Raw genomic sequence first — 72,089 nt, 5'->3', positions numbered from 1 at the left:
TACTCAAACTTATGCTATGTATAGAACAAAGAATTATGGGACTACATGAGAGATTCCTAGAAGAAACAACTTTTTAAATGGACACCTAATAGATTAGAAGGAGTTAGTCATTTTATAGAATTGTAATGAATCATCCTATATAATAAAAAGCTAATATGCAAATCGATCAAACAGCAGAACAACCGGTCACTATGACGTGCACTGACCACCAGAAGACAGATGCTGAACACAGGAGCTGCCCCCTGGTGGTCAGTGTACTCCCACAGGGGGAGCACCGCTCAACCAGAAGCCCAGCACAGTAGCAATGGCGGAAGCCTCTCCCGCCTCTGTGGCAGCACTAAGGATGTCCAACTGCCTGCTTAGGCCCACTCCCCATCAGTCGGACATCCCCCAAGGGCTCCTGGACTGTGAGAGGGCACAGGCCATGCTGAGGGCCCCCCAACCAAGTGCACAAATTTTGTCCACCAGGCCTCTAGTTTAATATATGTGTTAAGGTCTTTATAAAATACACTTGCTCAAATAAAATTTTTTAGATATCAAAGTTTAGGAATTATTTTCTAAGGTCTTACTTTGCTTCAATATGCTATGCTGTATTTCCAACTTTTGTGTTCTTTGTATTCTTTTATGTGAGTGCATCCTCCTATGCTGAAGAGTTCTGTGTAAGAAGATCTTATGAACTCTTCTTTGTTAGGAATTACACTTTCTTCATAGAGTCAGATCGCAAAAAGGATCTCCCATTGAGGAATATCAAGACACATCATGGGTCATGCCTTCAAACGTTCTCAGGAGCTGCCTCAGCCTAACTGTATTATTGTTCAATTACAACTGTTTTCCTACTATTGTACAGACTACATGGGTAGCAAATGGCAGGAAGGCAGGGTCCATGTCTATCTTATCTATAGCAGTATGTCCCCCAGATATTCCTTGCACCACATTATAATGCTTTTAATATAAAATAAGTGATAATACACCTTTGCAAAAATTAGAAAAAATGTATCCAATAGTATAGAGAGGCAAACAAGGGTAGAAACAAATAACCCAGAGAGCTTTGAATCTCATTAGAATCAAGATGGTGGCAACTTGACATGCTTCCTGTATAGTGATCCAAAATTTTATATTCAATTTCAAATAAGAACTTGTGGTTGAAGGAGGATTATCGAATGAGACATGACCCTTTCCTTCAGCAGCTCAGTCTGGCTGAGGAGACAAGGCTAATGAACAAAAAACAACCTGGTAGTAATTAAGTGGGAGGCATGCAGTACTGAGAGCCTGAGCTATGCTGGAGGCAAAGAGAATGAGGAGAAGGAAGAGGAACATGCATTTAGAATTTAGAGTTACTCCCTTTTATATGCCTGCCCATGTCAATCTGTCCATTTAAAAATATAATTTCCTAGAGAATAGCAACCAGGCCTATTTATTCAATTGTTTATTGATTGATTATTGATTGATTGATTTTAGAAAGAGAGAGATCGATTTGTTGTTCCATTCATTTATGCATTTGTTGGTTGATTCTTGTATGTACTTTGACCAGGGTTTGAACGTATAATGTTGGCATATCAGGACAATGCTCTAACCAACTGAGATACCTGGCCAGAGCCCAAGCATGCCTAATTTAATTGACTGAACTCTGATAACTAGGACAACTTCTACATCACATGTCTTGGGAGTCTCCTAATCTGTGAGGTGATTCTAGGTTCTCTGTAGTTGTCTCTATTAAGATCTAATTCACCTGCATCCTCTACTAACTTTTGGGGTTAAACTCTTAGGTACTCACTTCACCAAAGTGTGTCTGTTTTGCTGGCTCTCCAACACTCCAGCCTTGACATGCTGACCTTCGAAACCTGTACCATATTTGTTGTGTTGTTTTTTTTTTGCCTTAACTGACCTACTTAAACATGATACATTCCTGTCTAGTCTGCTTGGTAATGAATGAATTCCTGGCCCAATCCTTTCCAGGCTAGATTGCCACACTATCATTCCTGCCCCCTTGTATTAGTTATCTCTTATTGCACAACAAATTGCCCCAAAATTTAGTGGTTTAAAATAATGAACATTTAGTATCTTACATAGCTCCTCAGGATCAGGAACCTGGGAGCAGCTTAGCTGGATGGTTCTGGTTCAATCTCTCAGGAGGCTGCACTCAAACTGTCATCTGAGGCCGTGGTCACCCAAAGACTTGAATGGGGCTGGGAGATTCACTTCTAAGCTCACTCACGTGGCTGTTGGCAAGAGGTCTCAGGTCCATGCCGCTAGGGCGTCAACGAAGAGTTTTTCACGAAAGGGCAGCTGGCTTCCTCCAGAGTGAATGATCTGAGAGAAGGACCACACTGCCTTATATGACACATATCACTAGTCCCACTTTATTCTGTTCATTTTAAGCATGAGTCACTTAAAAAAAAAAAATGAGTCACTAAGTCCAACCTACACTCAATGGGAGGGAATTACACAAGAATGAGATTATCAATAGGCAGGGACCATTGGGGGCTGTTCTCGAGGCTGCATATTACACCCTTTCATGAGGTGAATTCTCAGTTCTTCATTTGAAGTTTGTTTGTGTATTTAACTCCTTGCTGAAATGATTTATAATCTGTTTGCCTGTGAAGCTATATGGAGTTAATATTTTATACTTTAGTCTCAAAATAAGAGTTTCCTTTCTGCCTACTGACAGATTTTACCCTTTTGAAATATACTTATCTTTTTACCCAAAATTATCTTCCACTGAAAACTGTAGGTCACCATTATCAAACTCATGTTGATTTGTAAGTCTGTCAGGATAACAGCACAGAACATTCCTTAAACAATGTTGAGAAGCAAATGGGGAATTCTTTCTTCTCACTGCCAACTATAAATATTCATATCCAAATCTTAGCCACTCAGCCAACAAGCCAAACCCAATTCACTATAAAAGTGAGCATTTGCCAAACCTTTTCCTCATTTACTTATATCAAATAAATAAAGGACTGTATTAGTGTGAGCATTGGTTTATTTCAGAAATAATTGAAATAATTCAGGGCTTGAGTCTTTAGTATCTAGAGGAAGCAAAAATTCAGCAACTAAAACATAACCTACTACTACTATGCTTTGACTCTGGGCAAGATTCTTAAAAACCAGGTATAAATTAGAAATTGAAATGCAAAGCCATGGCCTTTGCCATCGGGAGTTTACCGTTGATGAACATGTTAGAACTTGCCTCCTGAAACCACCATACCTGCTGTCATTAAGAAAGCAAAGACCAGACTGATGCAACCTCTTTTTGTCTTCAAGAAAACAGCAGAGATTTTGTCCTTTCTTAAATACATGCCTACTTTGACAGCACTGAAAAAAAACTGTCTAAAGAAGGAATGATGCTAAAATACCCATGATGACAGGTACACTCGTGCAGAGCTCTCTCACATTCATAGATTTGGACATAGACACTGCATCAAGTATATGAATAGAATGAAGACAAGACTGTATTCCATTCTCAGTTCCACCATAGCTGTGTTAATTTCAACAGCATCTCTGAGCTTAGTTTCCTTAAAAGTGAAATAAGAATAACAATTACCTATACATGCAGATTTGTTTTAATAATTAAAGTGTGTTAAACTTAGTAAAAGAGCTGGCACATAGTAGACATTCTGAAAATGTCGGTTCTTCTTCCTCTTCTATCCCATCAAAATGTACTGAAAATAACCCTGCCAGGGAGCTTTTTTCATGCAGGTAGTAGTTGCCTCATCTTCTGGCTCCGCTGGCAAGCCTGGGTGTGGAGGGGAGCTTTTCTACCTTCTGCATAGAGGACATTATATTGTTAACTATATTCTGGATACTTAGGAGAAATGGAGCTGAATATTTGACTACTCCCTGAAGTCAATGCACGATTTAGAAAATTATGTATATTAGAATGTTATGCTGCAACACGATACATTAAGTCCCAATGAAGCTGTGGTTTCTAATTCAAACTATATTAAGTTTCTCTGCTTAAATTTTATTACAGTGTAGATCATCAATATCAAGTGAATCAAGCCAACTATAAAAGCATCACTAATAAGAGAAAAACATTTTACTGTATCAAGAAACCACTCTGAAATTTTATACAAAATATACCACTTATTTCATAGGTATTTGCTGGAAAGTTGTTAATGTCAAGTTTTACATGAATTTTTGTTTACCAAATGCTTTGCAGTCACATTTATTTCCCATCTCTAGAGACTTCTGACAATGGATCAAATCAAACCACCAACTTGGAGAAGCAATTCTGCTGGAGTGGAAAGCACCATTACACCACATGCACAATTGAAAATTTAGGATCATTTGACCTGCAGTGTCCTGTAGTGCCCCTTCTACTGTCAAAATAGCTAAGCTATAGTATTGAACCGGTTCTCGAACCCTCTATCTCCCATGGATTAAAAACTATATTGTCTCCCAAACCCCCTTCACTTCGCCCGCAAAGCCAGGGAGAAGAGTCAGCACTCTCTACACCGTCTACTCCTTCCAAGCCATTTACTGTTCTGCCTCCTCTCAGCTGCTTTTCTTACTAGAACCGAATGCGATCCTCTTCTTGTCATAGGCTCTGAGTTTCCTTGTCACATCCGTGCTTGATATATGTTTAAACATTATCCCAACCATGCTCAGTCTTCTTCATCTCACACTACTCACATTTTCAAAGGACTGACAATTATTAAACCATGGCCGAGTTTTTAAACTTACAATGATAAATGTGACTACCATATGTAGAAAATACAATTACTCAGGTTGAAAATGAGTCCATTTTATCGCTGTAGACTAATTTATGAGGAAGCCACAGTAGAATCAGAAAGCTGCTTGATGAACCTGGAAGCAGAGAAGATAAAGTTAGTTAGATGATATTCTTAGTTAATGTTATAACCTGTGATTACCTGATGCCTTTCCTCACGAAAGACCACATTGCTAAACAGACTAAGTATTTGACCAGTTCATAGGAGACAATGTTTTATATCCATACTGGAGGCATACACAAAGTGCTATAGTACTTTTTGCCTTCCTCTAAATAGGCCCCATGTAGACTTGAAAACATGGGATATATTCTTTAGCTACAGGCTATCTTTTCTTTACTTAACACAACATAATGATTAGACTTAGGCATTTTTACTTATAGTCACTTAGGTAAATATTGGGTATTCTTCTATCACCTTAGCCATCCATTGATGATTATGCCATGTGATTTTCCCAAAATTCTCCATGAGGGAGTATTTAGACAGCTCTTGTGCCCTACCTCATGCTCCCTTAACATATTTCTAGCCCAGGTGTCATTATGACAACCAGGTGTACAAAAGTATTACATGACTGCACCTTGCCTCCACTGCAATTTCTTGTCTTCTGCATTCAGAAATTTTTTCTGTGTTGCCTATGGGAACCTACTCAACTGAATTGTGACTCTCATAAAAACCTGTAAGTATGAGGGAATTAACACAATGAGGGATAAGAATCAGTAAAGAAATATTCCCCTCTCTCATCCTTTGAGTGGAGAAAGTCTGAGGTGTGGTCCCCATAACTCCTTAGACCAGCGGTTCTCAACCTTTGGGTCGCGACCCCTTTGGGGGTCGAACGACCCTTTCACAGGGGTCGCCTAAGACCATCGGAAAACACATATATAATTACATATTGTTTTTGTGATTAATCACTATGCTTTAATTGTGTTCAATTTGTAACAATGAAAATACATCCAGCATATCAGATATTTACATTACGATTCATAACAGTAGCAAAATTACAGTTATGAAGTAGCAACAAAAATAATTTTATGGTTGGGGGTCACCACAACATGAGGAACTGTATTAAAGGGTCGCGGCATTAGGAATGTTGAGAACCACTGCCTTAAACTGTCCCCATATGATAAAACCACATCCGTTGATTTGCCCTATTTTTTAAAAGGAATGCACTTTTTTTCTTAATTGAAAAATGTAGAACTTAGGGATATTTTAATTATGCCCATTTTTACATTGGGAAGTAGAAAAGCCATCATGACTTTCAGAAGTATTTTATCAGCTCCCAAATCAATATGCATACTTTTCAGAATATTTAAAACCAACAAAATATTTGGACAATTTTAAAAAATAAACAGCATAAGAAAACATTTAATTAGGAAAACTAAATAAATCAAATGTTAAATAGTCTGCATGATTCTCTTCTGTTCAATGTTGTAGCATAAAAAAAGTGAAAACTGGAGATTTTCCCTTAGAAATTAAATATTTTCTCTCTCTTTAACTGATGGAAACATGCTATGGAAACTAGTCACAAAATTGCTGCATTATAAGTATATAAAAAAGTTAAAAGCCCTAGTACATGACACGGTCTTTGAATTTGCCTCAAGAAGATATCCCCTTTAATACTTTCCCTTAAATATTGATACAAAATCAGAAGTCAGTCAAACATCTTGGCAATTCTAAGAAATTATACTTTAAGTGAAGTATGCAAACTCTTATTTTTGTTTTCTAATCTTAGTTCAGAAAAAAAGGAAAGTACAAATATTCAGTCTCCAAAGAAATATTAACTCCTCACACTGGGCTGCTTTGAAATAAAAAGTCCTACATGTGTGCCCTGTGAACTTAGCTAATAATAACTATGAGTACTGCAATTTCTGCATTTCCTGATTTGTACCTAAATTGCAAGTATATTAGTTTTATATTTTATAGGGGTTTTGGAAGACTACTCTTGAAATTTTCAAGGTCTATATAGGGTTGTTATTCCTCTGGAAGGAAAAATTCAGCATCTGACAATAATTCTCTATAATCTTTTACTTGGACAAAGGCTCTGATTGATTATAGTTATGGCTTTTCCTCACACACAAAGTGAACAATTTCACAAGTAAAGAGGTTCACTTTTTTCTCTTTTGTTCAAAATAACAAAAATTATACACCATACCTTCTCTTTGTCTCTGTCCTAGATTCACCAAAGTATTAGGTCTAATCCCAGGCACTCTGATTAGTTACCCAATTATCATAGATACTTTTAAAAAGGAAGAGTTTTTTTTATTTGAACACTAAAATTATGCTTAATGTTTTGCATGAGTTCCATTGACACTATTCTTTATTCTGTGTTGTTGTCTTTATTTCTTTGTTTTTGTGGCCCTTCATAATCACAGAGCACTCTTTTATTGACTATTGTCCAGAACCTATTCAAATAATAAACCTTATCATAGTTCTAAATTATTTTGTAGAAATAACAGGTTTATATTCAGATGCATAAATTATCCTACATAAACCCTTCTCTCCAAAAGAAATATATAATTTTGTTTTCACATGGCCATAAGAAACAGTAAGCTTTCTGTTATTATTTTTCATAGCAGCATTCATATATCTTAAATTTTGGGTATATTGATGACATTACCTGGAAACTTGCTATAAATCAAAAATTCCAAAATTCGAGAGAGTTGGCAAATGATTTTAAAATTATTAAGTTTGATTTTAAAAGTAGTACAAAATAATCAGAGCAGTTAGCATTTACTGAGTACTTTTTGTTAAACATCTATGACAAAGAATAGTTAGGCCTCCTCCACATTCCCTCTCTCTTGGGTCATTTCTGTCAACATGCTATATAATGTCTGCCTCCTTAAAAAAAAAAAAAATCCTTTTGGGCCTTTTTCCCTCAGCTAGCTTGTTTTTCTCTTCTTCCCTTTTATAGAAAAAAATCTTAACAGCATCTGTACTCACCATCCTTACTTTCTTTCCTCCTATTTCTATTTTAACTCCCCTCTAATCAGGCTTTTGTTTCTTGACTCTTCAAGGTCACTAATTCTTGCCAAATCCAGTGATCTATTCTCAGTCTTCATTGTATTGTACCTTTCTCAAAGCAGCATTTGACAATAATTGGTCAAAACTACTTCTTGACAAACTTTCTTCTTTTGGCTTTACACTTGTTTTCCTCCTATGTAACTGGCCACCTCCTTTTTTCCTATCTTTTGTTACTCTTCCTTGCCTCTAAATTTTTAAGTGCCCTCCAAACTGATCTTCACAGAAACTTTCAGTTGAAGAAAATAGAAAACAAAATGTTTCTCTTTAATGAAAAACAGTGTGTCATCATTGAAGATTAATTATTTTACACAATGCAAAGATTTGAAGAAAAAAACTTATCTCTAGACATAAACAACACAGACATAATCAAATCATTCACACAAGTTTGGCCATATGGGGTATATTTTACCAAAACAACTCTGGATAGAACTTAAATTATCAGGGAGGACAAGCCTGACAGCCCCCACCATTCTTTGTAAATTTTCTCCCCTATCTCCAATTTTCTCCTCTCTTTTCTTTCCTTTTTAATTTTTATAGAGTACACATATGTTTTTGCTTGGTATGTATGCAAACACACATAACATGCATGTTTAAGAACATTAAAAATGCAATTCAAAGGCATTCTAAAGCACAATTTGGAAATATTTATCTAAAAACATTTACATTTTATGTAGCCTCAGCTAACAATTTTAATTTAGGAATTTATCTTAATAAAACTATAGTGGGTTAAATGATTGCCCACCAAAAGCTATGACCATGTTCTAATCCTCCAGAACCTGTGATTGTTACTTTATAAAGAAAAAGAGGGTCTTTGCAGAGTGATTTAGTTGAGAATCTTGAGATGATAAGATCATTTTATGTTAGCTGGGTGAGTCCTAAATCCAATGACAAGTGCCCTTATAAATAAGGCAGAGCGAAATCACATAGACAGATGAGGAGATGTGACCACAGACACAGATGTTGTAATGATGCAGCCACAAGTTAAGGAATGCCAACGGCCATCTGAAGCCAGAAAATGCAAGGAACATATCTCTCAGACTCCTGGGAGTGGTGTGGCCCTGCCAGATTTCAAATTTTCAGCCTCTAAAGCTATGAGAGAATAAATTTCTGTTGTTCATACCCACCAAGTTTGTAGTAATTTCTCACAGCAGGCTCAGGAAACTAATACAGAAACTATCATAAAATCAATAAATAAGATCAGTGTATAGTTTTATTTATAATAGAGAAAAATGAAAATAGCATAAAATATCTACAATACAGGGTTCATTAAAAGTTACACTATAACCTCCCTAGCCAGGTGGATTGGTTGGTTGGAGCATCATTCCATACACCAAAAGGTTGTGGGTTTCATTCCGTCAAGAATGAAACCTATGGATACATACAGGAGGCAACCTATGGATGTTTCTCTTATATCGATGTTTCTCTCTCTCTCTTCCTCTCTCTCTAAAATCAATAAAAACATATCCTTGGGTGAGGATAAAAAAATAATTAGACTATAAGTATAGAACAGAATATAGATCATGTGGCAAAGTAATAGTAAATCATATATTTAAAATGCATTTTAAAAGCATTTCATAAAACTGCAAAGTATAAGTATTATTCCATGTTTGTTAAAAAATATATTTGGAATTATTAAAAAATATATTTGGAATTAATATCTAGACTATAGAAAGAACTCTTGCACTGCAACAAAAACAAAACTAATAACTCAATCAAAAAATGGACAAAGGACTTGGCTAGGTATTGCTCCAAAGATAATACACAAGTGACCAACAAACATATGAAAAGATGCTCAACTAGCCCTGGCCAGTCTGGGTCAGTTGGTTGGAGCTTCATCCAGTTCACTGAAAGGTTGCTGGTTTGATTCCTAGTCAGGGCACCTACGTAAGTTGCGGTTCCATCCCTTGTGGGGGTACGTACAAGAGGCAACCGATCAATGTTTCTCGGTTGCATTGATGTTTCTCTTTCTCTCTTCCCCTTTCTCTAAAATCAATAAAACATATACTTGAGTGAGGATTTTAAACGGAAAAAAAAATGCTCAATGTAACTAATTATTAAAGAAATGCAAATCAAAATCATAATGAGATATACCTATCAAAATGTCTAATAAAAAAGCAAAAAAACAACAACAAACAAACCAGAGAATTACAGGTGTTGGTAAGGATGCAGAGAAATTGAAATCTTTGTGCACTATTGATAGAACTGTAAAATGGTACGAAATGGAAAACAATATAGCAATTCCTCAAAAAATTAAAAATAGAATTTCCATATGATTCAGCAGTCCCACTTCTAGATTTATATCCAAAAGAATTGAAAGCAGGATCTCAAAGAGATATTTGCACTTTCGTGTTCATAGCAGCATTACTCAAAATAGCTAAGAAGTGGAAGCTAACCATATGTTATTGACAGTTGAATGCATAAAACATGTCTATATGTACAATGGAATATTATTCAGCCTTAAAAAGAAAGGAAATCTTGTCATACTAGGCGCCCACTGCATGAAGTCATGCACCCTGAAAGGAGCTGTGGGCCGTGAGGCTGCGGTGGGCACAGGGGCAGGTCTTGGCCCATCCTCCATGCCCCCACCCAGCCCCTCCCACCGTGCCCCCCTCCACCCCCCCGTACCCCGTCTGCTGGCAGCCCCACTCCCACTGCTGCTGCTCACACCCGCTGAGGATGCGGAGCGACTGGGGCCAGCGCCAGCAGCGGGTGCGAGTGGGGCTGGCACCTTCAGTGACTGCAAGCAGCGGCTGCTGACCCCATCGCCTCTCAGCAGCAGGGGGAGGTGGAGAAGCCCTCAGGGAGGATTGGGGCCGGCAGCCGCCGCCACTCGCACCCGCTGATGGCACCAAGCAATTGGGGCCAGCTCTGGGCATCAGCGGCAGCTCCAGTGCCGGCTGTGGGTGCGAATGTGGCCATTGCCAGCAAGCGGGTGCGAGCACCGGGTGGGACTGCGGCATGCAGGAGCAAAGAATTTTCAGTAACCACCAGAGGCTCACCCCGATGACAGCCACCAATGCCCCGCCTTGGTCTGGAGTCCCCGGCTCACCTGCTCCACCATCCCACCATGGCCGACACCCACCATGTTCCATGCTCTGCCGCCTGCTGCAGAAGCCCACTATGTTCCTTGTGCGCCCCCTGGTAGTCAGTGCACGTCATAGCGACCAGTCATTCAGTTGTTCGGTTGTTCGGCCGTTTGGTCTATTTGCATATTAGGGTTTTATAAATATAGATGTTATAACGTGGATGAACTTTGCTTTATGAGTATTAGCTCATCTAATGCAAAGAAAAGTCTGTAACATGGTACTATTATAAATTCCATTTTACAGAAGAAAAAGCCAAGGAACAGAGTTAATAAATGACTTGCCCAAGGTCATAGCACTAGTAGAAGCCAGAGCTGGGATTTGAGGCCAGGCGTTCTGACTTTGGAGTTCATATTCTTTTAGTCACTTGCTAAAATTATACTTTCCCATATGTTTTATAAAATATATTTTTATTGACTTCAGAGAGGAAGGGAGAGTGATAAAAAAAAAACAGATAGATAAAAACAATAAAAAATAAGTCAGATGGTCCATCTAGTTTAGAAGTTTGTCTCAGGTAATACTGAGCAAACATTTTTTTAAATTATATTTTAGAAATTCTTCTAATATTTTTAGCAATGCTATTGAAAAAAGATACTGTTATGTATGTGTGAGAAAGATAGTTTACAATAACAATAGTTTACAACATAATAGCAACTGTTATGAAAATTAAAGTTTATAATCCTCCAAAATTTTATAGTCATGTCATCAATTATAGAGTAATTTTCTAATTGTATGTAGGCTGGGTGACAATAACTCAAATTAAATGCAAGGCCGCAGAAGTTTTTCATATGGATGCCTTGTTGACCCACTATTTTTGCAACACTGGGAAAAGCCATGGTAGATTTGGTGTTGATCCTGCTTTTCCCCTGGACAAAGTGGCCTGCTCTATCTCTCATTACTGTGATGAGGGGCTCTATCCAGATGCTAAATACTCTGGAGACACGCCAAGACAGTGTTAAAGACTGACCACTTCCCCCAAAGAATGTAGCATTCCAAGAGAAAACAGCCCTCCGTCTGACACTAGTAAAATTGTGAAGGTGTGTGATAAGTTAGGCATTAAAATGAGAGGCCACAAATTCTTAAAAGTGCTCTGCCCCTCACAGTGAGTCCCTCCTCCTCTCTGCCCAACACAGAAACAGTCATACATTTTAAATAATGATAACAATAAAGCCTATAAATATACACTAGTAGAAACAACAACATATTTTCAAATATAAAGTGTTACAATAAGTTATTATTGTACAGAAATTTTCATTTCTTTACATTCACAAAATAATAGATTTTAAAAGTACCATTTACTTGAAACATCAACTTCCTAAAGAAATACAAAATTTTTTAAATCTAAAATAATGAATTTTATTTATATAAAAAAACAAATGGTGTGGCTTGTTTTTCAAACAAATTTGATTATAAACTAGAAAAATTGTATTTCAAATCAAAGTATGTGAAATATTGTTCTAAAATGACCAGAGCCTAAATTTGCTTTAAAAATGCAAAATAATTTGCTTTAAAAAAAAGCAACAAATTATGATATGTCAATTAAGATTTACTAAATAACAGATTTATTTATTTTGCTAAAGCAATGTATAATTCCAAGTATTTTTTTCTCCTTACTTTTTATTGTGGCATAACTTAAAGTATACAACCTAAGTATACATCTTGATATATTTTTAAGTTATAGCCATGATACACCAACCAGATCAAGATAGAGAACCCTTAAAAGACAATGCTTCCTCCAATTTTATGTATAGAAGTCCTCGGTAAGGATAATGTTTAAAATGCACATTCCTAGGCCACACTCCAGAGACTCAATATCGAAATGTCTGGATGGGTCCCTGAGACTGAGTATTATAAGCGCTGCCATCTGGACAGACTCAACCCATAAAGGGAGCCTAACTGACTCATCACTCTGGATGTTCCATTACTCTCAAGATAATTGTATTGGAAAATCTAGGTGGTTTTCTTACCGAGGATGAATGTCTATGACATTTACTGTCCCTGAGTAATTTTAAGTTTTAGGGTTATTTTCTCCTTCCTTGAACCAGAGTTGCCTAAATGAAGTTTCCATCAGTTCACAGCAAAATGAAAATTAAGTGCCTAGTGAGTTTTTAATAAAAGTTCAATGTATTTAAGAATTGCTGTTTATTGAGATTATACTTTCAGGATTTTGAAGTGCCCTTTATGTTATGAAATCACTCCACAGTAAAAATAGTTGGTGTTTTTAATTTAGAAAAATAAGGCTTAGTAGAAAGTCTCTGTTGTTCTCCTAATTTCAAAAATCTGGAATTTTTAAGTTAGAGCCATGATCCACCAACCAGATCAAGATAGAGAACCTTAAAAGACAATGTTTCCTTCAATTTTAGGGATGGAGTCTTCGCTGCGGATACTATTTAAAATGTAGATTCAGGTCTGTTCCTGGAATTTGATTGCCACCAGGTGAAGCAGAGTGCTACAGTCTGTACAGCTTAACGGTAGGGGGATTTTTGCTGCCAGAGCATGTCTAATTTGACTGAAAATTTTCTGCTGCTCCAAAAAAATGACATTAGCATCTTTTCTCTCCTTATGTAAGTACCACATCCTTTCTGTAGAAAACTTTCAAAGAACGGGGAGACATGAAACCACCAAACCATTAATATACTGATCTATTTTTTCAGTGTTTTAATGCACATTTTTTTTAACAAGTCAAGAATGAATATATATCTATATATATAAACAACCATCTAATGTTTGGGGAATTTAGAAAACAGAATGAGTTGGCATGACTTCTACTTTCTGGCATATTCAACAAGGTGCCATTGATAAAGAACGGAACACTGGAGGATAGCCGGATCTTGATTTTGGATTCCTGGGAAACATGCAAGTGTAGATGTTACCAAAGCAGCTGAATCATCAGAAGCTCAGAAGTGGTGTCTGAGTCAGAGCGCGAAAGCTGATATTTTTCCTTTTAGCATACCATGGCAGTAAATAAAATAGGGCATAACTGAGGTACCAGGAGCAGATAAAATGATTCAAACACACACACACACACACCAGGTAGAAGCAAGAAGCGGTGAAAATGTTAATAATATCTACATGTACATCACTGTACATGATGTAGGGGCACAAAGGGGAATAAGATATGGCTCCTAGTGTACTATCAATGGAGGAGACAGACACGTTAGCCAATCATATATATTTTACTTGGTTTATGACAAGAAGTACAAGATGCTGTGAGATCCCAGAGGAAGGCAGTCAAGTCTGGAAAGTTGAATAATAATTAGAAGAAGAGCCCTAACTGGTTTGGCTCAGTGGATAGAGAGTCGGCCTGCGGACTGAAGGGTCCCAAGTTCGATTCTGATCAGGGGCATGTACCTTGGTTGCGGGCACATCCCCAGTGGGGAGTGTGCAGGAGGCAGCTGAATTGATGTTTCTCTTTCATCAGTGTTTCTAACTCTCTATCCCTCTCCCTTCCTCTCTGTAAAAAATCAATAAAATATATATTTTTTAAAAGAATTAGAAGAAGAAAGGCATTTCAGGCAGAAGCAAGAAGATGCACAAAAGCACCGAGTCTTGAAACAATATATATATGATCACAAGCAGTCCAGTAGTATTAATACGCAGGGTTTGAAGGTTAACCATCAGGAGGTCAGACAAAAGAGAGAGAAAGACCCCAATTATAGTGGGTCTTGCATGACCTGTCAAGGAAGGAGTTCAGGATTTATACCCTAGGAATAGGGGAGGGACATGGTCATATTTGCAGATTAGGAGATGACTTAAATCAAACATGGAGAGCTCGGGCAAAGCTGACCAGAGCAGAACTGGTTAGGAAAGAAATAAGTTGCTATGTGTAATGGGAGTGTTGACAGGGATGAAAGGGGCAACACATTTAATGAATATTTAGGTCCACTCCTTCGTTCAAAATGCCTGTGTGGAAAATCCTATTTTCTTAGTGCAAGGCTTTTCCCAGCTTTAAAGGCAGTTGACAGCGATTCAGGAGAGATGGAGGAAGCCCAGGTTTAAATCTCTGAAGTCCTACAAAACAAAAGCAAAAATAAGCAAATCAACAACTACAAAAACACAGCAACTATTAATATGTGGGGAAGCTAAAATGCCTGGGCAACATTTACAGCAAAGCTAGGGAACCCCAAAATACAAGTGGGTGGAGCCAAACCCCTAGGGATCTGTGCAGGATGAGCAGGTGAGGACAGATGGTCACCGCTCAGGTGTGGCAGTTGCGCTTGGCCCCCAAGACCGCGGGGGTGCTGCAGGCTCAGCAGTTGGTAGCACTCAGCCTGTGTGGGAGCGAGAACTTTGTTCGCTCTCGCCTGGTGCTGCAACCCGCGTTGACTGCAGGGACTGGAGGAGCAGAGCCCCCCTGTAACTCCAAAACTGTGACTTGCTGGTGCTCGGAACTGGGATATGACCCCACAGTGAGGAGGAGAAGCTGCGTGGGCAGTAAAGCTCAGCAACACCTGTACAACTGGGACAAAGTAAAGGTTCAGGGGGTTGGAAACAGGACGAGGGAATCCCAGTGCACAAGCCACCAGGGTTTTGACCACTACACATAAACAACAGAAGGAAAGCCTTTCTCCACCCACCTCCCTGCAAAAGTTCACAAGAAAAACTAATTTGCATAGAAATGAGCACAAGGAGAGTGTCGAGGGAAATCCCACACAAAATTATATATACTTTTTTTAAAGGAGCAAACTAACATCCCTACAGACAAGGAAAGCAGGCCAGTAAGATGTGCCCACAACACGGCTCCAAACTGTAATCTACCATTTCAAAACAAGCCTAAAAGACATGAAGAAAATGAAGCAAGACATGAAAGGACATCATAAATCAGGGCTAGAAAAGCTCAGCATTGACATGACAGAACTCAGAAAAGAATTAGAAATACAGTAAAGGGAAAAAATCAGTTCTGAAACAAAGACGAAACCAAAGGGATATAAGGGCAAATGAACACAACAATGCCTTAAAAGACACAGAAAGGGAAAAAGGGGATTTTTTTTCATTTATAAAAGAAATTATTTTAAACTTCAAACAGAAAATAATGAGAAAGAGCAGCAAGTACATAGATCTTTGCCAGCTGCTACAGACAAGGCCTCCACTTTTTACTTGTTGCTGCTTTACCAGCCTTTCTTTTAGGCATCGCTGTATCTTGTGGTCCTACTCAGTTTTTGTCACATGATAGGTACAGAATACTTTAGTTCAAGCATGTCAAGCTCAAAGGCTAACACGGGCTAAATAAACAAGGTTGAAGTCTATGTGGGCCGCAAAATGCAAAAGCTTCAATTTTCATAAAAATGTAGGTTTATTTTGATAGAGACATGCTGAATACAGAGGGCTGAAATAAATGACTAATCGTTAACATAAAATCATAAAACATTTTAATAAAAATTAATATTTTTTCTTGAACATTAACTTACCAGACACTAAATAACTGCACAAATTAATAAGTGTAATGCAAATAAACCTATTTTTCTTGTTCTCTGAAAGTGAAACATTTCCTGTTGCGCACACCAAACAAGTCAGTCCAAGACTAATGACATGGCAATCGGCTGCTAAAATATTTGCTGCTAGTGTTAGTGAAGAGAAATGGTGCACCTACACATAAGGTGCATAAGGGAAATTAATGCAACGCGATTATAGTAATCAGTCATTAGCAAACGTAGTTCGTAATTAATAATTATGTATAACAGGATATTGTAAAAATTAAGTTACAACATTTTTATTAAAACGTTTCTTACATACCATTATATTGGCTGGGCTGCAAAAATATTCATTATGGGCCGTGAGTTTGACATGCTTGCTTTAGTTAAATAAATGGTGTTTGGCTCCCTCATTTCCTACCTTCGGGACTCAGAAAAGCCTTCAAAGATAAGAATACCACACAATAAAAGATAAGAATACCACTAAGCCAGTTGCCTTTTTTCCCTGGCATTGAGTTAATTTTCCATTGCCACTTAGGAGGATAAAAAGTGGAGAGCGCCTTCTCAGAGACCAAATACCAGGAGTCATATTCTTTCCTTTTTCAATAGTTCTACTTCCCCCTGTGCCTACTGTATCCTGGTAAATTAGTTTTTTTCTATCATGTGGAAATTTTCAGGACACAAACATATTTTTCCCCTAAATCACATATATTCATTCATCCAAAGCAAATAGTTATTATGCAACAAATAGTTATTGGGCAGTAATGAACAAGACCACAGATTAGTTCCTGCCTTCACAGAATTACCTTAAGGAGAGAATATTTTAAACCAGTAAACATATAAATAAGATCATTATAGACTGTGATAAGCACTGGGAGGGAAATAAACAAGGTAATGAAATGAGGAAAGCTATTCTAGATAGCAAGATCAGGGAAGACTTCTCTAACCATACCCCATAGTTTCATATCATCCGGTTAGTTTGATAATGTTAAAATTCTCACATGCCTTTCCATGAATCCCAGTAGTTATTATTCTTTGGGAATACCTACAGCCTTTTTTCAATTTTCTTTATTTCCTCCAAAAGGTAGGTACATGGGTATAGAATAAATACACCCCATTCCTGACCTTGTAGAAGTCATAGTTTAGTGGGAGACACAGACATGTAAACAGATAAGTAAATATAATAGGACAAAGGTTATGCCATAGGATGAACACTGTTACTCTTTTTCCTAGTTAACTCTTCTGCCTTGGGCCTCTGGAGTCCCTGGAAAATCCTGTTTGCCTGTTTGGGTTCCAGGCTGAAATTCTGCCTGGCTCCCTACATCATCTCAATGTTCACTTTTTCTTTGTTGACTAGATCAAAAGAAACTTGATTTGCATACAATACTAGCTTCATTCCCTCATATTCAGTAGATCCTAGCATTGACTTGAGGTCATAACTTATGGTAACATGGAAATTTTACTTTAAAATGCCTTTATTAAAGAGCCCACATTTTATGCATCAAAATTTTCAAATAAGTGCTAAATAAGATTTTTAGCCAGACAATTGAAGCTGGTTGCTATGACACAAGAGATTGTGTTCAAATGATAACTGTCATTGTTAGAAGTCTGTAGTGCATTTCAGTATCACTGTATTTCTACCAGTATGTTAACTAACCACATTGGTCTGATAATCAGGCAGTGTTTACTTGGACTGCAGGAATTTTTAAAGACAGATAACACAGACACAGAATATTAAATAAAAGACACAGAATTAGAAGTATTTAAACAGATATGTAGGTATTTTATGTTCTGAGGTGGCAAGTTGTTTATATGAGCATGTCACCTCTTAAATTCATCACAATTCTTTCAGATTCCCCTCAGATACTCCTAACTATTGGGAATTGCTATTTTCTCCCAAAAAATGGGGTTTCCACATTCCAGGTCCTGGTGTTGGAGACTGGTGAGAAAGAGCAGTGATAAATCCCTCTGTCCAACATCCTTCACTTCGCATACCACAAGGTCCCAGAATGGAGTAGAATCAACTGTCAATCCCAGCTTTATATGAGGTGATAAGTGAAGAAAGAAGGGGATTTAAGTCTTCTGAAGGCGCCTTCTCTCTGTGATTCTTTCATGAGATGACAGCACGACTGAGGCTTCTGGAAATTCTCACACAGGCACGAGGTGGCGTTCCAATAAGATCCCTCCAGAGCAAGACCACAGGGTCAGGAAAAAGTCACCTAACTCTCCAAGAAACAATAATTATTTTTTGGGGAAAAGTTAGCAAACACCTAGATGTAAGAAGTGTCTGTGCTTTCCGTGTAACTAAAGGACTCTGCTAATGCCTCCTGCACATCTCTATCATGGCACTTACTCCACTGCACTAAGATTGGTTTATGGATCTGTCCCTTTTGCCTAACCATGAGTTCTTTTATGTACGAAAAGCATTTTAGTTGTTTTCTTAACCTCAGAATCTAGCACTGTGTCTAGCACAGAATAGGGATCGAATAAATGTGCACTGAATAAACAAACTGGAACTATAACTAAAGAAGGCAGACATATTAAATTGCAATAGGCATCTCCATGCAGTATATAAACAGAGTAGCTGGATTAAAAATAATGTTATTTAGAAATATTTAAGAGAGCTAATCAGACATGAGCATCTAAAAATGTATCCACTATAGTCTGGCTAGCATGGCTCAGCGGATAAGTGTTGACCCAGGAACCAAGAGGTCTCCAGTTTGATGCCAGGTCAGGGCACATGCCTGGGTTGCAGCTTGATCCCCAATAGGGGGAGTGCAGGAGGCAGCCGAGATGATGTTCTTGTCTCACTGATGTTCCTATCTCTCTATTCCTCTCCCTTCCTCTCTCTCTCTCTCTCTGTAAACATCAATTAAAAATTATTTTAAAAATAAAAATGTATCCACTACAATAGACTATTGCAAAATATGGATGAATTTCTCTCAAGGATGTGGTCTGGACATCCAGGTTCTACGCATATTTATTCATTTCTATGGCATTTCTTGAGTACTTTTTATGTACTAGGAATTAAGATAGGAACTGGATCTATAACAGATATTTATAGTCATTCTACTCAATATGTTTAGTCTAGTAGGAGGAAACATGTTTTTTAAAATGGGCTCAAACATTAAGGCCCTGAGATAAGTTTGTTGCCAGCAGAGTGGAGCAGGAGGGAGTGATTACTTCAGATATGCTCTGCTAATGGGAAACACAGAATAGGGATGATGATGCTTGGTCTGGGTCTTAAAAAGTGAAGAGGTGGTCAACAGGGTGGAAGGGGTAGAAGGGCATTTTAGACCAACAGAGCTGCTGGAGAACAAGGCACGAAACACAGGGCTTGGTGACCTGTGTAAGCAGAGCTCAGCATGGAAGAAGTGTAGGATTCTGGATAGATAAAGTCCTAAAGAACTTTATAGAGTATGCTAAGAAGTTTTTGCTTTATACCATATGAATTAGGAAGCGCAAAGTACATTAGTTTGCTAGGGCTGCCATAACAAAGTATAGCAGATCTGGTGGATTAAACAACAGAATTTTATTTTTTCACAATTCTGGAGGCTAGAAGTCCAAGATCAAGGTGTTTACAGGGTTGTTTCTCCTTGGCTTGAACATGACCATCTTCTCCTTGTGTCTTCACATGGTCTCTCCTCTGTATATGTTTATGTCCTACTGTTTTCGTATTATTAGGACACCAATCATATTGGACAAAAGCCCATTTAATGACCTCCTTTTAACTTAATTTCCTCTTAAAAGACCCTACCTCCCAATACAGTTACATTCTAAGGTTCTGGGGGTCAGGGACTTCAATATCTGAATTCCGGGAGTGGGGCATAATTCAACTCATAACAGTGTTAGATGTGCATTCAGATCACCCAGGCAGCAGGGGAGAGGACAGGTAGACAGGTGCAGAACCCGGGACAGGGAGATCCTTTGGAAGACTACCACAGTTGTCTATGTGACAAATGATCAGAGCCTGGGCTAAAAAGACAGAGCAGTAGATCAAAAGGAAGTGTTAAGAGAATCACCATAAAAACTGGCCTGCAGGTTAGAATTCAAACTTCTCAGCAGAGACCACAGCACCCTTAACTATAGACCCTATGTGCAGACTCATGCCTTGCCATTTGACATCACACATGCTACCCTCTAGGCACAAAGGCCTTCTCAGAGCCTTCAATGACTATGCCTTTTCTCAGGGCTAAGCCTGTGTACCTGCTCTTCTCTCTGATTGAAACATTCTTTGCCCTTTTCTTAGGCAACATCTATTCAGCTCCAACTTTCTCTGGTAGCAAGTTACTTCCTTCCCTAAATCCCAGGAGCACTCTGTGCATAGACTCTCTCACACTGAGCTATGAATTAGTTTACATTTTACATGCTTACTACCCCCATGAAACTGTAATCTCCTTGTGGGCTGGGATTCATTTCCTTTCTTTGTTTCCCCAGAGCCTGAGATGGTGATCAGCGAATGGAAAGCATTCAATAACACTTGAGGAATACGAGTATATGAGAATCGAAGTCTTCACCTTGCTCCCACCTAGATACTACCAGGTGAGCCCTTGCCTGTCTTTCCAATGTAATCTCTCTTTTAAACTAAAACACTAGGAAGAGCCTAAGCAAAAAGTCAAATTTTCCACATTTGGGGCTAAATTTCTCTTATAAAAAGAAACAAGATATTTTCACAAACCAGCAAGGAAAATTCCAGACGAAAAGCCAGGCAAATCAGCAGAGTTTCCAATCTGTCACCACTTTAAACAATCTTGTAAATCACTTCCAGTTTAATTTTAAAGGACAAAACACCGCTGTCTTCATGTCTTTTTCTTTTTTAAGAATTTAATGAGAGGCTCCCATTGCTTATCTGATCAAATCCCAGTTTTTTAGTCTGGTTTTGAAGACCTTCCACAGCCTGGCTGCATTTCATCTATACAATCCACTATCAATGCAACTATCAGAAACACAGACTGAACCATTCACTCTTGTACTCAAAAATACTTTAAGGTTCCTCAGGACCTGAGATAAATTTCAAATTCCTCACACAGGCATTTTAGTATTTGGTGCTGGTCTTTCTTTTCTGATATATTCTCCCTGATAGTCTTCAATCTTCAGCTAACTTCCCAAGTTGTCTTTCTCAAATATTTCTTACATTTTCCTGATTTTGTGTCTCTACAGTGTGCAGATTGTTCCTGAACCTCCTGCATGACTCTCTCCCATATCTGTGGTAAAAGCCAGCAGTCCCAATACAGAAAACATCCCATCTGCAAGCTTCCTCCATTTTTTCTATCCTCTTGAGAATGAATCTGTTTGAGGCCAGTCTGATTGGAACCCATGCTCTTCCTATATCTCCTATCTCATTTTGTATCTTTCCATTACAGTTACTTAAATACATATTGTACCATGTCTATCAGCATACACACATATTTTAAGACACTCTCCCTAGACCCCATATCTATCACTACATTTCACTGTTTCCCTTCTTAGTAAAATTCCTCAAAAGATCTATTTATATATATTATTTCACTTCCTTTCCTCCCATCTTTTAAGCTCACTCCAAGCAGACTTTCATCTACCATTCACTGAAACTGTTCTTATCAAAGTCATCAATAAACTGAGTATTTTCAAAGCTGATAGGCATCTTGAACTAACGGCACCATCTGGCATGGTTCATTGCTTCTTGCTGCTTAGACCACTATGCTCCTATGGTGCCTAGGACACCTCTTTCTCTTGCTCCTCCTCTTCTCTCCCTCCATCTACTGGCCAGTCTTTCTCTGGCTTCCTCACTTGGTCTGAACTGTTCCGATCTCTACAAACTGAAGTGCCTAAGATTTATCCCTGGTCATCTCTTTTCCCAGCACATTTACACTCTGATCTCATCTAGTCCCATGGGTATAAATTTCATTAATACATTGATAAGATCTAATTTTCTATCTCCAGTTCTTACCTTTTTCTTGAATTCCAGATTCATATGCATCACTGCCAAATCAATATCTCCACTTAGCTGTCTAATAGGCATCCCAAACATACTATGTCCAAAATTAAACTCTTGATTTCTCTCCTCTCTAAAACATGTATCTATCACACCCTTCCTCTTCTTAGCAAATGGCCTCTCAGTTCATCTACACCTTAGAATCATCTTTGACTCTTCTCTTTCTCATCTAATCCATTAGCACATTTTGCTAGCTCTTCACTCAAAATACATTCAGAATTTCACTACTGTCCACAACTCTTTCACTACTACCACTAAGCCACCATTATCTCTTGCTTGAATTATTTCAATAGTCTATTAACTGGTATCTGTTAATGCTTATTCCCCAATCCCCTACCCTCAATTCCTTAAAGTGGTCTTTTAAAAACATAACTTGATTATGTGACTTCTCTGCCCCAAATCCACCAATAGCTGCCGACCTCATTCGGAATACAAGGCAAAGTCCTTACCATGACCTACAAAGCATTACATTATCTGGTCCACCACTCTCTCACATCTTCTACCACACTTCCTCTTGTTCAATCAGCTCTTGAATTTCTAAACTCCTTGCTATTCCATCAACTTTTGCTTCAGCACCTTTACACTTAATGTTGCTTCACCTGGGAATTTTACTCCTCTAGAAAGCCATAGGCTCCCTCACTTTCTTAAGGTCTCTTCAAATTCTACCTTATCAGAGAGGCCTTCCCTGACCACTTTATTACAAAGAGGAAGGGAGAGGAATAGAGAGTTAGAAACATCGATGGGAGAGAAACATCGATCAGCTGCCTCCTGCACACCCCTCACCGGGGATGTGCCCGCAACCAAGGTACATGCCCTTGACTGGAATCGAACCAGGGACCCTTCGGTCCACAGGCCGACGCTCTATCTACTGAGCCAAACCGGTTAGGGCATATAAATTATATATATTTTAAATTCCCCAAAATTCTCTAATTTTTAACTTGCATATTGGTCTTCATAGCACTTATCACCACCTAACAAAGTATATATTTGTTCATATGTTTAAATCTGTCTTCTTCCACTTGAATATAAGTTTCTTTTCTTTACTGGTGAATTACCAGGATCTAGAACAGTGCCTAGCACATTGTAAGTATTCAACTTATATAGAATGAATGAGTAATTGTCACTTTCTGTGGCCAGGGACTAGCTCTGAGTGATAATATATTCCCATTTATATCTAGCTTAGTACTTTTCATATGATAAAAGTTAAAAATATTTGTCAAATTAAATTACATCTTATTTCTCTTTGATTTTTTAAAGATGGCTCTCTGATCCTTTTTGGCAAGTTTCCACACTTTGACCTGCTTCCCTCCTTCCTCTGTCATAGGTCACTTTTACTGGAAGCCTCAGTTCTTGCTAGTTCTTTCTTTAACTCCCTCTTTCCTCTCTATATTACATTACAACTTTATTCCCTGGGATTCCAGGAAATTTCAGATTACAACTGACATTTCAGTTCTTAGATACTATAAAGACTATTCCCCACAGAGTAGCAGCCTATACTATCATGTATTTTCTGCTTCATGGGAATTCATTCTTGCTCTCCTAACAATATGTAAATGACACAGTATTGTTGGCACAATGGCAGAGATCATGTCATACCCTCAAATCCTTGAAAACATCGTGTTCAAGTTTACAAGCTTGGTAAGTGAGAAACAACTATATCAACTGATCCAAAATAGTATTTCCATTTTCATACTATACATCACCTCTTAGTATCTAATAAGGATCTTATTCTGTCTCAAATAGAATTCCCATACATACTCCTTTGCCATTCTTCTCCCACCCCCTCCATATTTTAGTCGCCAGTAGGTATCTGCTTCTTAAGTCCAAATTCCAGGAATTGTTTTTAAATTTAAACTTTTATTCTAAAATAGCAGATTCACATGCAATTGTAAGAAACAATACAGAGAAATCTTGTGTACCCTTTCATCCAGTGGTAACATCTTGCAAAATTATAGTATAGTGTGGCAGTTCCTCTAGGAATTACATAGACTTACCATATAACCCAGCAATTCCACCTTTGGGTATATACCCAAGAGAATTGAAAACATATGTCCACATAAAAATATGTACATGAATGTTTGCAGCAGCATTATTCTTAGTAGCCAAAAGGTAGAAACAACCCAAGTGTTCATCAATGAATGAGTGGGTAAACAATATCCATAAAATGGAATGTTATTTGGCCATAAAAAAGGAGTGAAGTGCTGATACATACTGCAACTTGGATGAACCTTGAACACATTAGCTAAGTAAAAAAAGACAGACAGACTGGCCACTGTTGCTCAGTGGTTGAGCATCAACCTATGAACCAGGAGGTCACGATTCCTGGTCAGGGCACATGCCTGGGTTTCGGGCTCGATCCCCAGTAGGGGACCTGTGGGAGGCAGCTAATCAATGATTCTCTCTCACCATTGATGTTTCTATCTCTCTCTCCCTCTCCCTTCCTCTCTGAAGTCAATCGAAAAATATTTTTTAAAAAAGTCAGACACAGAAGGCCACATTTTATATGATTCCATTCACATGAAAGTCCTGAATAGAAAAATCTACCAAGACCAAAAGTAGACTAGTGGTTGCTTAGGATTGAGGGAGAATGAGCAAAAGGAAGAGATGGAGAAGATGAAGTTACAGAGGTAATGTGTTCAGGTGAACTAGGGCTTTTTAGGCTATTATTAGACATATCTTTTACTCTCAGTGAGATAATAAGGCTTGGAAGGTTTTGAGCACAATTTGATTTTTTTTAAAAGAATACTTTATTGATTTTTAGAGAGGAAGGAGAGGGAGAGAAAGAGAGAGAGAGAGAGAAAGAGAGAGAGAGAGAGAGAGAGAGAGAGAGAAAGAGAAACATCTGGAAATTCAACCAGCAATCAACTGAGCCACAGTGTCCAGGGCCACAATTTGAGATTCAAAAGTCACTCTGGCCCTGGCTATGTACCAGGAGTTCAGAGTTCAATTCCTGGTCAGGGCACATGCTTGGGTTGTGGGCTCAATCCCCGGTAGGAGGCATGCAGGAGGCAGCCAATCAATGATTTTCTCTCATCATTGATGTTTTTATTTCTCTCTCCTCTCTGAAATAAATTTTAAAAAATATATATTTTTTTAAAAAGTTACTCTTGCTGCTGTCTGGAGAATAAACCATAGGAGGAAAAAAAGGGAAGCAAAGTGATTAGTGAAGAGGCCATTCCAAAAATCAAAGCAAGAGATGATGATGGTTTAGACTAAGGATTAACTTTGGAGGTGGTTTGAATTGATTGGATCTGGATATGCTTTAAAGGTGAGAACCAAAGGATTTGTTGGATTCCTTGTAGAGAGTGTAAGAGAAAAAATCAAGGATGACTTCGAGGTTTTGGGTCTGGGCACCGGGACAGAGAGAATTGGCATTCACTGAGTTGGAGGAGTGCAAAAGGAACAGGTTTTGATGAGCTAAATGGGGAGGTTTTGGTTTGGGTATGTTAATGTTGAGATGTTAAGTGGGCAGTTGGTTATACGCGGGTCCATGGTTAACTAACAGTCTGTGTTGGGGCTATACTTTGAGAGTTGTCAATGTGTACATTTCATTTAAAGCCATGAGGGTGAATGCTATTAGGGCCTAGATAGGTACGAGGTACGATGCTAAGGCACTCCACAATGAAGAGGCCTGAAAGATGAAAAGGAACTAGCAAAGGAGACTTCAGGGCACTTAGAATAAAAAAACCCACGGTCCTTACCTTAATCATGACCTGGCCCTTCTCACCATCTTACCCTCACTCTTCCCTCGCACAGGATATTCGTTTTTGAAACACACCAAGTCCTCTCCTGCCTCATGGCCTTTGTTTTTGCTGTGCCTTCCATGAGGCATGTTTTTACCCTGGCTCGAATTTGGGTCACTTCCTTGTCTTACCACCACTCAGGTAAATTGTCACCTTGAGTTTTCTCTAACCACTTTCATTCCCACCCGTTTTCTCTAACTACCCCTCATTAAAAGGGCCCAACCCGACCATCCCCGCTAAGTTATGGCTCTTCCTATAATCTGACACTCGTACTTGTTTTCTGTCTAGAAACAATTTAACCAACGCTTACAAAGCGGTTACCATCTGCCAAATGAAAGCTCCTATTCCTCCTTGCCTGTGGCTTTCTGGAGAGCGGGGTCCTCGTTATCCTGTCCCCCGCCCCATCACAGTGCAATCTGCATTGCTTCAGCAATTCTGAGGCTTCAGCATTATGAACGGAATGGATCATAGGGCACTGACAGCATTTCAAACAGGCGGAACTTGCCGCCGATCCGCCTGGTCCCTAAGCAGCCCAGAGCCCCCGCGCGTGCGCTCTCGGACTCCGAGCACCGGGGAGTCCGCCCCGCCCCGCCCCGCACCGGGGTTAGTAGAATCACTGCGCATGCGCGCCACGGGGCCTGTCCGCGCGTCGGAGCTACCAATAAAGTTGTTGTGGCCTGAGCCTCTCCTTTTCTTTGGCAAGATGGCGGAGTACGACCTGACCACTCGCATCGCTCACTTTTTGGATCGGCATCTAGTCTTCCCGTTGCTTGAGTTTCTCTCCGTCAAGGAGGTGAGCGGGGCCTTGGGTGCGAGGACGCTGTGGGAGCGCGGGAGGCGCGGGGCAGGCCCGCGGGGCGGCGGCGGCGGCCCGGGCTCGCCTGACACACGTGTGGGGTGGCCGCGAGTTTGGTCCCGGCCGGGCAGTCAGGACCTCCTGGGAGTTGAGCGTCCCCGGAGCGGACTGGGCCCGCGGACTCGCGGCCCGGAGGAGAGGAGGGGCGAGGCGACCCTGGGAAGTCGGGGAGGAGAGCAGCGTCAGCTTCACTGCCTGCGGTGCCCGCCCCGGCACTTCCGCCTCAGGTCCCTTCGGAAGTGAGCGCTGCGCCGCGGGCTCCGCCGGACCTTCCCTTCGCACCCGCCGCTCCGAGCGCCCCGGAGGGTAGAGATGGTCACTTCCTTCCGGGAACTGGGCGGGCTCTGTTCGCCGGCCGGGTCGTGTGGATTAATTTTCTTACGCTGAAATGTCCAGCACTTTGATTGCCGTAAAGTTGTGCGTTCTTGGCATTGAGTCTTCCTGGCCTTTCGATACGTCGCCAGTTCTTCCAAGTAAAGCAGTAGTTTGGCGGATGCGGATGGGGACCCCACTCCCACCCACCCAAAAAAGCACACCCGACACGTTGTAACCTAAAAGTTCTTTCCCAGTTAGAGATGCATATTCTCCGAGTGATTGGAATCGTGGTGGATGTTAATTTCAAGCTACTCAAGATATATTGAATAAGTGCGGCCCCGGTACTTGGTTTTTAAAAATGCCTCCGTCCTAAGAGTTTTGAAATATTGAGCTTGGGTTATTCTTTGAGTTTATTGGGAAATTGATGCATTTCAATGATCATTAGGCAGTGTTACTGTGATGAAAACATTAGGCTATAGGCCAGAGAGATAAATGAATTCTGTTTCTGGAAGCAGATGTAAACATAGGTCTATCTAGGGAATTCCAGACTTGGGAAATAGATTGTCCCCCAATAGCAGTAAGACGAAATGAGCCCTACAAATAAACATTGGTTTGTTCTGATAACTTTTCGGATTTTCTTGTATATATGGTTCATTAAACATATAATCCTCAAATTCATATGATCCTTGCCTAAGCACGTACAGACAACTCTGAAGTTGCTGATGTTAGGAAACACACAGTTCATTTTAAAAATGTTCAAGAATGTCTTTCCTCATAAAGCTTTATTTTGACAGGATATAGTTTTGCCTTGGTGTTTCTTCACAAAGGATGTACTTACCACCTGTATTTTAAAGCTTGAATATAATAGTTCAGTCTGCCTTCTGTTTTCTTTTCTGGATAAGAAATAGAGAAATAACTGCCAGCTACTTGTAGAAATGTTTTTAAACTAACCAAACTTCACATTTTCATGTATTCTTTATACTTCCATTTTCCAAGGCAGATAAAAGGGAGGAGTGTGTCAGCGTAAATTAGTATATCATAGGGCAAAACAAAAACTATAAATGGCGGCTGAGAATCAGTGCAAAGTAACTGGGCTCAGTTCTTTCTTCCTAGAGAGAATGCTGGTGAGATGGCCATAGTGCACCCAAGAGGTTGCTGAAGTATTTGTTGAGCAGTTACTAAGTACGTATAGGGCTGCTGTGGAAATGTGATAAATCCAAGGTAAAATCCAGACACCTCACCGCTAAAATCGTACCTCTCTTTTAGAGGAGATGAAGGTCTATTAAGTATAAGGCAGGATGTGAGGGCGATCTGGCTGCGACATGTCACCCCATTGATCGCCAGGGTTGATTCGGCTGATCTGGCTGGCTAGGCGGGTGTCCCCCTCCTCCCTCACCGATCCATGTGCTTCCCTCCCGAAGCTGCGCGCTTGGTTGAAGAGGACAACCACCCCCCCCCATCCCCCCCCAGGAGAGGACCGGTCTTCGGTCAAGGGTATACGAGTAGCTGCGCTCCCCTGCTAGAACCTCCAAACAAGCTCTCAAGTATAAGGCAAAAAGTAATGTGTCAAAAAAGTACTGGCAGAGTGCTATCAAATTGAGGAGATTCTAATCTGGCATAAGGCCTTTGAGGAAGAGAGGCTTTAAGTTGAGTTTTGAAAGATAGGTGGTTGGGAGAGTCAGTGACCAGGATACAGGAGGACAATTTGAAATGTTGGAGAATATAAGCTTGGAGAGAGCGGGAACTTTGTTTTGTTCTTTGCTGTCTGTTCTCAGCACATAAAATAGAGTCTGGAATAAAGGCTTTGAATGATTATTTGATAAATGAGTAAATAAATACATATTTGTGTCTTCTCTGTGACCCCCTCTGTTAATCCTCACCTGTGGATATTAGAGAGAGTGCAAGGAAGGGGGAAGAGACACAGAGAGAAATATCCATATGAGAGAGACACATCGATTGGTTGCTTCCCACAGGTCCTACAAGGCCCGTACCTACCCTTGACTGTAATCGAACCCAGGACCTTTCAGTGTGCAGGCCAATGCTCTAACCACTTAGACACACCAGCTAGGGCAGGTTTTGATTTTATATAAATGGAATTAAGCATTCACCCTCTCATATTGCTTTGTGTGACTTCTTTTCATTCAACATTGTGAAGGTCATCCAAGTTTTAGGATGGCAGTAGTTTGTTGATTTTCAGTACTGAATTTATGTCCTTTTATTTGTGTACTAGAGGCCTGGTGCACGAAATTTGTGCACGGGTAGGATCCCTAGGCCTAACCGGTGATCAGGGCCAATCGGAGTCTTGCGGCTGCCGACCGGGGCCTTCCTTCGTTCCGTGCCACCCCCTGGTGGTCAATGCACGTCATAGTGGGTGATCGAACTCCCGAGGGGACACTTTGCATATTAGCCTTTTATAGATAGAGATAGGTAGATCAGTTTATTCAGTCTAACGTTGATAGACTTGGCTGTTAAAAATAGTGTTGCTAGCCCTAACCGGTTTGGCTCAGTGGATAGAGTGTCGGCCTGCAGACTCAAGGGTCCCAGGTTCGATTCCGGTCAAGGGCATGTACCTAGGTTGCGAGCACATCCCCAGTAGGGGGTGTGCAGGAGGCAGCTGATCAATGTTTCTCTCTCATCGATGTTTCTAACTCTCTATCCCTTTCCATTCCTCTCTGTAAAAAATCAATAAAATATATTTTAAAAAAAATAGTGTTGCTATGATCGTTATTGGAAATGCTATTTTTCTTGGGAACCTAGGAGCAGAATTGCTGGGTCAAAATATATGTTTAACTTTAGGAGATAAAAATAGCTTTCCAAAGTGGTTGTACACCGTCCATCAGAATAAATGTTTGTGACTCTACGTCAGGGGTAGGGAACCTTTTTTCTGCCACGGCCCATTTGGATATTTATAACATCATTTGAGGGCCATACAAAATTATGAACTTAAAAATAAGCCTGCTATATTTGGTCAAACATTTAAATAACACCCCTCGTGCCTTGGCAGGGCCAGACCAAATGATTACTCGGGCCTTATATGGCCCATGGGCCAGATGTTCCCCACCCCTGCTCTACATCTATACCAAGACTGGTGTCAGGTGTTTTAGTTTTTAGTGTGGTTTTAGTTTGCATTTCCTTTTATGATTAAGTTTAGAACTTTTCTAATGCCTTTTGGGTATTTGGTTAAGTTTTATTGATATAGGCATATTAATCTTTTAGCCATTTTCAATTGGATCCTATTTTGTAGGAGTTCTTTTTAAAAAAATATATTGTTATTGATTTCAGAGAGGAAGGGAGAGGGAGAGAGAGAGAGAAACATCAATGATGAGAGAGAACCATTGAACGGCTGCCTCCTGCATGCTCCCTACTGGGGATCAAGCCCGTAACCCGGGATGTGCCCTTGACCGGAATCGAACTTGGAACCCTTCAGTCCGCAGGCTGATGCTTGCTCAATCCACTGAGCCGAACCAGCTAGGGCTTTTGTAGGAGTTATTTATGTGGTTTGTAAGATTCAGTTTTGATCTCATGGCTATACCATTTGACCAGTTTCATCTTTTCTTTTCATGGTGTAAAATGTGGGAGCCTTCCCGCATCGTCCCTGCCTCCCACCTCCCTTGGCAAAATTAAATTTAATATGAAAACCTTTTCTTTTGCTGAAGCCTTATGTTGATGACTGTTTAATTAAAAATTTATTTTTATTACTTTCTCTTCCGCTGAATACTATTGTTAGAATCTCCAAATATTGCTTAATACACTTAATTTCATGTTCTTGAGAGTTTGTTTATTTGGTCCCTGTAGTATGGGTTAAATTATATTTCTTGAACTCTCTGCAAAGCAAAAATGGATACGACATGGTTGACTTAGAGAATTGGATGCTAGTTATGTTTCAGTGGTATGGGTGGGGAAGCATTATAAAGGACTATAACTAGTGAAAAAATATGTGGGAATAAAGGAGAGGCTACTTTAAATAGAGATGGGAAAACATCATGTGGATGTTGAGATACTAAAATGTTAAATCAATTTAATAGTTAAAGTTCTAATTACCTGAATGTGGAGAAGAGACAACTATATGTGCCTACCTATGGAGTTGGTGTGGTTGTTTATTTAGGCATAGTCTTGTTCTAGAAGGATAAAAGGTGGTTTATAGGGACACATAAAAAAATAAGAGAATTAGAATTAGGTGGGAATGGATCTGCAGTGTTCAGTTGCCTTCATTTTTAAGTTAATAGGTATATAGAATATTATTATGTTTCTGTAGGTTGTCTTCTTTTAAGAGGGTGAATTAATACTATGTAATATTTTATTTAAAAAATTGTATTTCAGAAAGTATATTTCCAGGTAAACTTATCTTGGTATTAATCATTTTGTTTGGAGGAACTTCAGTATACTTACTAATAAGTAATTTTCACTTGCAGATTTATAATGAAAAAGAATTATTACAAGGAAAATTGGATCTTCTTAGTGATACCAACATGGTAGACTTTGCTATGGATGTATACAAAAACCTTTATTCTGATGATATTCCTCATGGTAAGTTTTGTCATTAGAACTGAAGCTTGTCTTGTGAACAGAGGATGTGTGAATTAAAGTTTTGTGATTTTATTAAAAGCTTTAGCCAAAAGAGTTCTTTGGATGAAAAAGGTAATACTAGGTTATAGGTCTTCTAAATAAAGCATATTATTTTCACACCATAAAAGATGTGAAATTGCTTTAAGACATGGTCATAAAATACTTTTAGTTTATAGTATTTCGTTCATAGTATCGTCAGAGTTGTAGTTATCAATCAGATTGTTACGTTAGAATTATCTGAGACTTTGGCAATTTTTTGGGTTGACTAACTTTTTCAATTAGCATTTTGTGTGCCTTAGGGGTTTATTTTTCATTTGGGTATAGCTATGGTCTTCAAAACTACAGTCCCCGGACCAGTATCATCAGTTCTCCTGGAAAAGCTTGTTAGAAATGCAAATTCTACAGCCTAATTAGAAACCGTTGGCTGAGGCCCAGTGTCCACATTGAAGAATTACTGGTCTAGTGTTTTTCAAATCCCTGTTTTCTGTGGTAATAGATGTTCCTTAAAAATGGTGGTCTGTAAGTTTGGAAAATACTGAAATATTCTATATCATTTCTTTTATGCATAGAGTATTTTAAAATAATCTAAGAACTCTTTCAGTACAGAAACACAATTTACTTTGTTTAAATTGACATTTCTCAAAATTTGATCACAGATCCCCTTCTGTTTTGAGAAACACTGTTCTAGTATATACTTTGTAATATATAATGCAGAGTTATTACATTAAACATAATCATCTTTTGGCTTATATTACAGTTCCCTGCAATAACATTCACTCTTTAAATTTTAGTTTGTGGTGAAAAGTTCTTATTGAAACTTTAAAATATGCTAGCAGGGTAGGTTATATGTGAATTTTCTCTGACTTCATGATGCAGTGAAAAGAAACTATAGAATTGGGTTTGAGAGATTACAGAACTACTTTATTTATAGAAAAAAGAGAGATTACTGACTGGATTTAAATCCCATTAAACTTAGCTGAAAACGTAATAATAATATGTAAACTCCTCTGAACCTCTGTTCAGAAACTCTGGAATAATATACTCACCTGAGAGAATTTAATGAGAACACATATAAAAACACTGGGAATGAAGTCTCTGGATGTAGAATTAGATCATTTTTCCTTTTGACACCCCTCCCTTCTTCCCTTCCCTCTCCCAGGCTGTATCAGTATATTCCCCAGTTTCTCTTGAGTAAAATGAGGATTCCTTCTTCCTTTATGTGCCTTATCATTGCTAGAAAGAAGAAATTTGATCTGGGGAAGTTATTGAGTTGGTGGTATTGGCATATGAATCTATTAGTGTAAATACATATATGCACAATATAGTAAAATGAAAAATTTCCAGAGACAACATCCTGGGGAGCAGTTAATAGTTTAACATTATAGTACTCCTTTGCTTTTTTAATTAGCTTTGCGAGAGAAAAGAACCACAGTTGTTGCACAACTAAAACAGCTTCAGGCAGAAACAGAACCAATTGTGAAGATGTTTGAAGATCCAGAAACTACAAGGCAAATGCAGTCAACCAGGTAACCTCTCCTTAAGTAGAATTATAAAAATTCTCTTTCCTGGATTAATACAAATGCTAATTTGAACTTTGATTCCTTTATATATTGGTTTTCATTTATCCTTATTGTATAGGAACAAGAAAGTCTTAATGTTAATATTAAATTCTTTTTAGAACTTCTTTACCACGTACCTAAATCTGATTATGTTGCATCAGTTCTGTCTCCTTGGCAATGTCTGGAGACATTTTTGGTTTTCACAACAGGAGGAGTGAATTGGCACCTAGCAAGGAGCGGCCAAGGATGCTGCTAAACATTCATTGGACAATATTCTACCCTCCAAAAAAGAATTATCCAACCCAAAATGTCAGTAGTACTGACGTTGAGAAACACTGTGCCTAGGCAGTACCTGGAGCACATGGGTTGTTAGCTGTAAGGAAAACCTGAGCTCACTTTATCAGTTTGCTACATTCTCCCATATCCTTCCAACCTGATGCGCAGCCCAATGAGGGTAGTGTAGAGCTGATAAGGTTATTTTATTCCTAACTTCTCCTTAGCTAGAAAAACTTATTGTTTGGTTTCCAAGAAAACGTTTTGCCTTACTCTGACTTAATATCACTAATTGAAGCCCTTTAGATTATTTAAAATGTTTGAAAATAAAATCTATTAAATTGAATATTGCCTTTGTGGTAAGTCTTAGCTACCAGTATATTCCCTTGAGAAATTGCAGATTTTGCCATGTTGTACCTTTAGTTCTTATGATATATTATCAAGTCAAATTTTAGAGAGGTTGGCTCTGAATTTTCACTTGTGATTTGGGAAAGTATTACTAGATATCTTTTAGAAAAGCAGCAAATACTACACTATTGCTATCCCGTATTATAATGTACTAGAAGCCCTGTGCATGAATTTGTGCACGGGTGGGGTCCAGCCAGCCTGCCCCAATGGGGGCCAATCAGGCCGGGCCGGCCAGAGGGAGGGGACATGGGAACTGCCCCCGCACCCCCCCCCCATAGGGTGGGGGGGCCAATCGGGCAGGACTTGCCAGGGGGAGGGACCATGGGCAGTTGGCCAGCTGGCCCTCCCCATATTGGGGGGGTTGGTTGGGGGCGGGGAGGGGAGGGGCCACGGGCGGTTGGCAGGCCAGCCCCACCCCCTGGTTGAACTCCTGGTTGAGGGGACAATTTGAATATTAGCCTTTTATTATGTAGGACTAGAGGCTCAGCGCATGATTAAATCGTGCGTGGTTAGGATCCCTAGGCCTAGCTGCAATCAGGGCCATGTCCGCCGCCCAGCGTCACTCCTCTGCCTCTGTGACCCCTGCCCCATGAACCTCCACGCTCACAGCCCCTGCCCTGCGAGGCTCTTCCACTCCAGCAGCCCCCGAAGCTCCACGCTCACAGCCCCTGCCCTGCCTCCAACACCCCACGACGCTCCTTCACCTCACCGCCCTCGAAGCTCCATACTCACAGCCCCCGCCCCGCTCCTCCGCTGCCTCGCATCCACCACCCCTGCCCTGCGATGCTCCTCCACCTCAGCCATTTCGGGAAGCTCCATGCCCACAGTCCCCCGCCCCGTGAGGCTCCGCAGCCCCGCCCCGCTATGCCATGAGAGCTGGACCGGTCCTTTGGTCATTTGGGCCCACGGCTCTCTCCTGCCACCGCACTGCAGGCAGTTGGGGGCCCACAGCTCCCATTCCCTCAGCTCCCTAGCCTGCTGTTTGGTAGTCTGTCCGGTCGTGACAGCACCTGGCTTTTTGTATATATTAGGATTTTACTATACCACACCATATTTTACTACATACATATATGTACACACAGGTGCACCTATACACATACACAGAGATAGCTATATTTTATAAAGTTATCTATACTAATAAAAGGGTAATATGCAAATTGGTCACGACACCCTAGCAGTCATAACTGGATATGCTAATTAGTCATGACCAGTATGCAAATTGACCACACACAATAAGAGAGGGATATGCTAATTAGTAACTAGTATGCAAACAGACCATCGCTCCAACACACAAGATGGCCACCCCCATGTGGTCAAAGATGGCCTGCAGGGGAAGGCATTTAGGGGTTACCGGGTCGGCAGGGGATGGCAGTTGGGGGCAACCAGGCCTGTGGGGGGGGGCAGTTGGGGGTGACTGGGCTGGCAGGGGAGGGCAATTGGGGGCGATCGGGCCGGCGGGGGAACAATTAGGTATCGATCAGGCTGGCAGGCAGAAGTGGTTAGGGGCAATCAGGCAGGCAAGCGGTTGGGAGCAAGTAGTCCTGGCTTGTGAGAGGGATGTCTTCGAGGGGTCCCAGATTGGAGAGGGTGCAGGCTGGGCTGAGGGACACACACACACACACACCACCACCACCACCCATCCACACCCCCCCGCCCCCCAGTGCACGAATTTCATGCACCAGGCCTCTAGTCATATATAATATGTATTTATATATAGCTGTATGTGTGTACATATACATATGTAATACTTAACTACTTATGTATACTTATGAGTAATTATAGACCTTCAAGTCACATGTAAGTAACCACAAAGGGACAGCTGAAATAATCCAGAAATTAGGGTACAACAGGAAATTTAGGATTTAAATTGTAAATTTAGTCAAGTCATGTAAACACTTGGATGTAATGGGATTTAGGATATGAATAAGGTGAATATGGATTTGTTTACCAAATATTAGAGAGGACTCCTTGTAGCTTAATACACACTAAATTGGAGATAAGTGAAAGGATGGAATTGTGTGTTAAAAACTTGTAACCCAATTAAACATGTAAACTATTTAATCTTTTTATGTTGAAATTTCATGTACATTTCATATTCTGTCTTTTAATATACCCATGTTAATTTTAGTGATAACATATCTACCCCTCATTAAATAACTCTTCAAGTAAAAGTATGCTCTTGAAAGACATGCCACAGCTTACATGCTTGGAGGAGCATTAAAAAATGTTTTTATATTTGAAAATGTCTAGAAGGTAGGCAATGGTACCCATCTATCACTTGTTCCATGGAGTCTTTGTCACCATTATACCATCTTGCCAACATATCAAATTATGCAAAGCTAAAAAAATAAAAGTTGAATTGGGTTAACACTTTGATATATATAATAATTACATAGGGTGTGTAGCATTCATGTCCTATAAGTTAGGCATGATTTATTAATCTTGTAAATTTGCTAAATTACAGTCCTTATGAAAAATAGTAACAAATTGGGAGGGGGACAAATTTTTATATAGGATTAATTCCTAATAGTATGTACAGTCCACATATTCCAGTCTTTGTTCTGTAAGAATGTATTTTCTATTTAAAATGTATACCCAAGATAGCAAATATAGAAACTCCTCGACATACGATGGGGTTGTGTCCTGGTAAACCCATGGTAAGTTGAAAATATCATAATTAAAAAATGCATTTAATACACTTAACCTTTCCAACATAACATATAGCCACACATATGTTGATTAAAGTCAGAATGCTTTCATTAGCCTACAATGGGGAAAAATTACCTAATGCAGTGAATACACTGTAGAGTGTCAATTGTTTATTCTCATGATCGCAAGGCTGACTAGGAGCTGTGACTTAACTGCTGCTCCCCACCATTATGAGATAGTTATCACACTATATATTGCTAGCCCATGAAAAGATCAAATTTTAAAGTATGTATCATTTTTGCACCATTGCAAAGTTGAAAATTCTTAAGTCAAACCATCTTACGTCTGGGACCATATGTATCATTTTCAGTAAGTTATCACCTAAGTTGACCATTGGGCCTCACGCTAAAAATAGTCATAATGTTCTGGTTTTATTACCTAAAAACACTTCTAAAGGGCATTACCATGGATGTGGTATGACAGAACACATGGTTTTCAGTTAGGACTAAAAAATCTGAAATGAATTTTAAAACTTGCAATTCTTGAGTTTATATTTCTTCAAAACATTTACTGTTCTGTTTATTTTATTCTGGAAGTCTTATTTTACTTCTGCTGTTTGGGTATTAAGGTATTTAAAGTGGCTTTATGTGGATAATAAGTTAGAAGTTGGATGTGCTTATTTTTTGTGGACTAAAAATACAGTAATTTTTGTTTTTTATTATTAAGGGATGGTCGGATGCTGTTTGACTACTTGGCGGACAAGCATGGTGTAAGTAGTGTCTTGAAAACTTTTATAGTTGTCATGTTATAAGGTAATTAAAGAATAGTGCTGTATAGATAGGTTCCTTGTTTGACAAGAATATAATTTCCAGATCCATTGATTAAGTGTAATATCTGGTATGTTTTTTGAAACTAGATTTTAAAAATTGGTAATGATAGAAAAATAATATACTTACCTTTAGGTAACAGAAGGTCTCAAAATTTGGATTTATTTTTTCAGACTAATCAGATAATAATGTTTTATGTTTCTGATGGGTTAACCAATAAGTAAAGACAGAACTATATTTGAATGGGAAATGCCTTGAGTAATAAAATTAAGTAATACTTTGGCTGCCTTTTGGAATAAAGTAGATCATAACATTATCAAGGCCTTCATAAATCCCCAAATTCACAAGTAAAGAAATGATACAGACTTTTCTAGCTATCTCCCAATCTCTTTTCCCCTGTGTTAACTCAAAGCATAAGGCATTGCATACTAGTACTATCACTTCTGTAACTTGCATTCAAGTGTTCTCTCTCATTTAACAATTATTGTAACAAGAGGCATGCTGACCACTGTGCAGAATACTTTTTCTGGTTTTTATGTAGAATGTTTAGTAGATTTATTAATGGTCAAGTTTGGAGCCCTTCTCTTATATTTCTTCACTTTTTCTTGCATCAACTCTAAAAGTTGGCAAATTTTGGGGCCAAAATTAAATTTTGATCACAGAGAACAGTTTACTGTACATATTATTTGTACTGAATCACAAAACCTTACATATATCTGATAGTTATCTAAGCTCAATCACTAGCTAAGACACACACATCAAACCTTCAGCAGCAATTCAAGTTTGTATCCATTGTAAAACAGTAGGTACATTACAATTCATAATTCTTTGATACCAGAAATATGAATGTTAAATTTACCAATTCTTAAATTTACGTTTTGAGGGCATTTATTTTTTTATGACAACTTTCAGAATACTTTCAAAGAATTGACTTCTGCGGCATTTAAAGGAGTAAATTTTTTTTAAAATAGAGTTTCAGCTTTTTTGTTTTTGGTTTTTTAGTTTAGGCAAGAATATTTAGATACACTCTACAGATATGCAAAGTTCCAATATGAATGTGGGAATTACTCTGGAGCAGCAGAATATCTTTACTTCTTTAGAGTATTGGTAAGTAATTTTTTTCTTTGTCCTCTCTTTTATAGGATTCCCTTGGAGTCTCAAAATAATGTCTATAGATTTGGGGGGTTTTTTGTTTGTTTTGTTTTGTTTTTTGTAAGAGAACATCTGGTAAATCACAGAGGTAGAAGAAGTAATTCCTAGAAGAAATGGGCTTAGGAAACAAGTTATGGAGGTAAAGGAAGGGCCCTTGGGAGTGAGGAAACTCATGGTAATATGCCTGATGAGGGTGGAGGGGGAAGGAAAAGGGAAAGGCATGGGCATGCTCACAGCTTCATTTTTTAAAAGTACCTTTCTCTAAATAAATAAAAAAAAATTAGTTTTTTTTCCAAGATTGGTTTGGAATAATATTTTTCTCTTGCTCCGATTTGTAAGCAAATTCTTAATTTGTAGGTTAGCTTGCAAGTGCATTGAAGGTAATCAGTGATGCTAAACTTGTAGTGACTTATCAGAAAATTCCATCAGTTTTACTTTGAATATTATGAAGGATTTAGGAGAGCAAAAGTTGATTACTTTGGAAATGTAAACAGCTTAAACCAGGATTGTAAAATCAGAAGGCTGATATGATTACAGGAACATGAAAAGAGCTGGTTATTCATATCATTTGTTAATGCTGGGAGTGAATTTTGAGAATGAAGATTTAGTATCATGTTAGAGTTCTAGCACAGTAAATTTATTGTTGCTGGTCAGTGAGTGAATGTGCCATTTTGCTAAGACATGGAAACTTAAGGTAACTGCTGGAAATCCAGATATGGAAACTCTTCTAGCATATCCACCCTTGAAAGCAGGTTAGTATGAAGAGCCAACTGTAATGACATGGACTTGAGCCAAAGCAGTATGCATGAACCTTTTGGGGATTAAAGAACGTGCTGCGCTGCTACAAAAAGCTTTTATCCTAACATATATTCATATTCTAGTTTTAATGGTATTATTAGTTTTATGTAGTATGGTTTTATAATTAAGTTTGAAATTTTCTACAAGTGATAGGTAAATATTTACAGGTTTGGGGAGTTTTTATGTTTATTCTTTTTAAATATTAAGATCCAAGTTAGTTTTCAACCTTAAAAATTTCTGGGTTACTTTTAAACTTTTACATTGCCTAACAAATCTTGTGTTGGAACTCAAATGACATGTGGTTAAGTAACTGAATACCATGATCTGAACACAAAATTAATATTTTACATTAAGAGCAGTCAACATTGGGTAATGCTTAGAAATCATGTACAATTAATTTTTAAATTGCCACAAAACATTTGAGGTAGATGGGAGTTAGTCATCTCCTGTTGACTAACAAAGCTAAGTTTTAATAAAATATAAATTATTTTACTTCTTTTTCTTTTGATTGAGATAGGCAGTACTATAAAAATCTGCATTTGTTTGAAATTTTGTTACAAGCAAAGATAAAAATCATGTTTTGGATTTGGGACAAATGCTGTTTTACTTATTTAAATTTTTTTTTTTCAATAGCCTTATTTCATTTCTGAATTCTTTTCTGGTGATTGGTTATTCTTTTAAATCTATGGTTAGGGAAACATAAGCTATGAAAGAACTATTGTAACTATGATCTGAGATTAGAATTTGACTCTCCGAGTGACCTATTGTAGGTCAGTGTTGTATAAATTAAAGCTGTGTGACCCTAGAATCCACCTTTTTTTTAAAAAGACTTGGTGGCTTTTAGAATACATCAGGAATGTTTAGATGAACCCTATTTGGAGGTGAAACTTCTTTGATTTGTGTGCTATGAAATGCATTAATTTGAAATGATATGGTGAAGCATATTTGATAGAAGTTTTTTAACATTTCTATTTTAGAAGTTATTAACACTGTATTTTAATTTTTTTTTTTTAAATCTGCCCTCCCTGTGACCTTTGGTCTGGTTCCAAATTATAATCCCTCTCCTCATTTAGTAGTTATTTGAAATAAATGTGATTTTAACATACAAGGACTATTATCATCTTTTTATGGGGGTTTTTTTTCCCCACTCAATTTAGAATTTATCTACTGTTAAGTACATGCCATTTGATTTAAAGGTACTTTTCCTTTACTTAAGAAGCTTGAGTAATGACGACTTTTAGAAGATTTAGAACAGTGATTCTCAACCTTCCTAATGCCACAACCCTTTAATACAGTTCCTCATGTTGTGGTGACCCCCAATTTCATTGTTACAAATTGAACATAATTAAATCATAGTGATTAATCACAAAAACAATATGTAATTATTTATGTTTTCTGATGGTCTTAGATGACCCCTGTGAAAGGGGCGTTCAACCCCCAAAGGGGTCGCGACCCACAGGTTGAGAACCGCTACTTTAGAATCTTGACCGAAATTTTGGATCTTATTTAGCCAGTTTGATAATATCAGTATAAAAGATGTCTATTTCATACTGACTTTCAGATACACAGTTTGATAGATTTTCTGAAATTGGAATGTATCTTGAATTGGTTGTGGTTTGGGTAACAAACATAAAATAGTATTTCCTTAAAGATGATGGCGTCTTAGATTTGATGTAATTTTTGTTTTTGTTTTTTTGTTTAATCTTCACCTGACGATATTTTTTCAATGATTTTTAGAGAGAGTGAAGGGAGGGAAAAGAGGGAGAGATAAAGACAGAGATTGTTGCCTCCACTACACACCCCGACCAGGGCCAGGGATCAAACGTGCAACTGAGATAAATGCCCTTGACTGGGAATCGAACCCTCAATCCTTCAGTCCACAGGCTGACATTCTAACCGCGGAGCAAACCATCCAGGGCTGATGTAATAGTTTAATACTCAGATTTCTTTCTAAGGATCAAACATTTTATCCTTTATGACTTGAACAGTGGTTTTATGGATTTTTATAAATCAATTTTTAAATTCCAGTGACGTTTGACAAATGTATATACCCGTGCAAGTACCACTAAATCAAGATAAAGAATATCTCTCTTCCCCCAGAAAGATCCTTGTGCCTCTTTGTAGTCATACCTTATCCTGGTTTATCTATTGATCTGCCTTTCATTCGTAGCTTAGTTATGCCTGTTCTAGAATTTCACCTAATTGGGATGAAATATGTAAGTTTGTGCCTGGCTTATTTTGATGAGTAAGATTTTGAGATTCGCTTGTATTGTTGTGTATATCAGAAGTTTGGTTCTTTTATTGCTGAGTAGTAGTCCATTTTATGAGTATACTATAATTTGCTTATATATTCAGCTGTTGATGAACATTTGGATCATTTTGTTTTTGTCTATTACAAATAAAGCTGTCCTGGATATTCTGTGGTTTCATAGATATATGTCCAAATTTAATATACAGAGTTAGTCTGTTATTTGCATGTTTTTAGAGTTTGCTAAATGTTATTGACTACGTTTGCGTTATTACTGCCATCAAAGGAAGGGTCTCAGTATAGACAGAGTCTGAATTAGATATTACTGTGATCCTCATAATGTAGACAAATACAGTACTCTGATATCATTTCTAGTTTCATCATTGGATACCATTTCCTGAGTTTTTATATCAAATGATGTTGTAATCTCTTTACATGTATTGTATCATTTAGATTGTACAGCACCTGAGGTATGTTCTGTTACTATCCCCATTTTATAGATGAGGAAGCTAAAGTTAAGACGGTTCAGCTCTTTATACTAAGTGATAGAGCCAGAATTATTGGTGGCTGGATTTCCAGTCCTGCCCATGCAATTTAATGTAACATATACTTATAATATATACTAATAATATGTTAAAATTATACTACCGTGTAAATGCTTCAATGAAATATTAAATTCAAAATTTTAATTTTAGGGTTATTTTCTTTGTGCAGTACCTTCACTTGCTTCTGCTGCTCTAGCACATCTGATCAGTTCAGAGTCTTTCTATCCAATTATCTTGCTCTGAGTGTCCTCCTTTACTCGTTTTTGTCATTTAGCACAGTCTATATAGGTGTTTTGGGTTTATTACCCTCTTCTAACAGTGGCAAGAAAAAGTAAGGTGGCCCTCAGTCCACTTTTGTAGGTTAAGACTAGAGTATAAAATTCATAGCGTCCATGATTCGAAGTTTAAATTTTGGACGAACTATACTGTCCTTACATCAGTTCCCCGTCTTTAAAATGTGGATAAAACATTATTATTTACCTCTTAGGATTTTTGTTAGAATTATATGAGAAAACAAACTTTTATTGCTCAATACATATTCCTTTGATAATAATTGTCATTAACCAGTAGACCATTTTTTCTCTCCATAACCCCTTCCATTTGTGTCATAATCTGGAAAACATTTTTTGTTCTGGAAATAATTCCTCTAAATTATAAATCAGACCCCACATCTTCACTCCACTGATTTTAGCAACAAATTGCCTCTGAATCTAATGGTTTCCAAAGTTTTAGGTGCCTAAAATTTGATTAGTTATATATAAATGATCTGAAATGGATTACACAAAAACACTGGTGCTATATCCTAGTTTTATGTTACTCTTTATTTTCTGATGTAGGCTGAATATTAAAGACCTGAGGTTTTTTTATTTTAGTATAATTAAGTTAAATGAAAATGGTTTGAATCGGTGTGATCTAGTAAAGACTTAGATGACTGGAATTTTTGGGTAGAGAGCCACTCATATTTTAGTAGACTAGATGGATTTAGGGTATAGAATCTAATTAATTATGATATCTCAAATAGGTTCCAGCAACGGATAGAAATGCTTTGAGTTCACTTTGGGGAAAACTGGCCTCTGAAATCTTAATGCAGAATTGGGATGCAGCCATGGAAGACCTTACACGGTTAAAAGAGACCATAGATAATAACGTGAGTTCAACACTTTTATTTTCTGGAATTTCTATGTGTCCTTCATACTTTTTGTGTACTTAAAAAAAGAAGAAGAAGACAAACTAAAATGTTTAGATTAGCTTCTGTTGGCCAGACATAAAAATCACAGTGGGTTGACTAGTTTCATTGAATCTCCTTGAAAGAAGCTGTCACTTTTGGCTCTTAGAGAAAAGAACTCAGTTTTCATTTTTGTTAACAACTGTACCTTTTTTATCTGTATCAGTGAAAATTCCACAATACTGTTAGTGCCACCAATTATTTAAAGTCCTATACAGAAGATGACAGTTTTCATCTATGATGCTTAATAAAACTACATCTTTTGGAGTGCTTAGTTCATTTCTTACTTTTAAAATATTTTCTGAAATAACTGTAATTTACAGCCTCTGTACAAATGGCTTAGTGGACATTATTGATTCTGTCTCTGAAAATGAGGAAATTTTAATGTTGAGGGTCATACAGAGTAGTGGTCTAGATAGTGGTCGGCAAACTCATTAGTCAACAGAGCCAAATATCAACAATACAACGATTGGAATTTCTTTGGAGAACCAAATTTTTTAAACTTAAACTATATAGCTAGGTACATTGTTATTAACTTAATTAGGGTACTCCTAAGGCTTATGAAGAGCCACACTCAAGGGGCCAAAGAGCCGCATGTGGCTAGCGAGCCGCAGTTTGCCGACCACAGGTCTAGGAGATTGAACTTTGATCATAATAACCCTACCTAGCACATGCCTCAGGAAATTTTCATTTTTAACTAAAGTTCTGAGATGAGCAGTATTCATTCATTGCCTTGCCTCTTTCTCATATATTAATATTTCCTATGTGTACTTTTTTAACCCTTTAGTCTGTGAGTTCTCCTCTCCAGTCTCTTCAGCAGCGAACATGGCTCATTCACTGGTCTCTGTTTGTTTTCTTCAATCACCCCAAAGGGCGCGATAATATTATTGATCTCTTCCTTTACCAGCCACAGTAAGTTAATTTCACTACATAATTTTGGTTTTAATTATATGAAATTATATACTTCTCCCTAACATTTGAATTTGTTGCCATTCTCTCCCCCCCCCCCCCCCTCATGTGGTACATGTACTTGTTAATTTAAAAAGCTTATTTGTGGGGGGATCACTTTGTAAATTATATGTGTCTAACCACTATGCTATACATCTGAGACTAATATAAAATAATACTAAATGTCAACTGTAATTTAAAAAATGGTTAAAAAAAGAAAAAGCTTATGTAACTCTTAAGGAAGTAATTTAATAAAAAGTACACTCTAAGCTCTCTAAAGTGCTATTTATGTTTGGTCCCTGAACCAACACCATAAATATCATGCAGAGTCTTGGGCCTTACCCTAGGGCCTAGAATAAGCTTGGGGAATGTCTGACCTGTTGGCCATTGGTGTGGTCCTGCCAAAGCAATATGGTGAGTTATTTGAATGTTTGACCAAATATAGCAGGCTAATTTTTGCGTTGATAATTTAATATAGAATGAGAATGTTATAAATATCCACATGGCCTTTGTGGCAGAAAAAAGGTTCCCCACCCCTGCCCTAGAAAAACAATGTATTTTAAACAAGATCCCAGGTAATCCATCTATACATTAAAGCATTAACATTAAGGCTCTAGGCCAGTGGTTCTCAACCTGTGGGTCACGACCCCTTTGGCGGTCGAACTACCCTTTCACAGGGGTTGCTTAAGACCATCCTGCATATCAGATATTTACATTACGATTCATAACAGTAGCAACATTACAGTTAAGAAGTAGCAATGAAAATAATTTTATGGTTGGGTCACAACATGAGGAACTGTATTTAAAGCCCAGAAGGTTGAGAACCAATACTCTAGGCCATATTATTTGGAAGGAATATATACATTCCAGGAGCATCTCTTCTATATTATCTTTGGTTGATCAGATTTTGGTGGTAAGAAATTGTATTGTTTTACTTTCAGGTAGAAATTTAAAAAAAAATTTATTCCAACTTTTGAAATCAGTGCCTCTGAAATTTCTGCCCATTTTTTCCTGTTTTTTTTTTTAATATGGTTTTATTGATTTCAAAGAGAGGAAGAGAGAGGGAAAGAGAGATAAAACATCAGTGGTGAGAGAGAATCATTCATCAGCTGCTCTCTGCACACCCCCTACTGGGGATTGAGCCCACAACCCGGGTATGTGCCCTGACCGGGAATTGAACTGTGACCACCTGGTTCATGGGTCGATGCTCAAACACTGAAGCATACTGGCCGGGCATGCCCATTATTTCTTATTTGGTTGAAACAACTGAAAATAAGTCTGTTTTAAGAAAATATTTAAGATATTTGAGGATAATTTTGTGTTATCTATCCTTTCATACTAAATACGTTTTTATCAAGCAATAATTTTTTGGATTCTTTAGTATTTTAGTTGTTGCCCTTAGTTAATCGCCTCTTTATCTATAGCCTTCTTAAAATCTTGATTTTTAAAATTGAAATCATATTCTAGGATTATTAGAGCTAAGCTTTATAAATTATAGTGGCAATATTTTTGCCTCTATTCCAGTGTTAAATTTCACACCTGGTTTTCATTCAATTTGTTGGGAAGGATAGGTAGAAAACCTCGCCTCACACAAATGTATTGGGGAAAGAGGTGTTTTTAAATAGCCTTTTTCAGATAATTGTGAATATTGTTTCTGACGATATACCAAAACTCTACAGGTAGTAGTTTTGTAAAGGTTACTGTAATGTGGTACCTGAAACCATATTCAATTTTTGTATTCTAAACTAAACTGGTATTTTAAAATATATTGATTGGCCTTGCACTTCAAATGGGTCTTTTACCCGTGCATGATTTATAACATTATGCATTGGTTGTTTGGGAGATACTGATTCACTGAGATAATAGATATTCCAAATGTCTCACATTTTGACATTACATAATACTGAAAAATCGCATTCATTAATATCACTACTAACGCTATTAGAGAGGCTTCAGATATTGGAAATAGTCAAGCTCTTGGTGACACACGCAAATTTTCCAAAATTCTATTTTTTGAAAGCTCGGATTTTATCATTTGTTTTATTTGAAGGATAGGCTCACTTTATTTTCTAGAAAGTTTCTTCCAAATGCTCAAACCTAAGTAGCTTTGGTTTGTCATTTTTTTCAAGTTAAAATAGCATTCTGTGAGAAAAGCAGCTAGCTCAGCTTGCAACTAACTCAGTTATACAGGTACTTTTCACCTTAAGAACCATGGCACCAAAGTACAAAGCTTTATATATACTTCCCATTTAGTCTTACAGAATATTAAAAAGATAAGCATGCAAAGTTGGAGTTGTTAAAAATTAATAGTTTTTACTGCCTGATCAAGGACATAAGTGAAATCCTTTTTTTTAAACTGCAAACGTGTAGTGGTGAAAAATAACCATGACTACTAGTATAGTATGATGGCACTATCTTTATTTGTGCTAAGGTTACCAGAAGATTTTGTTTGTTTATAATTCACTGATTTTAGTCACTTTATCAAATGGTGCAGCAGTCACCATAAATCAGTTGTTGAGCATTTTCATCTGCCAAAAAAGAAGAACCTTTGTACCTATTTTTTTTATAACAAAAACAGCCTGTTAGAAAAATATGGAAAAGAAAACTACTCAGTAGTATGACAGCTTTCAGTTTCCCCCAAAATATTGTGCTTACTGTTTCCACTTGCTATGGGGTCAGGTTACCATTATATTTTCTTTCTCATTAGTAATGTCTTCATGGCTTATTTTGATTTTGCGTGATTCAGACTTTTTTTCATATGAAAATATACCCAGTTGGCTTGATAGATAATTGCTTCATCCATTTTCCTGGATTGCGTATTCTTTAAGTAGAATAATTATGTAGCTTGTAATTGACCTGTGTATGTGTTTTTCAATAGTCTCTGATAGATAATAGAAATTAATGGAAAAAGTATCATAGTCTTCTACTAATACAATTTAATGTGATTCATAGAGTATGTGTTAAATTAATAATTTATATAGGTTATTATTTCAGGCTTTTTTAAAAATAAAAAAATACTTTGGAGATAAATTATACTTTTGTCCTTGAAGTGAAAGTTTAGATGCACCTGCAGGTTAAAGTCTCTTACATCATATATATTACCATTTCTGTCATAATTATTCTAAATCTAAAATGGAGATGATTAACACATTTGAAAAATGTTGAACTTTTAAATGTAATATAATACATAAGATAAGGTATCAGGTGTAAGATAGAGCAGTGTTCATAGGCTATTAGAGATGAGGCTTGGCCACAAAATGTAGATGTTATTAGGGAAAAGAATGCATTTGTAATACAATGCCCTAGTTACTCTCCAATTTTAAAAGAAAAAAAGATTTAAAGTTCAGTTAGCACAAGAGTGTTTGTTTTCTAAATAAAATTTCAAGTTTTATTAGATAGTGTCCCGAATTTATCCTTGACTAACCTTTCTGCCTTTCCCCCCCTGTATTTTCTAATTGTTCCTGATCTTTTTGATGCTGGTATCTTGCTATAGCTTAGGGTGACCGCTAAGATCCCCATCTAAAAATTTATCCTCTAAAGTTCTACTAAGTATTCTCCCCCTTTTTGTTCTTTTAGCTTGTCTTTCTGGAAATGCCTTTTTCTTCTTTGTACCTATCCAAAGTCTGCCTGTTTTTAAAGAAAATGACTTTATTCATGAAGTCCATTATATTGTGTCTACCACATATTTGGTATTTAATTATGTAATGCCTTTAAATGAAAATCTTAACAATTGCCTTATCTCCCCAAAGAGATTATAAGTGTATTCAAGTACAGAATTTTTATTCTTTTAACATCCTGCACATAATAGATACTTACATATTTTTTATTTGGGGGCATATTTTGTCTTATCCTTTGATTACTAAATATTCTTGCTTGCTATTAGAAAGCTGTAGAGAAACTTCTATAAAATTGCACAATTGGAGCAGGATTGTGCCATAGAAAATATAAACTAAAATAATTTTACTGACCTATCGTAATATAACTTCAGAATGCAATAAATGCAGAGGCTCTTATTTAAAAGAAAAAATAATAAAATTAGATTTCAAATATAGGATCAGTATAGTTCTTACATGGTTTATAACCCAAACAACACAAGAAATAGTGTAAGAACATTTAACTAGGTACAAATAATTGTACATGCTAAACAAATGGTAGGTTTAACATCTGTCAGTGAGACCTGGAGAAGTTAGAAGAGTCCAGTGAAGATGAAATTGATCTGGTCTGTAAATTTCAAGTGACAGTGAAGAAAGGAGATGATAAGAAAGTGAAATAGAGCAAAAGAGCACAATGATCTTGTGTAGGCTATTAACCACCTATGTGGTTTTGCTTGTATTTTAACTAAATATATAATTATTGATCGTACCAGAATGTGAAATAAGATAACTTCACAAGAATCACCCTTAATCCCCACTCCCCTCCTTTATGTACTTATCCATGTACATACTAGTACATGCACTGGTGCATGCGCCATGGAAGGTAGGGAGTTCTGCCATCTTTGGAAGTCAAGGGCCATGTTAATGCTGTGTACCAGGGGTCTGCAAACTATGACCATGGACTAATATATCTGGCCTACTGCCTTTTATGGCTTATAATACAAGAATGGCTTTTACATTTGAAATTGTTGGGGGAAATGAAAAAAATGTTGTGTGGCGTGCAAATTACATGAAATTAAAGTATTTTAAAACATTTGTATTGATTTCAGAGAGGAAGAAGAGGGAGAGGGAGATAGAAATATCAATAATGAGGGAGAATCATTGATTGGCTGCCTCCAGCACTTCCCATGCTGGGAATTAAGCCTGAAATCCAGGCATATGCCCTGCCTGGCAGTGGAACCCTGACATCCTGGTTCATAGGTTGACACTCAACCACTGAGCCTCACTGGCTAGGCGAAATTAAAGTTTTAGTATTTTAGAATCCAAAAACTTTTATAAATTTTTATTTGAACATAGCCACACTCATTATTCTACATACACTAATCCCACTCCCCCTCCATGGGGGATATGTTTCAAGACCCCCAAGTGAATACCTGAAACTGTAAATATTCGAACCCTTTATAATGTTTCCTGTACATACATACCTATGGTGAAGTTTAATTTATACATTTAGGTAAGAGATTAATGACAATAATAATAAAATAGAAAAATTATAACAATCCTATCTAAAAATAGACAAACATGGTAATTAACCATACCTCCGACACGCTTCCCATTGGCTAATCAGGGTGATATGCAAATTAACTGCCAAGATGGCGGCCGGCAGCCAGGCAGCTGAAGCGAACAGGAGGCTTGCTTGCTCCAGTGATGGAGGAAGCCAAGGTTCCCAGCCTGCCGCTGCCGGCCTCTGAGCTGCACTCTAAGAAACAATGTTGCAATTATAGAAGCTAAACAAACCCCAGAAACCTGCTTTCAGCCAGCCGGGCCTCAGAGCTGGAGCGGCAACAGTGTTTCAATTATAGAAGCCAAACAAACCCAGATACCTGCTTTCAGCAGCTGAGGTCTCAGAGCTGGAGCAGAGCCTCAGAGCTAAAGGTGGCTCTCAGCTCCAGTGACAGCCATAGAAGGTAAATAAATCCCAGAATAAAAAAGAAAAAAAGGAGAGGTTGGGAGCTTCAGTCACCCGCCAACCTGAAAACGGCCCTCAGCCACTCATCCAGACTGGCCAGGCACACCAGTGGGGACCCCCACCCGGAAGGGGGTGTGACCAGCTGCAAAGAGCCATCATCCCCTCATCCAGGCTGGCCAGGCACCCAAGCGGGACCCCCACCCTGATCCAGGACACCCTTCAGGGCAAACCCCCACCCGTGCACCAGGCCTCTATCCTATATAGTAAGAGGGTAATATGCAAACTGACCCTAACAGCAGAACGACTGGGAATGACTGGTCACTATGACACATACTGACCACCAGGGGTAGACGCTCAATGCAGGAGCTACCCTCTGGTGGTCAGGGCGCTCTCACATGGGAGGAGCTCTGCTCAGCCACAAGCCAGGCTGACAGGTGCCAGCACAGCGGTGGTGGTGGGAGCCTCTCCTGCCTCCTCAGCAGCGCTAAGGATGTCTGACTGCAGCTTAGGTCTGCTCCCTGCTGGCAAGTGGACATCCCCCGAGGGCTGCCGGGCTGCCAGAGGGATGTCTGATTGCCATCTTAGGCCCAATCCCCTGGGGAGCGGGCCTAAGCCAGCAGGTGGTCATCCTCTGAGGGGTCCCAGACTGTGAGAGGGCACAGGCCGGGCTGAGGGACCCCTCTCCCCCACCCCCACAAGTGCACAAATTTTTGTGCACTGGATCTCTAGTCCTATCTAATAAAAGTGTGATATGCAAATTGACCATCACTCCAACACACAAGATGGCCGACAGGGGAGGACAGTTAGGGGTGACCAGGCCAGCCGGGGAGGGCAGTTAGGTGTTGATCAGGCTGGCCATGGAGTCGTTAGGGGCAATCAGGCAGGCGAGCAGTTGGGAGCCAGCAGTCCTTGATTGTGAGAGGGATCCCAGATTGGAGAGGTTGCAGGCTCGGCTGAGGGACACACACCACACCCCCTGTGCACGAATTTTGTGCACTGGGCCTCTAGAGAGGGATATGCTAATTAGTCACAACCAATATGCAAATCGACCATCAGTCCAGCACACAAGATGGCTGCCCCCATGTGGTCAAAGATGGCCTGCAGGGTAGGGCAGTTGTGGGTAATCAGGCCAGCAGGGGAGGGCAATTGGGCGGACCAGGCCTGCAAGTGAGAGCATTTGGGGGCAACCAGGCCTGCAGGGGAGGCAGTTAGGGGCAACCCGGCCAGCAGGGGAGGGCAGTTAGGAGCAATCGGGCTGGCAGGGGAGCAGTTAGACATCGATCAGGCTGGCAAGGGAGTGGTTAGGGGCCATCACGCAGGCAGGTGAGTGTTTGGGGGCCACCAGTCCTGGATTGTGACGGGTCCTAGATTGGAGAGGGTGCAGGCTTGGCTGAGGGACACACACACACACACCTGTGCATGAATTTTGTGCCCTGGGCCTCTAGTCAACACTAATAAAAGAGAAACATGCAAATTTGTGTCACTCTACTACGCCCACCATCCAATCAGATGAGTATGCAAATTAACCCAACAAAGATGGGTTAATTTGCATACACAGGCAGGGAGCGAAGACTGAAGAAGGCTCCGGCCGGAGTGAAGACTGAAGAGGCTTGGCTTCTCCGCTGAGGCCGCAGCGAAGAAGGCAAGCCTCGTGCGGCTGCAGCAGAGAAGCCAAGCTTCCACGGAGCTGGAGGCTTGGGTTGCCCTCGGCGATGGAGGAAGCCAAGCTTCCCACCTTGGCTGCCGCTCAAGGGAGAGAACAACACACAGGCACAGCCAGGAGCCTGAGAGATCAACACAGAGGGGCACCTGCTCCAAGCCTCCACAGTGTTGCTGGGAGGCCCCCAGTGGAGACACACACACACACACACACAGTGCCTTCTCCGAGCCTCCGATGTGGCTGGGGGCAGGCCCCCAGCGGGGACACACACACACACACACACACATACACACACACAGGGCGCCTGCTCCGAGCCTCTGCTGCCATCAATAGGACATCCACTGAGGGCTCCCGGACTGTGAGGGGGCAGGCTGGGCTGAGGAACCCGCACCCCCCCCCCCCCCCAGTGCACGAATTTTGTGCACCGGGCCTCTAGTATATGTAATAAAAGCTATGTGAATGGTTTTAGGACCATTGTTAAGTAAAATAAGGGTTACCTGAAGGCAAGCACTGCAATACTACAGCTGGATCTGAGTTGGCTACTAATTGTCTAATGTGTAGGCAAGCACTGTATACACCCAGGCGTGGGCAAAAGTAGGTTTACAGTTGTGCGTACATGAAACAGAGTTGATTCTTATTAATTACTGTATTTTCCATATGAACAACCCTGTATACAGTGTGACTATGTTAGACCAAGAAATGAAGCACTTTGTGGGCAGGATGGAGCATAACAGCTTGAGATTTTATAACAATACTTAGAACTTGCAATTTAAAACTTAGGAATTATTTCTGGAATTTTTCATTTAATATTTTTGGATTATGATTGACTACAGGTAACTGAAACCATGCAAACCAAAATCATGGATAAGGGGGTTCTTGCTGTGTTGTCTTTGGCAGCTTTTGAAGGTATGGCAGAGTTGAGTTGTGACAGAGATATATATTGTTACACTCTCCTTGCCTCACAGTTACTGCTCTGTGCGCTATAAATCCCAGAGTTGCCACATACCTATACAGTGTTTCAAGTGCTGTTTATCACCACACTGCTACGTTTTGTTTTATTATTAGTGCATACTCATCCTGTCAAAGCAAGAAATGTGCTTTTAAGCCACAATGGGGTAGAAATTATTTTGTCTCAAATTAGAAAGCAAAGCATTGAATTATCATTGTAGGTATGCTGAAAAGATACAGTATACATCCACATTACCGGACTGTAAGCACTCATTATAATATTCCCACTTACAGCAAAGCAACTGTCAGAAAAATTGGGAAATTTAAAATAATATCTTATCAGCAAAATTTCCTCATAAAAATTAATGAAAATGAGGCTTTAACCAAAGTAAATTTCTGAGTGGCTCTTTTGTTAGTCAAGTAAAGAAAGCCATTTTCTAATAGTGATTCTGTTTCATGTTCAATTGCAGCAGCCAAAGAAATATGTCTAGAAAAAATAAACAAGTTAAAAGTTTGATGAGGACAGTTTCAGGGTTGAAAATATTGGGAGCAACATCAATAGTCAATTAAAAAACAATGCATATGATTTTTAGTGGTTTTCTTTGGCTCTTGATGAGTTGGTGGATGTTACTAATATGGCTTAGTTGTTAATTTGAGGAATCTAGTGGAGTGACTAAAGAACATGTCTCTATGATAGTCTTCTGTAGGAAACCTATAGGTGAAATATTTTTAAAGTTAAGAAAAATACTAATTTAATACAGCCTGAAATGGAATTGTCTAAGTTGTGCTAAAACTTTTGGTGGTAAATATGTATGAAGAAGAAAAAGGCATAGTTGATCAAATTTACAAAGCTTGTGAGGTATTCAGAGCTTATCATTATTGATTGTATTACTTATCACAATGTACTTTGTGGAAAATACTTGAATCTGTGTTTTATTGAACCACAGTGAGCTTATTTACTCTTGTAGAGTTAACTGTTACCAATCCATTAATTTCTGTCAGAAATACAAATAGAGCCCTAACTGAACAAGAAAAGTAGCACTCAACCACTATTATCATGCCCTGAATGGCTCTATAAATTAATTTTTGTTATAGCCTAGATAATGTTTATTAAAATTCAACCTAAAACTACAAACTGAAATAGTACTTATACTGTAACTAGAGGCCCAGTGCACAAATTCATGCACCAGTGGGGTTCCTTGACCTGGTCTGCAGGATAGGGCCAAACCAGCTCTCCAAGGAACCCCACCGGTGCATGAGTAGGACCAGGAAGGGACACAGGAGGTTGGCCAGCCAGGGAGGGACCATGTGGGGGAGGGCTCCAGGGAATGGCCAGCCCATCTCACTCAGTTCCTATGGGCCCGGACCCCAGCAGCAAGCTAATCTACCTGTCTGAATGTCTGTCCCCTGGTAGTCAGTGCACGTCATAGCGAGCAATTGAGCATCCTTAGCATATCATTAGAATATTACACTTTGATTGGTTGAACAGACAACCGGACACTTAACATACTAGACTTTTATTATATTATGAGTCGGTGGATGTTACCAATATGGCTTAGTTGTTAATTATAGAGGGTAGTCATTTTGATGACAATTAACAAGTGTCTAGCCACTTTATATATTTTTCATTCTTTCAAAGGTTAAAAGAACATGAGCCCTAACTGGTTTGGCTTAGTGGATAAAGCATTGGCCTACAGACTGAAAGGTCCCAGGTTCAATTCCAGTCAAGGGGACATGCCTGGGTTGTGGGCTCAACCTTAGTGGGGGACATGCAGGAGGCAGCCAATCAATGGTTCTCATCATATTTCCCTCTCCCTCTCCCTTCCTATCTGAAATCAATAAAAATATATTTTAAAAAATTTTTAAAGAAATATTCCCACACAAAATTTCAGCAGATATGTTTTTTGAGCCCAAAAAACAATTCCAGAAAGTTTTAGACCTCATTTTAATTACAAAAGGAATTTTCCATATTTAAAATTAATTAAACTGTGCAGTTAAATTGGAAGTGGTTCATTTGCAATATAATGATATATTAAAAGGCAATATCAAAAGAACAGTTTAGCAGAATTGCGCAAATTTTTGCCAAGTTACGAATATGCTAAATTAAAAGCGTATGTTTGTTCATTGATAGCCATATTTGGTGGTACTGATGTTCTTGAAAAACATTTTTAAGTATTAAATATGTATAATCTCATACAGATCATTAACAGATCAACAGTTGCAATAAATTTTGTGATAGGAGTCTCTAACTTTTGAACCCAATTAAATGAAGTTATCCTCAATAAAGAAATTTAATTCTTCTCATTAGTAGACCTATATTTAAAAATTTACTACTAAACTATTATATTTTTAATTTTTCAATAAAATACGTTGGAGATTTAATTTCTTTTCTTTTTATGTAAGTGCCTGCATAATGTCCTCAAATTTGCTCTCTTGGTCTGCAAACCCTAAAGTCTTCATTATCTGGCACTTTACTAGTAGTATATGCATTTTTGCTAACCTCTGCTACATACTCACAGAAAGAGAGAGATGATTTCCCAAGGAACTCATTCTCCAAAAAAAAAAAAGAAAATGAAGATCTTTGGGTACAATAATACTAAAATTAGGAAAAGTAAAAATAAATGTTTAATGTCATATACAATGAACTTAGTTTTTGTAATGCTATATTAATAAATATATGAATGAGTTCCCTAAGTGCTCACTAAAATTATCTACTTCAAAACTGATCCTAGGAGCAGCAATCATGCTTTCCTGAACTTGTACATGAGATGTCTGGCAATAGTGTAGATAATTTGAAAGATTGTTCTGAACCAATAGTGTAATTTAAAATTTTTTGCCTGAATCTCCCTTAATTTTTCAGATAATAAAACTTTTAGCTGATTTGTTAAGTTATCTTTTCCTAGAAATTGTTTTATTCTTGAGTAAGTGTTGATTCTTTTTATACCCTGTCTTGTTTGGAGGGAATATAAGGTGGAGTGGAACTAGATATTATTTTGAGATATTGTTAGATTCTAGGGTCCTCTAAAGAGTTCAAACAGTCCTGACCAGTTTGGCTCAGTGGATAGAGCGTCGACCTGCGGACTGAAGGGTCCCAGGTTCGATTCTGGTCAAGGGCATGTATCTTGGTTGCAGGCACATCCCCAGTAGGGGGTGTGCAGGAAGTAGCAGATCGATGTTTCTCTCTCGTCGATGTTTCTAGCTCTCTATCCCTCTCCCTTCCTCTCTATAAAAAAATCAATAAAATATGTTTTTTTTTAAAAAGAGTTCAGATAGCATTTTATGGGGAATCTACAATACAATATATAAAGATTTACTAAGATTACAGGGCAACTTGAAAGATCAGGCATCTGAGCTTGACCTTAACGGATGGCTAGAATTTAAGTTTCGGAGTTTTGTATTTGTGAGAGCAATCCATGTGGAGGGAGGTGCAAGTAAGGAAAGCAGAAAGCAGTCAATGATGGTTTGGTGGGAGATGGATGTGGATGGGTATCTTGGGGCTTGAATATTCAGCTAAGAGGAATGGACTTTAATGACAAATATTTATTTTTATTTCTTTATTGATTTCAGAGGGAGGGAGAGGGAGAGAGAGAGATACAAACATCAGTGATGAAAGAGAATCATTGAACGGCTGCCTCCTGCACACCCCCCACCAGGGATTGAGCCTGCAATCTAGGCACATGTCTTCGGCCGGAATCGAATCCAGGACCCTTGAGTCCTCTATCCACCGAGCCAAACCGGCCAGGGCTACTGACAAATATTTCTAAGTTTGTCATAGTGTTGGACACTCAGAGGTACTTATTGGATAAAAATTGGGGAGCTATTTAAGAAACCTTGAGCAGGAGAAATGCTAGGTATAACAGGGTGTTCAGTTGCTGATAGTCAGAATAGCTGGATTTGCTAATTCTCAACCAAGACCAGTTGACATTTGTCTTAACATGTAGTCCTTTTTTTCTAATTACCAGTACTGCCAGTTTAACCAAAGCCCTGTAATACTATAATAGTTTCTTTCTTTCTGTAGTTTCCAGTCTTTCATTTTCTGAATATTTTAATTTGTATAAATGCCTGTTTTTCTGATTATGATGAGTAATTTGCACATAGAAAATTTTCACATATTTGTTCTACTAGGTGAATAACTGAAAGTCATTGCTTAGTCTTTTGGAATAGACTGGTGGCATATATAGGGTCTTCCAAAATAACTTTTACGCAACAGTTATAATAGGATTATCTACCTTTTAAGTGAGTCTCACTCCAAATTGGGCAATATCAACTGGCATTTCCTTGGAGGAGGTGACCTTTATAGTATTCATTCTTCAGTGTTTGTAATCTTAGATTGCTTAAACAGTACAATCTAATGGGCTGTTTGAGTGTTTCCTTTTAAGCACTTAATATATGATTATAGGTCTAGAAAAACTAGGTAAGTTATTAATATTAAATAGCCTTTGTATTTTTACCTTAGGTATCTTAATGCAATTCAGACGATGTGTCCACATATTCTTCGCTATTTGACTACAGCAGTCATAACAAACAAAGATGTTCGAAAACGCCGGCAGGTCCTAAAAGATCTAGTCAAAGTGATTCAACAGGTAAAAACTTAAATCTATATTGATTTCTTTTTTTTTTTTTTAATATGCCTTTTTGTTCCCCAAGAACTACTCATTTTAAGGTAAAGATGTTTTAAAAATAGGAGGAAAGTATACATGAAGAAGAGCCCAAGAGTCCCAAATGGATATTTACTCTCTTTAAGCTCAAGATATAATGTTAGATGTGGTATGAATGATACTGTTCTCTGCTAGCTGGATATTTAATATACACTGTATATTAGTGTTGCTCTTACTGCAAAGAGTGAAAGATCTGGAGCCTAGAACTGTTTGTTGGGAGGTCACTGTCTGCATAATTTCAGAGTAATGGCCTTTACATTGACTACAATAGTAGTTTCCAAGTTGTGTAACAGCTGCGGCCCTACTCATTCATTTAGTGAGTCTCTCAACAATCACTGTGAGTTAGAAAAGAACCTAAATATTTACTTGACATAAGAATAAATCAAATTTAAAAATGCAATTTCTTTCAGTAGGGTGTAAATACTATTCTACTTGGGTAAGTTCATCACTGTTTATTAAGGGATACTTTTGGGACCAGAGGAGTTTGAAAGCTTTTAGGATGGTTCTAGGATGAGAATTTAGAGAACTTGGTCTGGAAGGCATTAAAAGCTTAAGGTGTGGCCTGGAATCAGGATACAAGCAATTGCTTTGAGAAGATAAATACTAGGTAATTTGCTAGAAATTAATGGGAACGGAGGAGAAAATAGGAAGATTGGCATAGTCTAGGGACAATCTACCAAACAATGTTGAATTAGATCCAGTTTGACCTTTGACTTTATTTTACAGGAGTCTTACACATATAAAGACCCAATTACAGAGTTTGTTGAATGTTTATATGTTAACTTTGACTTTGATGGGGCTCAGAAAAAGCTGAGGGAATGTGAATCTGTAAGTATGAATTTTTTCTTATACATTAATAGCATTCTTAAATTTTTATATATTGTAAGAATTAACCTTGCAGTGTTTTATTAAAGTAATTCTAACAGGAATGTATATTAATCTTAAAGTGGCATATTTTTTAGAAATGTGCTGGGATGAAAACATTTTTAATGTTGTTGCCATGTGTGTATCCTTTTAGTTAGGACAGCTTGTTAAACATTGAGTGTATTATAAATTCACACATACACCCATAATTCCATGTCTTATCCTGAATAAGTAAATATGTGAAATATTTAATATCTATGGGCAAGGTTGTTTGGAATTGCATATCACAACTATGATTCCTAATTTGTTTTGTAAGTGGGCCTATTTTTAGAAATTTTCACTATTATATTTAACATTTGCTATAAATCAGGCAAGCTAAAAGTGTGATTTTTATAACTACAGTTTCTTCTCTTGGTTAGTGCAAACTAAAGTACCCTCAGAGCAACTGAAAGAGTTAGGTTTATGGGTATGTTGTTTTTCTTTTAATTAAGTTAGTTTTGAAGTTTTAACAAGTTAAGCTAAGAATTTACCTATTAAATGCGTTTACCAAATCCACAAGTTACTATATGTCCATTTCATTTTTGAACCTGAATATGAGCACAATGATGGACCAAATAGGTTGAAGGACTAAGATTCCTTTCTCTAAGAAAGAGAAAATTATCATGTAAATAACCTTCTGAGGTGATTTTTAAACTTTGGACAAAATTTAAATTAGAATCTAGTGTAATATGTGTTCATATAGTCATCAATATTACTAACTGTCATATAGCATTATTAAGTATTTCTGTGTATCTTATATTAAGTATCTAGGCCTTGCTAAGACAGAGGAGCCCTTGGTTGCTATTAAAATGTTCTCTTTTAATTATGATACCATCCCTTGAATATTTTTCCTTTGTAGATTTACAAATCTATTAACTATCACAGAAATATGCATATCTTTGCTTCATTCATAACTATTTGAAATAACTGGAAAAGATATGCTATCTATAGAGCATTTATGTAGGAGAATGGACAGTACAAAGCTAATCTGTCACAATATTGTTCAAATCATCACTGGAACAAGGAAACATTGCAGTTCTTATGTCTTTTTCTTATAGCATTTACTTGTTTAACTTATATTAGAAGCTTCAATATAGTGTGCTAGAAAGTGTTGTGTAGAACTTGTGATCATAGATGAGAGAATTCTAGTGAATTGGAACAATTAGTAAGGCAAACGAAGTTAATGAGTCAAGTGCCATTAATTTTTTTCTTTTACATTTTATACACATAGGTGCTTGTGAATGACTTCTTCTTGGTGGCTTGTCTTGAGGATTTTATTGAAAATGCTCGTCTCTTCATATTTGAGACTTTTTGTCGCATCCACCAGTGTATCAGCATTAAGTAAGAACATCCTGATTTGATTTGTATTTTATACTTTTAAATTTCTAAAAATTTCCATTTATTGTAAAGTACACTTAATAGGATTCTAGTTAATTGAATTTTTTTTTTGCTTTAGAAGAAAAAGGAAACAGTCTGATAGAGATTAAAAATTGTAACTTTTGTTTGAATTCTGGGTTAACAGACTCAAAAATATCTTTAGCTTCTGTGTGTGGCACAACGTGATTTTTGAAAACGATAACTTCAAGGCAATGTTATTTATCAGTTACTTTTTAAAAAGACTACTATAATAGGAAGAAAAGAGGAGAATATAGTTTTAGAGTGGTTTTCAGCAGGAGTTCAAATAAGGATTTAGCCCTTAGTAAATCGGAAATATTCTTGAAAGACCACATTTGGTAATCATTTCAGTTAATTGAGTTTGTTTTATTTGATTATATATTTGAATTCTTATATAGTAAACTCCAATGACATCTTAAAATGTTGAAACAGGGAAAAATTATGGTGAATTTTAGTTGAAATGTTCTCTATTGCGTGAGAAAAGTATTGGGGGGGAAATGTGAAACTTACATAACCTATTAGAAACTAATTTTATGTATTAGAATTTGAAAAATAACCAATTCCTTTGGCCACAGTTGAAGACAAACAGTAAATACTCCATAATATTTTAAAACTTACTACTTTAATGTTTGCCTCTTAGGAATTGTGTGTAGACCAAAGTTTTTCTTTAGTGACTTTTGTTTTTGCTAAGGCATCCATACTTGCTTGCCTAATTTTAGTGGTTGTCATTGAAGTGGGTTATTCAGAGCTAGAAGTATAGTGTGATCATGGGACTTTTCCTATGGGAATTAAAGCTTTGACTTAAGGTTTTTTAGTATTTTACTATAGCTAGCAGATCCATGCTTTTAAAAATCTGATTCTCTTAAAGAATACTTGCACGTTCCTAGTATGTTGTGGTTGTGAAATAGATAGGTGTCACTTATCTATATGTGTCTATATGTGGGACTCTGCTGGACAATAGATACCAGAATGCTAGCATTGCTTTTTTTTTTTTTTTCTTTTAAGATTTATAATCAGGCTTGTGAAAGAAGGGTGCTAATATTTTTATTTCCCTTGTTGAAATTTCCCCATATTTAGAATTTGATCACTTGGGTGTTTGTTTTGAAGCAGATTTTCCTTTTGATACCTTTAGCACTCAGTATACTAACTTTGTACAGTGTAGATGCTCATAAATATTTGTTGAGTGAATACATTTCTTTCCTTGGTATTAGTGAGCTCATATTTTTGTCCATGACAGTGCTTTGTCACTTTGGTGTGTGCTTTGAGAGTACCATGAATAAGAAAGTTTGCTCCAGTTTTAGTCCTTTTTATTAACTCTGGGGCCTTGTACTCATTATTTTGCTTCTTAGGATTCAGTTTACTATCCTTACCAGTAAAATAGATAAAAGTATTTGTCCTATCTACTTATTTGAGATGTGTAGCTCAAATAAGATACTATAGTGGGACTGCTACACTAAACTTTTATGTAACATTATCATTACCTAAGAATTTTTCTAAAAATATATTTTTCTTGATTGCAAAGAGAAAGAGAGAGATAGAAACATCAATGATGAGAGAGAAGCATTGATCGGCTGCCTCCTGCACGCCCCACACTGGGGATCAAACCTGCAACATGGGCCTGTGCCTTGACTGAGAATCAAATCCTGATCTTTTGGTTCATAGGTTGACGCTCAGCCACTGAGCCATGCCGTCCAGGCTTAGTGTATTTCTTTATTTTTTATCATTTTACTGGAGGCCTGGTGCACGAAATTTGTGCACGGGGGGTTGGGGCAGGGTTGTGTCCCTCAGCCCAACCTGCACCCTCTCCAATCTAGGATCCCTCTCACAATCCAAGACTGCTGGCTCCCAACCACTCGCCTGCCTGCCTAATTGCCCCTAACCGCTTCTGCCTGCCAGCCTGATCATCCCCTAACCACTCCCCTGCCAGTCTGATCGACGCGTAATGGCTCCCCTGCCCGCCCGATTGTCCCTAACTGCCCTCCCCTGCAGGCCTGGTTGCCCCCAACTGTCCTCCCCTGCAGGCCTGGTCACCCCTAACTGCCCTCCCGTGTTGGCCCGGTCACCCCTAACTTCTCTCACTTGCCAGGCTGGTCACCCTTAACTGCCCTCCCCTGCGGGCCTGATTGCCTCCAACTGCCCTCCCCTGCAGGCCTGGTCCATCCCAACTGCCCACCCCTGCGGGCCATCTTGTGTCCACATGGTGGCGGCCATCTTGTTTGTTGGAGTGATGGTTAATTTGCATATTACCTCTTTATTATATAGGATTTATTTATGTATTTATTTATTTTATTTTAATCCTCACCGGAGGATATTTTTTCCATTGATTTTTAGAGAGAGTGGGAGGAAGGGAGAAGGAGGGGAGAAAGAGAGAAACATGTGAGAGAGAAACACAGACTGGTTGCCTGATGCACTCTCCCCAGATGGGGGCAGGGATCAAACCTGCAAATGAGGTATGTGCCCTTGACTGGGAATCAAACCTGAGACCCTTTGGTTGGCAGGCCAACACTCTAACCAGAAAACTGGCTTGGCTAGGATATTTTTGTTTGTTTGTTTTTAACTTTATTTTTTAATTACAGTTGGCAAACAGTATTATATTAGTTTTAGGTGTACAACATAGTGATTAAAAGTTTATATACTTTACGGAGTTATCACTTTGACAAATCTAGTACCTGTATGGCACCATACATAGTTATTATAGTACTAGAGGCCCAATGCACGAAGATTCGTGCAAGAATGGGCCTTCCTTCCCCTGGCTTCCGGCACCGCCTTCGCTCTGGCCAGAGCTGCTTTTCTTCCTTCCCACGCTGCCCAGAGGCCCAGGTGCGGAACGCCTGTGTCATCGCCATGGCGTCGACGCAAGCGTCCCACTCCTGCGCGCCGCCCCGCCCCCCCCAGCCACTCAGTGTCTGTGTATGCAAATTAACCTGCCATTTTTGTTGGGTTAATTTGCATACTCACTCCTGATTGGCTGGTAGGTGTCACAAAGGTATGGTCAATTTGCATCTTTCGTTTTTATTAGTGTAGATTACTGACTATATTTTCTATGCTGTACTTTACATTCCTGTGACTATTTTATAACTACCAAATTGTACTTCTTAACCTCTTCACCTTTTTCACCCATTCCACAACCCCCAGGCTATCTTGTAACTAACTACCAATTGTAGTAGTCCTTGTATCTGAGTTTGTTACATTTTTGTTCCTTTTTTTTTATTGCACATATAAGTGAAATCATACAATATTTCTCTTTTTCTGTATTATTTCACTTAGCATAATGACCCTTTAGGTACATCCATGTTGTTGCAAATGGTGAGATTTTATTCTTTTTTTTTTTATGGCTGAGTACTATACTGTTGTATATAACCACATTTCTATTCATTCATATGTTGGAAACTTTGGCTGCTTCCATATCCTGGCTATTATAAATAATGCTGCAGTGAACATAAGCATGCATATATCTTTTCATGTTTTGGATTTCTTTGGATAAATACCCACATTTGAAATTACTGGGTCCTATGATTATTTAATTTTTTGAGGGCCCTCTATACTGTTTTCCACCGTGGCTTCACCAATCTGCATTCCCACCAATAGTGCACAAGGGTTTCTTTTTCTCCACATCCTTGCTAGCATTTGTTTCTTAACCTATTGGTGATTTATTAATGATACCTGTTCTGACAGGTATGAGGTGATATCTCATTGTGCTTTTAATTTTTATTTCCATGATGATTAGTGGTGTTGATTGCCTTTTCATATGTCTGTTGGCCATCTGTATATCCTCTTTGGAGAAATGTCTATTTAGGTTTTCTGCCTGTTTTTTAGTTGAATTGTTTGGGGGTTTTGGTGTTGTTTGAGTTTCTTACATATTTGGGATATTAACCCCTTATTGGATGTATTATTGGCATATACCTTCTCTCATTCAGTAGTTTTTCTTTTCTAAAGTCCAGAAATCTTTTCTCTCTTATTTCGTTTTTACTTGGGTTATTTAAACATTTTTGGCTACCTGTAGAATGTTTTACTGATTTAGATGATTTTGAATAGATAGATTAATGCATTTTCTTCAAATATTAAGGAATAATTTTAGAGCTATAAGAAATCATAGGAAGTTCTAATTCAACAACACACAATTATTAAGTCATTGACAATAGGACTTCCCAATAGAACTTTCTACATTGATGGAAATGTTTTATTTTTGCATTGTTCACTATGGTAGCCAATAGCCACATGTGGCATTTGAGCACTTTAAATGTGGCTCAGGTTTCAAGTTATAGAACCATGGTTTTTAAATTTGTGTGTGTAGGGCTTGTTTTCAAATGTGATGCTAAATATCTATGAGTGTGTGTTTGTGTGTGTGTGTGTGTGTGTGTGTGTGTGTGTGTGTATTTATTTATTTATTTATTTATGTACAGTTCACCTTGAACAACACAGGTTTGCAATGCATGGGTCCACTTCTATGCAGATTTTTTTCAATAAATAAAAAGTATTAACATTTTCTACAGTACATAGTGCATATAACATACAAAATACGTGTTAATCAACTGTTTATGTTATTGATAAGAGTTTGGTTAGCTCATTTTTGGGGGAATCAAAAGTTCTACGCAGAATTGTGTGCAGAGGATTGTTGCCCCGAACCCCTGTATTGTTTATGAGTGAACTGTGTGTGTGTAAGCAGATCAGATCAGAGCTCCTTCATCCTGTCTAGCCTGTCCCTTTATTCAGCTTCTCTCTTGGCTGCTAAGGCATCTCTGTTTAACCTTGGAAACAGTTCTGGAAACAGAATTCTACAAAGCACTGATTGGGTACACTTCCTTCTTGATTGTAGCTGGAAACTGAAGGCTGGTTAAGTCTTACTTAATGACAGAGCCTGTGTTTACTAGGTCTCTGACATTCATTGTGTTGTACCTCACTGTGAAATTTTATTTTTTCATTGTTGAACAGTTGATATTTTTAGACATAACAGATTTAGATGAATTTATCAGGAGTGTGTCACTTGAGCTAGAGGATAAAAATGAAAATCGTAAGTCATTGTTTCATTCTGTGTCACAGAATCTCTGTAGAGTTTTATTTTGTTTTATTTTACAAATACAGAGTCTCTGAAGCTACCCCAAATTTTCTGGATCAAATTTCCTAAGTATGCTGTGCTATGATGTGTAATAGGGCTACTATATTGTAGTTTAAGAATGGGTATTTCAAAGCACATCCAGGATTGAGACCCACTGCATCAGGTTGCAATTTTTAGGCATCTAGTTACAACCTGCTAGAGCAGCAATTTTTAACTGGTGGACTGCCAGAATTTTTAAAACATGCAATTCTTGACTTTTTAGTCATGGGCACTGACTTCTTTTCAAATAAAAAAATGACAACCAACACAACAATAGCCATCTGGTGTGAATGAATCAAAATTATACCTATTTTTTTAGTTTGGCAAAAAAAATATATTTTTTTGGTGTGCTGTAGAATTTTAGTAAATAGTTTATGTGCATGAGATGATAAAGATTAAAAATCTCTGTTCTAGAGTAATCGAGTGAAAAATCAGTGGTTTAATATCTTTAGTATATAATGAATTAAGAAAGTAGGGGCAGAGTGGAAAGTGTAGCATCATGTGAGAAAAGAAATATTCTTCTTAGAGCAACAATGAGATCTCAGGTTGTAAGATTCAAGAGAAGATAGGGCATCCACTCAGTAGGACTCAGTCCTGGGGGTAGGCCTCTTTATGTTTTTAATGGGTTAAGAATATGGCTGAATATAAGTTAAGCTTTTATAAATAGGGCAAACTCCAAGATTATGATCAGTTGAGGTAATGTTTACCTTTAAAGAATACATTAAGAAAATTGTTAATGTATTGTTCTCCAATCCAGAGGTTTTTAAACATAAAAAGAATAGATTTTCTGGCTTAACCTGGACCTTCTGAATCAGAATCTCTGGGATCAGAGCTTGAGAATCTGGGTTTAAAGCTTCCCAGGTGATTCTTTTACAATTAACCTTGGGGAATTATTGTTTTAAGTTAGTGATTTGTAGTCCTAACTGCATATTAGATCAAGTGGGAAGTTGTTATTTTATTTTAAGAAAAAAAAAGATGGAAAAATAATGGATGACTGAGCTCAAAGCCTAGAAATGAAAACGTTCTCTGGAGGAAGATCTCAGTATCTGTATTTTTTATAGCTCCTAAATAATTTTGATGCAAAACCTCCTTTTTTCATTATACTTTTTATTTTGAGATGATTATAGATTTATAAGCAGTTGTAAAAAATAGAGATCCCCTGTGTTCTTTATACAATTTCTGTCAATCTTGCAAAACAGCATCACAACCAGCATATTGATATTGAAACATTCAGATACAGAACATTTTTGTCACCACAAGGATCCTTAATTGGCTCTTTTATAGCCATACCCACTCTCCCTCCTCTGCCCCCCCACTGCCACCTTTCTTTAACCCCTGGCAACCAATCATTTGTTCTTCATTTCTATTATTTTGCCTTTTCAAGAATATGCAAAAACTTTTTTAAAAGGTAGTGTTCAACTTTATAAAAAAGTTAAATATGTTGTGCGTAGTGATCTGTGTATATAAAAGCCTAAGCGACCGGATGACCATTCTGTAGCTATGACATGCACTGACCACCAGGGGGCAGATGCTCAATGCATGAGCAGAAACCACAGGCATGGAAACATGGAATAAACTGACGAATCTCAGAGGGAAGGAGGGAGGGCGGGAAGAGCGTCTGCCCCCTGGTGGTCAGTGATCATCATAGCAACTGGTCTTTCAGTCGCTTAGGCCAGTGGTTCTCAACCTTCTGGCCCTTTAAATACAGTTCCTCATGTTGTGACCCAGCCATTAAATTATTTTTGTTGCTACTTCATAACTGTAATATTGCTACTGTTATGAATCGTAATGTAAATATCTGATATGCAGGATGGTCTTAGGCGACCCCTGTGAAAGGGTCGTTTGACTGCCAAAGGGGTCCGACCCACAGGTTGAGAACCACTGGCTTAGGTATACTAAATATATATATATACATATATATATAAGATAGCAGGGAGCACATACTCAGAACTTAAAATCCAGAAAAAGAAACAGATATTAAATAAAGATAAAGTTATAAACTATGGTAGATGTTTTGAAAAAAAATACAGAGTAATTAGGATGACATGGACATGATTTATATAATGCAAAATCTGAAGTAATTTGAAATAAAATTTCAGTAAACCCTTATATCTGTAAATGGCTTATCTTTAAGTCTCAAAGTAGACTTATTTTCACTGTATACTAATTATGAAAAATTCACTAATTTATGCTTGCCTATCTCTGCCTCTAATTTAAAGTTATTTGATATTCAGTCCCCCTCCCCCCCCTTTTTTTTTTTAATAGCAGGGAAAGGGAAGCATTTGTCTCTGGCCTCCTTTTTTCTTCAGCTGATAAATTTCAAATGCTGAATAGAATAGTATTGAGTTTATTGTCTATTAAAAAGTTATTTCCATTTATGATTTGGAACATTTCTCTGTTGATAAGTTTCTTCACTAAATGGTTGTAGGCACATATGATAGTCATCTCTCTATTAAAATGCATATTAAAAATGTTTTTATCCCTTTATATACAACTCTGTAGATTTGTAGGCTAAGTTATGAATCTGTTTACCATAAAATATGCAACATATGTCAAAAAAGATTACTGTGGTGGGATTTAATTTAGTATAGCTGCATAGCTTATTAGATATGGTGTGTGTCCGAAATTTAAAAGCTGTTCTAGAATAATTCTTGGACCCGTTTTCAATTGTAGATAAAAACAAAGTATGGAAGCAATAATTTTAATGTGTGTGATAAACATATTGGAGCTTACATTAATATAATTTCCCTATAGAAGGTTAGTTTTGACTTTTCACAAAATATTTGCCAACTGCTTTTGCATTTCCTTAAGTTACGAGGTTATTTCTACTTTGCTTATTTTATTAACATATGTGGGTCAAAGACTATGTACTTAAAACTAAGTTTTTAGACTCAGTTAATGTCCTTTTTACTTTTTCATTAGTATGTTGGCAGATAAGCTGAACATGACTCCAGAAGAAGCGGAAAGGTGGATTGTCAATTTGATTAGAAATGCAAGACTGGATGCCAAGATTGATTCCAAATTAGTGAGTATTAAGCTAACTGTCCTACATAACTAGATAGCAGTTGCTGGTTACTTTATACTTTTTCCTGAATATTCATTAGGAAACTTTAGTCTATTAAGGATTTGTTGTGTTTTAATGTATAATAATAGTTCTTTGAAGGAAACAGCAACCTCCTATTTTTTTAATTGGGTAAATATTGTCATCTCTCTAGTACAGGGGTGGGCAAACTTTTTGACTCGAGGGCCACAATGGGTTCTTAAACTGGACCGGAGGGCCAGAACAAAAGCATGGATGGAGTGTTTGTGTGAACTAATATAAATTCAAAGTAAACATCATTACATAAAAGGGTATGGTCTTTTTTGTTTGTTTGTTTTATTCATTTCAAAAGGGCTGGATCCGGCCCGCAGGCCGTAGTTTGCCCACGGCTGCTCTAGTACATAAAAATGTGCAGCAGTCATTTAATGTTGTCATGTCATGCTTATGATGTACCTGGGAAATGGTCATTAACATTACAGGATCAATTTTCCTCTGTCTTATTTTAGGGTCATGTGGTTATGGGTAACAATGCAGTCTCACCCTATCAGCAAGTGATTGAAAAGACCAAAAGCCTTTCATTTAGAAGCCAGATGTTGGCCATGAATATTGAGAAGAAACTTAATCAGAATAGTAGGTCAGAGGTAAGAACCACACATTTTCTGTTTGTATGGGATTTAGCAATACTGTAACATAATTGTTAAATGGACTTACTTTGAGAACATTGTAATATCAGTTGTATCTGATTTTGCATTTCTGTTTGTTGGGGGTATGAACATTTTGTTTAAATTACTAAATGAAAGAGAATTTTTCTTAGATGTATTACATGCATTTGTTAGGGAAAGTAGAAGAAAATTAGAGTTTCCTTTTACTCTTATTGTGTGACTTCATGAACTCATTTCCTCAGGGTTTTCAACACATAATTTTGATAGTGGAAGGTGACAAGTTATATGTATAGCCCTCTTTTAAGTGCTTGAAATTTGTTTTTTTAAATCTAAAGAAACGCTTCTGTTAAATGTGATTTTATTATATCTGTTAGTGTTAATCTTTTAAAATTTGATTTTATCAGATTTAACTTTTTCAGAAAATATATCCCCCTTTTTGATAGAGATCCTACATATTAGACATTAAAACAACTTGCATGACTTTGTAATTTTGGAATTCTAGACCACTTTTAACTCTCTAGCCATTGTGTTTATGTGTAAATGGGGAATGTGAAGTTTTAAGGAAGCAGCATTGGAACATTCAAGGACCTCATTTGGTTGAAGTTTTAGCAACAGGTTTGTGTCCTTAGCAGTCCTTAAAAGAGAAGGATGAATTAGGAAATTATTGTCAATGCCTATTCCAATCAAGTGTAGAATAACTGAGCATGAAAAATATCTTTTATATAACGGATTTTTTGTATGATTTGGGATCAATTTGTATTGATTTTTAGTATAATATTTTGTCATTGTTATACTTCATAATTGGTCAAAAATATCAGATGGTATTTTGATATGTTTATTTTGCTCTAAGTGGAACATCTGACATTTAACAGTTGCAGAGGTTGTTAAAATCTTAGAGAATGGTTTGGCAGGAATAGTGCTAAAAGGAAATGCTAGTATCACTTTTTCTAAGTTTTTTCAAAAATTACTTTTTTTCTTACCCTCTCTTTTTTTATATTTTAGGCTCCTAACTGGGCAACTCAAGACTCTGGCTTCTACTGAAGAACTGTAAAGGAAAAAAAACAAGAAAACTATACAAGTGAAGATAATAAGTCCATTATATAAAGGGTGACATACATTGCAGAAACAACATCTTGAGTATAAATTTTGGAGAATTTGAATAAAATTGGCTGTGTTTCATTATCTTGTGAACTTCCTTGTGTATACAAGTATATGTGTTTTTCAGCGTTTTATTTTGAAATAATTGTAGATTCACAGGAAGTTGCAAAAACATTACAAAGAGAGCCCCTGTAACCTAAACCTAGTTTCCCCTAGTATTTTCCATTTATGTTACTACTAGAGGCCCGGTGCACAAAAATTTGTGCACTTGGGAGGGTCCCTCAGCCCAGCCTGTGCCCTCTCACAGTCTGGGACCCCTCAGGGGATGACCACCCTGGGGGGATTGGGCCTAAGCTGGCAGTCAGACATCCCTCTGGCAGCCCAGGAGCCCTCAGGGGATGTCCACTTGCCAGCGGGGAACAGGCCTAAGCTGCAGTCAGACATCCTTAGCTCTGCTGAGGAGGCGGGAAAGGCTCCCACCACCACCGCTGTACTGGCAGCCATCAGCCTGGCTTGTGGCTGAGCAGACTTCCCCCTGTGGGAGCGCACTGACCACCAGGAGCAGCTCCTGCATTGAGCATCTGCCCCCTGGTAGTCAGTGTGTGTCATAGTGACCAATTCCCAGTCATTCTGCTGTTAGGGTCAATTTGCATATTACCCTTTTATTATATAGGAGTGCCTGGCCAGCCTGCGTGAGGGGCCGATGGCTGTTTGCAGGCTGGCCACAGCCCCTTCAGTGTGGGGGTCCCCACTGGGGTGCCTGACCATCCTGGGTGAGGGGCTGAGGGCTGTTTGCAGGCTGGCCATAGCCCCTTCAAGGTGGGGAGTCCTGCTGGGGTGCCTGGCCAGTCTGGGTGAGGGGCTGATGGCTGTTTGCAGGCTGGCCACAACCCCCATCCACCGAAGCTCCCAGTGGAGGCTGGCTGGAAGCAGGTATCTGAGATTTATTTAGCTTCTATAATTGAAACTTTGTTGCCATGAGCAGAGGCCACAACCGGCTCAGTGCAGGTGGGAAGCTTGGCTTCTTCCATCGCCCAGGCAACCAAGCCTCCTGCTTGCTCCAGCTCCATGGCTGCCAGCCACCATCTTGGTTGGATTAATTTGCATATAGTTGCTCTGATTGGCAGGTGGGCATGGTTTTGCAAAGGTATGGTCAATTAGCATCTTTGTCTTTTATTAGTGCAGATAGTAATATCAACCAGGATACTGACATTTGTACATTGTGTGTACATAGCTCAAACTATCATTGTGAAGATCTCTTTCATGCTACCTCTTTGTAGGCACATGTACCCACCATTCCCACACATGCTAATCCCTGGCAACCACTAATTTGTTATCCATCTCTATAATTTTGTCGTTATAAGAATATTACAGAAATGGAACTATATAATGTCACCTTTGAGATTAGCTTTCACTACTCATCATAATGCCCTTGAAATCTATCCAAGCTGTCAGACACGTCAGTAGTTGTTCCTTTGTATTACTAAGTTGTATTCCTTGGTATTGATGTACCACATTGTTTAACCATGTGCCTGTTGAAAGGTATTTGGGGGCTGTGACACATAAAGCTGCTGTTTCTTAATTTCTTAGTTCAAGTGGCTCCTTAGTCATTCACTAAGCAGCTACAGAGACTAAATAGTATAAGTTGAGTTTTGGGTTTTTTTTTAATCCTCACCTGAGGATATGTCCCTATTAATTTTAGGGAGAGAGAGAAACATCCATGTGAGAGAAAAGCATCAATCAGCTGCCCACTGTATGCGCCCCAACTGGGGATCAAACATGCAATGTAGATATGTGCCCTGGCTGGGAATTGAACCTGTAACCTTTTGGTGTATGGGATGACCCTCCAGAATAGCCACCTGGCCAGGGCATAAGCTGAATTTTGTAAATGCCTCGAATATTTTAACACACAAGGTTTATTGCACACCCAAGATATTTAACATGTCTTGATTGAGTCTCCTTTACACATAACTGGTTGATTTTTTTTCTTTGGTTGTTGAATTAAAACCCAGTCCCATAACAGAAAATTCTGTTTCCGCTATCAAGGCATGCTATGGAGATAAGATATATGGATATTGTTTTATTTGACATCTGATTAGACCATCCTCGACATTCAGTTAAGTTTAGAGAATACAGGTCTGATTTGGCCCAGGTGCTATGGTTTCAGATCTCTGGTTTGCAGTGTAGTTCTCAACTATCGCCCAAAGCTAAAGCTAATGAGAGGATTACTGGTCAAGGTAAGCCAAATGGTACTTTTGTATTCATCTCTGACCAGTGTTGTGAAAACACCCAGTTTAGAGGATCATTTGTACAAAATGGTCAAGGTTCAGAGAGAAAGTACTCAAAAGTGGCATATGAGTAACTACTTGGAAACAGATCCTTACCTCATGTGTAGTATCTAATTCCATGGATCAAAAGTATAGATATATAAGAGCTATAGTTACATAAAACTATATAAAATTGCATATATTACTCAGGATATGTAGAAATGGGATGAATGTTAAAATGCCTGTTTCCCTCGTTATCAGTGACACAAGGGTAAAAAGTTCTTAGACATAATTAATCCTCACTTTTTATCTTAATGTAGCTCAACCAAGCTACATTAATAGCAAAGATTTCTATGTGATAACGGTAGTTAAAAGCAAGTCCAACAGTTAGTTAATGTGCCTTAGTGGAGTAGTAAAACCCCAGGGAAGAATGATAGGAAGCTAATATTTTTTACTCTGTTAGGCATTTTCAC

General features: G+C 38.2%; 1 protein-coding gene and 1 long non-coding RNA gene across 4 annotated transcripts; one reads left to right on the top strand and one right to left on the bottom strand.

The window, feature by feature from the left end:
* Nucleotides 1-383: 383 nt before the first annotated feature.
* Nucleotides 384-4,736, bottom strand: LOC118670540. Its single transcript, XR_004972372.1, has 3 exons — nt 4,727-4,736; nt 4,149-4,234; nt 384-2,310 (listed from the first exon to the last, which is right to left on the bottom strand). It is a non-coding gene; the product is annotated as an uncharacterized LOC118670540 (long non-coding RNA).
* A 21,858-nt stretch (nt 4,737-26,594) lies between these two features.
* EIF3E (eukaryotic translation initiation factor 3 subunit E) lies at nt 26,595-69,442 on the top strand. 3 transcript variants are annotated; one of them, XM_036338070.1, is made up of 14 exons: nt 26,610-26,752; nt 28,244-28,312; nt 31,543-31,657; nt 33,105-33,222; nt 37,312-37,354; nt 38,415-38,519; nt 43,177-43,302; nt 44,168-44,292; nt 56,955-57,081; nt 57,883-57,984; nt 59,291-59,400; nt 67,472-67,574; nt 68,096-68,230; nt 69,254-69,442. In XM_036338070.1, the coding sequence occupies exons 3-14, from the start codon at nt 31,600-31,602 to the stop codon at nt 69,290-69,292; spliced, it is 1,191 nt and encodes a 396-aa protein (XP_036193963.1). In that variant the 5' UTR covers nt 26,610-26,752; nt 28,244-28,312; nt 31,543-31,599; the 3' UTR covers nt 69,293-69,442. The 3 variants fall into 3 exon arrangements, with proteins under 3 accessions (XP_036193960.1, XP_036193962.1, XP_036193963.1); XM_036338067.1 differs by lacking the exon at nt 28,244-28,312 and having other exon boundaries at nt 26,595-26,752; XM_036338069.1 differs by lacking the exons at nt 28,244-28,312; nt 38,415-38,519 and having other exon boundaries at nt 26,595-26,752.
* Nucleotides 69,443-72,089: the final 2,647 nt, after the last annotated feature.

Source organism: Myotis myotis, unplaced genomic scaffold (genome assembly GCF_014108235.1).
Source record: "Myotis myotis isolate mMyoMyo1 unplaced genomic scaffold, mMyoMyo1.p scaffold_m19_p_16, whole genome shotgun sequence".
NCBI classification, from domain to species: domain Eukaryota; kingdom Metazoa; phylum Chordata; class Mammalia; order Chiroptera; family Vespertilionidae; genus Myotis; species Myotis myotis.
Note: the sequence above shows the minus strand (reverse complement) of the source record. Positions and strands in the feature narration are given on the sequence as shown.

Excerpts from the sequence above, each read along its gene's own strand:
- EIF3E (XM_036338067.1), top strand. The coding sequence starts at position 26,663 with ATGGCGGAGTACGACCTGACCACTCGCATCGCTCACTTTTTGGATCGG. Across the intron at positions 37,355-38,414 it reads ACTTGGCGGACAAGCATGGT|TTTAGGCAAGAATATTTAGA; the intron begins GTAAGTAGTGTC and ends TTGGTTTTTTAG. Across the intron at positions 38,520-43,176 it reads TTTACTTCTTTAGAGTATTG|GTTCCAGCAACGGATAGAAA; the intron begins GTAAGTAATTTT and ends TATCTCAAATAG.